The sequence below is a fragment of the Coregonus clupeaformis genome, chromosome 2 (assembly GCF_020615455.1).
Source record: "Coregonus clupeaformis isolate EN_2021a chromosome 2, ASM2061545v1, whole genome shotgun sequence".
In the NCBI taxonomy this organism is placed as follows: Eukaryota; Metazoa; Chordata; class Actinopteri; order Salmoniformes; family Salmonidae; genus Coregonus; species Coregonus clupeaformis.
In genome coordinates, this window is record NC_059193.1 from 95,878 (window position 1) to 148,898 (window position 53,021).

General features: G+C 43.9%; 1 protein-coding gene across 1 annotated transcript; it reads left to right on the forward strand.

Moving 5' to 3' along the window:
* Positions 1-895: 895 nt before the first annotated feature.
* LOC121577090 (endoplasmin-like) lies at positions 896-22,248 on the forward strand. Its single transcript, XM_041890861.2, has 16 exons — positions 896-1,041; positions 1,711-1,813; positions 2,261-2,402; positions 11,957-12,073; positions 12,368-12,699; positions 12,922-13,033; positions 13,314-13,433; positions 13,598-13,714; positions 13,909-14,124; positions 14,340-14,405; positions 14,600-14,869; positions 15,344-15,589; positions 18,454-18,590; positions 18,802-18,880; positions 21,374-21,610; positions 21,712-22,248. The coding sequence occupies exons 1-16, from the start codon at positions 993-995 to the stop codon at positions 21,733-21,735; spliced, it is 2,367 nt and encodes a 788-aa protein (XP_041746795.2). The 5' UTR covers positions 896-992; the 3' UTR covers positions 21,736-22,248.
* The last annotated feature ends 30,773 nt before the right edge of the window (positions 22,249-53,021 follow it).

Sequence of the window (53,021 nt, forward strand, 5' to 3'; positions counted from 1 at the left end):
CCATTAATGACCCATGGACTCAGACCATATAGAGATTGTCCTTTCTTATGGAAGGCAAATTGCTGCTCTATATGATTTTCAGTTTTCTAAAACATTGAACGGTATGACATGCAGAAAATTCAGAGGTTGAAAAGGAAGGGATATATACAGCTCATTTTCTTCAAAGTCGGCTACAAATACACGCATGCATGCATGCATCCATGCATGCACACACACACACACACTAACACAAACACACACACACAGCATTATCACCACTTCACCAAAATTACTCCAACTCCTAGTTGTTGAAGCTGTAGACCACTGACAGTGTACTGCAGATATAATTATCTATCTATCAATCATATCAAATATTTCAGGTTATCCCAGAAACCTAGATGCTGCTGAGCTGACTGTGGTAAGTAAACATGTCTGCTCATGCCTCCTGCATATGCATAGATTTATGTGCATATATGGGATTTTCCTGTCCCTAAAATATCCTATCCCTCTGCCTCTCTTTATTGCATGAATTAATGTTTCTTATGTTATGCATTATGAATGTCTGGTAGGCTATGAGCTTCTGTAAGTGAACAAAACATAATTATAGTGAACAAATAGAATATTGATCAATAATCATAATTAAAATACAATGTATAATCTGCAACCACTGTTTGAGCAACATGCGCGGTAATTGTTTGTTGAGCAATAATCTTTTCTGCCTCAACTAGTAACACTGAAATAATTATTTAGCCAATGGTTACAAGACACGATTTTCATGTATGAAGTTGTAATGGAAGACGTCTATTGGGAGAAAATATCCTGTAGATTGTGAAATGTCCTGCTGCTATTGGCTGAGGTTTGTGCGTGGTGTCCTGTGATTGGTCCGTTATGGGGGTTATTAAAAGGAGCGCTTTGGGTGGGAGTACGAGCTTGTCATTCTAACTTGCCAAGGCAGCGTTGATCCCCCGGCTTTTGTCTGAAGAGCTGGGTTTCATTCAATCATATTTCACAAAATGAAGCGGATTTGGGTTATTGGGCTGCTCTGTGCACTTTTAGGATTCGGTGAGTATCTGAGGATAGGTTGTGTTTTTTAACGGCATTTGTCCATATGAGCTAGCTTGCACTTGAACCTGAGTTCCTTCATTTCTAGCCAGGTAAACTAACATTAGATGGCTAGCCAGATAGCTAAAAGGCAAGCTTGCAATTCAAACTAACAGTTAGCTAGCTAGTTAGCTAGCTATGGACATCACTGGGCTTTTATTTGTAAGAATTCACGTTTTATTTATTGGAATTGATTTTAGGAGATTTGTTCACTGCTTCACACGTGTTTCTGAAAGTTTCCTTACAGGCTATAAGCAAACATCCGTCCTTATCCTAGCTTACTAGTTAACTAGTTAGCTAGTAACCCCAGATAGCCCTACACCCACTCTGATTATTGATTTGCTGCTAGCCTTGGCTTGCTCATCCTAGTGATCTCAGTTTGCTATAGCCAAAATACAGCAAATGCATCTAAATAATAAATAAAGCTGTTTAGCTATAGCCCATTAATGAATATTTTAAATATGATGTACCAGGTGGAATACACCCCCCCCCCCTCCATCTATTGCATGCAATTAATGATCTTTCAATCCAGCTAAGGTAGCTAGATCCATATTCAGCCTCTGAATAGGTGGCCCTTCAAATAAGTCCATTCACCTAAGTCATCTCCTAACTACTTTGTTCTTATTTCAGCATCTGTGAGAGCAGAAGATGGACTTGACATTGATGGGACTGTTGCAGATGATCTGGGAAAAAGCAGAGATGGCTCCAAGACAGATGACGAGGTGGTGCAGAGGTAGGTCAAAGAGGAAGAAACCTTGAGAGGAATTAGATTCATAGGGGAGGTCACAGCATCTCATAGCTGGGTTGTGTTCATTAGGCACCAAAAGAAGGTAAACCGACAAACAGGGATGCTTTACAACTTTTTCTGTCTTGTGCCCTAATGAACTGAACCCTGTTGTGTGTACAGTATTTGAACAGATCTGACAGAAAATGACACCGTACACTTTGACATGTCACTATGCCATGACCGTTTGGACTAGGCCTACCCCTGGTAGATGCTTGATGCACCCTCTCAAGGACACTCATGCCCATGGTCTACATTGCTGACTGTGAATCAGACCTTCTTTAGATCAAACATGTTCTTGTCAGCAATGTTAAAAGCATTGTATAGGGAACAGAAATGTGATGAGTGGTCATTGATTAAAGTGATTAGTCCCATTTCAATATCACTGATTTCCAGGGAGGAGGAGTCTATACAGCTGGACGGGCTGAATGCAGCTCAGATAAAAGAGATCAGAGAGAAGTCTGAGAAACACGTCTTCCAGGCAGAGGTCAACCGCATGATGAAGCTCATCATCAACTCACTCTACAAGAACAAGGAGGTGAGTGGTGGTGGCTGGGAACGAACACTCACGCACACAGGTTGGGAACAGCCCTTATCCTGAAGTGGAGTTGCAAGATTCTGAAAACGTCCCCAAAATTGGAGGAATCCCAGCTGGAGGGTTCCCTTCCTGAATATTCCCTCCTGATTCTGGGAATCCTCCCAACTGACATTTCTGCCTTGTTGATAGTGCTAAGAAGGCAGAGCAGTGCTTTATATGGACAGACTTCTCCTCATCTTAGCTACCATTGTATCTAGATGTTTTGACCATGACAGTTTACAATCCACGGTTACTCCAAGCAGTTTAGTCACTCAACTTGCTCAATTTACACATTATTCATTACAAGATTTAGTTGAGGTTTAGTGAATGATTTGTCTCAAATACAATGCTTTTAATTTTTGAAATATTTAGGACTAACTTATTCCTTGCCACCCATTCTGAAACTAACTGCAGCGCTTTAAGTGTTGCAGTCATTTCAGTTGCTATAGTAGCTGACGTGTGTAGTGTTGCGTCATCCGCATACATGGACACACTGGCTTTACTCAGTCAGTGGCATGTCGTTAGTAAAGATTGAAAAAAGTAAGGGTCCTAGACAGCTGATCTGGGGGATTCTACCTGGATTATGTTGGAGAGGCTTCCATGAAAGAACATCCTCTGTGTTCTGTGAGACGGGTAACTCTTTATGCAGGGGGTGTAAAGCCATAACATAAGTCTTTCCAGCAGCAGACTATGATCGATAATTACAATTTTTACATTTTAGTCATTTAGCAAACGCTCTTATCCAGTGCGACTTACAGTTAGTGAGTGCATACATTTTTCATACTGGCACCCCGTGGGAATCGAACCCACAACCCTGGCGTTGCAAGCGCCATGCTCTACCAACTGAGCTATAATGTCAAAAGCCGCACTGAAGTCTAACAAAACATCCCCCACAATCTTTTTATCATGAAGTTCTCTCAGCCAATCAGTCATTTGTGTAAGTGCTGTGCTTGTTGAATGTCCTTCCCTATAAGCGTGCTGAGAGTCTGTTATCAATTTGTTTACTGTAAAATAGCATTGTATCTGGCCAAACACAATTTTCTCCAAAAGTTTAAGGGTTGGTAACTGGCTGATTGGTTGGCTATTTGAGCCAGTAAAGGTGGCTTTACTATTCTTGGGTAGCGGAATGACTTCTGCTTCCATCCAGGCCTGAGGGCACACACTTTCTACTAGGCTAAAATGGAAGATATGGCAAATAGGAGTGGCAACATTGTCCGCTATTATCCTCAGGAATATTCCATCCAGGTTGTCAGACCCCGGTGGCTTGTCATTGTTGATAGACGACAACAATTTTTTTCACCTCTTCCAAACTTTACGGAATTCAAAAGTGCAATGCTTGTCTTTCATAATTTGGTCACATATACTTGGATGTGTAGTGTCAGCGTTTGTTGCTGGCATGTCATGCCTAAGTTAGCTAATCTTGCCAATTAAAAAATCATTAAAGTAGTTAACAATGTCAGTGGGATTTGTGATTAATGAGCCATCTGATTCAATGAATGATGGAGCTGAGTTTGCCTTTTTGCCCAAAATGTCATTAAAGGTGCTCCATAGCTTTTTACTATCATTCTTTATATAACCTATTTTTGTTTGATAGTATAGTTTCTTCTTTTTATTTAGTTTAGTCACATGATTTCTCAATTTGCAGTACGTTTGCCAATCGGTTGTGCTGCCAGACTTATTTGCCATACCTCTCAACCATACAATTTTTCAATTCCTCATCAATCCAAAGGGATTTAACAGTTTTTACAGTCATTTTCTTAATGGGTGCATGCTTATTAGTAACTGGAATAAGCGATTTCATAAATGTGTTAAGAGCAGCGTCTGGTTGCTCCTCATTACACCCCACAGACCAGCAAATATTATTTACATTGGGCTCCCGAGTGGCGCAGTGGTCTAAGGCACTGCATCTCAGTGCTTGAGGCGTCACTACAGACCCCCTGGTTCGATTCCAGGCTGTATCACCAGCCGTGATTGGGAGTCCCATAGGGCGGCGGCGTCCGGGTTTGGCCGGTGTAGGCCGTCATTGTAAATAAGAATTTGTTCTTAACTGACTTGCCTAGTTAAATAAAGGTAGAATAAATAAATAAACAATCAACATAAGAATCACTACAAAACGTATTGTATGACCTCTTATACACTAAGCCTTTGGCACTTTGGTTTTCCTAGATATGGCTACTATATTGTGATCACTACATCCTATGAATTTGGATACTGCTTTAAAGCTAATTTCTGCAGTATTAGTGAAGATGTGATCAATACATGTTGATGATTTTCAATCCTGTGCTGTTTGTAACTACCCTGATAGGTTGACTGATAACCTGATCCAGTTTGCAGGCACTGGTTACAGTTTGAAGATAGTTCTTGAGTGGGCAGCTTGATGAAAGCCAGTCAATATTTAAATCACCCAGAAAATATACCTCTCTGTTGATATCACATACATTATCAAGCATTTCACACATTATCCAGATACTGACTGTTAGCACTTGGTGGTCTATAGCAGCTTCCCACAAGAATGGGCTTTAGGTGAGGTGGCTGGACCTGTAGCCGTATTACTTAAACAGTATTTAACATGAGATCCTCTCTAAGCTTTACAGTAATGTGGTTCTGATAGTCAGAATGTAAAAGTAATTTGTTACAAGCAAGGTATTGACTTCATGAACCTTGTTTCTTAGGCTACATATGTTAATATAGGCTATTTTTAGCACTTTTCTGATTTGCTTGATTGTTTTTAATGCTTTACTGGGAAGCTTATCAGAAGTGTTATTTACATTGCATTATCATGTTATTTACAGTGCATTCGGAAAGTATTCAGACCACTTGACTTTTGCAAATGTATTAAAAATAAAATACCTCATTTACATAAGTATTCAGACCCTTTGCTATGAGACTCGAAATTGCGCTCAGGTGCATCCTTTTTCCATTGATCATCCTTTAGATGTTTCTACAACTTCATTGGAGTCCACCTGTGGTAAATTCAATTGCTTGGACATGATTTGGAAAGGCACACACCTGTCTATATAAGGTCCCACAGTTGACCGTGCATGTCAGAGCAAAAACCAAGCCAAGAGGTCGAAGGAATTGTGCGTAGAGCTCCGAGACAGGGTTGTCGAGGCACAGATCTGGGGAAGGGTACCAAAACATTTCTACCGCATTGAAGGTCCCCAAGAACACAGTGGCCTCCATCATTCCTAAATGGAAGAAGTTTGGAACCACTCTTAGAGCTGGCCGCCCGGCCAAACTGAGCATTTAGGGAGGTGACCAAGAACCCGATGGTCTCTCTGACAGAGTTCCTCTGTGGAGATGGTTGTCCTTCTGGAAGGTTCTCCCATCTCTGCAGCTCTCCACCAATCAGGCTTTTATGGTAGTGTCTAGACGGAAGGTTGCAATGCACATCAACATCTTGAATCATGCATTCCTGCTAGATGAAACCACTTATTTATTGAATAACCCCTGTTGTCTATTACACCGAGCACTGTGAATTACATTGAAATATATTTTTTTTATATTGCGTGACGCCGTGCTTTTTTTGAGGGGGGGGGGCGACCAAATCATGGGCTGGTGCCACCAACTGAAAAAGCTAGTTGCACCAGTGGGGGAAAAAGTTTGTCCGGAGCCCTGCCAGGAGAGGCACTGGGTGTGCACCCTTTTGTTCCAGCCCTGCTCTAACACACCAGATTCTACAAACTGCTCAACGGGATCTTGTTAAGCTGGATCAAAAGCCTGCACACCAGTAACCTAGATCTCCAGATGGAGAGTTGACCACGTGTCTTACAGTAACGGTGCTATATATTTGACTCTAAGGCAGGGGTGTCAAACGTCCGGCCCACGGGCCGGATCAGGCCCGCAAACGGGTTTAATCCGGCCCGCGAGATTTTGTAAAGTATAAAAATGTGCTGCAATTTTTCAATAAGAAACTGCTGTTCCATTTGCGTCCACTGGATGGCGCAATGGCAATTGTGTTAAGCAAGCAAACTGTTTATACCGGGGCAGAGCAAGTAGGTCAAGCAAGTGCAGCCAGTCCAGATGAGCTACTTTGTTTTGGCCGGGATATTTATTACGGCTTCTACTTTTAACATTATGTGCTTTGGCACCCTCATTGCCCCAATATGTCTGTCAAAAAAGAGAAGTGGACGCAGTGTTCCAAGAAAAATGGTCATCCTCCTATTTACTCACGGAATTGAATGGGAAAGCTGTATGTTTGGTGTGTTCACAGCATGTTGCAGTGCTGAAAGAATATAACCTTCGTCGCCACTATGTGAGTCTTCCTGCCGACAGATATGACAACTTTCAAGGACAGTGGAGAAGAGAAGGTGAATGAACTGTTGGCGGGTCTGAAGAAACCGCAGTCTGTGTTTACTCACAGCTGAGACATCAGTGACGCTGCAGTGAAAGCTAGCTACCTCATTGCTAATGAAATCGCAGTGGCTTCAAAACCATTTAGTGAGGGTGAATTTGTAAAAACATGCATGATGAAGGCAGCGGAGATTGTGTGCCCTGAAAAGCGCCAGGCTTTTGCAAATATCAGCCTGACAAGAAACAGTTGCAGACAGGATTTCCGATCTTTCAGTGCATTTGGACAGCCAGTTGAAGCAAAAAGTAAAGTCATTTATTGCGTTTTCGGTTGCAATTGATGAAAGCACGGACATTACAGATGTTGCACAACTGGCCATTTTCATCCGCGGAGTTGATGACACATTGACCGTCACCGAGGAGTTGGTGCCGATGACAGATACAACGACAGCAGCTGATATTTTCACCGCACTCATCGGCTCGCTGGACAGGGTCGGAGTGGACTGGTCCCGCGCTGTCAGCCTGGCTACAGATGGTGCGCCCTCAATGATCGGGGGGAAAAAGCAGGCGTTGTGAGAAAGTGCAATCTGCAAATGGAGGATGTGATTTTTGGACTTTTCACTGTATTTTGCACCAGGAGGCTTTGTGTTGCAAGTCATTAAAGATGGATAACGTCATGAAGGTGGTCATCCAAACTGTTAATTTCCTCCGATCCAGAAGCCTGAATCACCGTCAGTTTGACAGCCTTCTCAGAGAGAAAGACCACATCTATGGCCTGTCATACCACACTGAGGTAAGATGGTTAAGCCGAGGTGCTGTGCTGAGGCGTTTCTTTGATTTACGAGAAGAAATTGAACAGTTCATGGAAGAAAAGGGCAAACCAGTGTTAGAATTTCATTCTGCAGAATGGATGCAGGACCTTGCATTTATGGTGGATGTTACAGAGCACCTGAATAACTTGAACAAACAGCTGTAAGGGCGCAACAAAGTTGTCACGCAGTATTATGACAGCATAAGTTCTTTCAAGTTGAAGCTGTCATTGTGGGAGATGCAACTCGCCGGTGGTGATGCAGCTCACTTCCCCTGTCTGAAAAATGTGTGCGCGACCCAACATGTGGCAGACATGAAGCGGTTCAAAGATAAAATAACGGGACTGTTACGGGAGTTTGAGCAACGCTTTCAGATTTGGAGAAATACTTCAACGTTTTTTGCTCGCCATTCACCGTGAATCCCTCTGATCTGCCCGTCAGCATCCAACTTGAAATAGACTTGCAGTGTGACTCGGATTTGAAGGGCAAATTTGCCACAGCTGGCTTGGACACATTTTATCAGAATCTCTTGCCAGGTTACCCCAACTTGACAGCCCTCGCTGCAAAACTGTTGTGCATGTTTGGAACCACATCTTTGTGAGCAAGTTTTCTCTGTAATGAGAAATATATACCAACCATGATTTTACCGGTCCGGCCCACTTGGGAATAGATTTTCCTCCATGTGGCCCCTGAGCTAAAATGAGTATGACACCCCTGCTCTAAGGCATAGTTTCACTATGGTGTTGAGTATCATTATACTAAGATGGTATTGGTATCGAAGTTAAAATTCTGGTTTTGTGGCAACACTTCAAGCTAATGATTAGCCGATTGGGGTAGCCTAAACAAATGCCGATGGGCAACCCCATGTTTCAGCCATCTATATCCTAACCCAGGGGTTCCCAAACTTTTTTTGGCCCACGACCCCATTTTGATATGTGAAAATGATCACGACCCCAACCATGTGAAAGAAAATAGGTGATTTAACAGCCATTGTTTACTTTTTTTTTAAATTGGGGCTTTGGCAGTCAAACATTCTAACAGTAGTTCTGATTTTGTATTCTCAACTCACCATCATATACTTTTAATGCGTGGCTATGACAGTCAATTGCAAATTAGTCTGACATAAGACAGATTATCTCACAACTACTAATGAGATGGCTGTGCCCTGAAGCATGTTGCGTCGGAGCTTCTCAAAGTCAGTGGGCGTGGTCGACAGTGCGCAGCTCATCTCTCCTGTCACATCCAACCTGGATCGATATTTGTTTTTCATGCAGAGAAGATCACTGAATCGGCGTACCATGAGTTTTAACACTCGGAGGGAGACGCCACCGTATTCCCTTTTGAGTCAGGAACCAAAAGTCCTCCATAGTGATGCGTGAATGCATTGTCTGCAGCATTTGGTCACATGACAGCTCAATCAGCTACAAGTGCAATCGAACCTGCACATCAAATGAGCAAGGATCACATTCAAATGGATTTCGCAGATTCTGTCACTCGTCTGTAGATTTATTTTGGTATTTGCCCTGCATGCTTGTGTTGAGTTCGTGTAGTTTCCCAAATATGTCTGTTACGTCGGCAAGGAGACAATTTTATTTTCATTACAGTTTACTGTGTTTTTTACATCCATTATGAATGACAACAGTTCCTCTCTCAATTGGAAAGATGTTTCGAACATTCCCTATCGATAACCACCACGCCTCGGTGTGAAATAGAATATTGTCATGTTCTGATCCCATATCTCCAGAGTTTGTTGCAAGACAGGCGTGCGCGATATAGTTTACAATCTAAGTTAACTGCGTCAATTCTGAGTTCTGCGCTCAGCTCTTTTGCCACCAGTTGCTCTCGGTGTATCCACTATAGTAGTTCAGTGGGTGTATTATACAGTGCGTCCATATGGCAGAGGGAGACACATTAATAACTAGAGTGCAGAGGCCTACCCACTATCCCGTGATCGATGGAGACCCATCTGTGCAAAATCCCACCATTCGATCCTGTGGAATCTGTTTTTCGTCAATATAGCAACACAGCACACTGAACATCCCCTGTGCCGTTTCATGCTCGGGAATCGTGAGACAGAATATGTCCTTGTGAATAGCATCCCCCGAGATGTAGCAAACAAAAGTCAATGCATGGGCGTCTCGGCCCTCACAGCTAACATCCATTTGGAGAGCATAAGGTGGGGAGTTTGAGTCAGTTTCATCTTGATTTCTAGCGATAATGAATGACAGCTTTGCACACTCTTGGCATTCTCTCAACCAGCTTCACCTGGAATGCTTTTCCAACAGTCTTGGAGTTCCCACATATGCTGAGCATTTATTGGCTGCTTTTCCTTCACTCTGCGGTCCAACTCATCCCAAACCATCTCAATTGGGTAGAGGTCGGGTGATTGTGGAGTCCAGGTCATCTGATGCAGCACTCCATCACTCCTCCTTGGTCAAATAGCCCTTACACAGCCTGGTGGTGTGTTGGGTCATTGTCCTGTTGAAAAACAAATGATAGTCCCACTAAGTGCAAACAAGATGGGATGGCGTATCACTGCAGAATTCTGTGGTAGCCATGCTGGTTAAGTGTGCCTTGAATTCCAAATAAATCACAGACAGTGAGAACCACACATGCAGAGATCATCCATTCACCTACTCTGCGGCGGTTGGAACCAAAAATATCAAATTTGGACTCATCAGAGTCCTGGTCTAATGTCCATTGCTCGTGTTTATTGGCCCAAGCAAGTCTCTTCTTATTATTGGTGTCCTTTAGTAGTGGTTTTTTGCAGCAATTCGACCATGAAGGCCTGATTCACACAGTCTCCTCTGAACAGTTGATGTTGACATGTCTGTTACTAGAACTCTGTGACGCATTTATTTGGGCTGCAATTTGAGGTGCAGTTAACTTTAATGAACTTATCCTCTGCAGCGGAGGTAACTCTGGGTCTTCCTTTCCTGTGGCGGTCCTCATGAGAGCCAGTTTCATCATTGCACTTCATGGTTTTTGCGACTGCACTTGAAGAAACTTTCAAAGTTCTTAATGTTCCGTATTGACTGACCTTCATGTCTTAAAGTAATGATGGACTGTTGTTTCTCTTTGCTTATTTGAGCTGTTCTTGCCATAATATGGACTTGGTATTTTATCAAATAGAGCTACCTTCTGTATACCCCTCCTACCTTGTCACAACACAACTGATTTGGCTCAAATGCATTAAGAAGGAAAATTCCACAAATTAACTTTTAACAAGGCACACCTGTTAATTGAAAGTCATTCCAGGTGACTACCTCATGAAGCTGGTTGAGAGAATGCCAAGAGTGTGCAAAGCTGTCATCAAGGCAAAGGGTGGCCACTTTGAAGGATCTCAAATATATATTATAATTTAACACTTTTTGGGGGGGTTACTACATGATTCCATATGTGTTATTTCATAGTTTTGATGTCTTCATTATTATTCTGCAATGTAGAAAATAGTAAAAATAAAGAACCCCTTGAATGAGTAGGTGTGAACTTTTGACTGGTACTGTATGTGTGAGGCAATTAAGGATTCATTATCTGTAATGGTTATGATAAATTAGGCATTGTTCACTGTTTGCGTATAGTTCATTTTTTTTTCGTCCTAAAAATAGCTTTTATTTATTGTATGTGTATTATATATATATATATATATATATTTATTTATTTTGGAGTACGCAAATAAAATAATGTGAGTACTTGAACAGTCAAAGGTCAAATGACCATCCCTAATCAATTGCGTCCGGTAATATCAGTCTCTGCAATAGTGTGTGGTTTCATAGCGTAGTGGGCTTAGCCATTCACTGTGGGAATGATTCAAGTGTAGCCTTTTCCCATGATCTAAGGCTACTTTCTGGTTGAATTTTAACTAAGATTTGAATCATTTTAATTGAAGGTTAACCACATTACAATGATTGAGACAAAGACTATTATATTTCTGTTTTTAACAGGATTTCGGAAATTCTCCCGTGACCCTATTTTTAAATCAGGTGACCCCACATGGGGTCGCGACCCATAGTTTGGGAACCTCTGGCCTAACCACTATTCTACATCAGTAAGCCTACAGAAGAATGCTCATTGCTAATAGCACATCTGCCTGACAATATTAACCATGTAGGCTATATCCTTTGAAAGAGCCCTCCCTAAAAACACTACTTTTTGCCAACATGGGCTCATTTCTGGAGGGGGATATTAGCAGGTTTGTGGTGCGCGCAGACCTCAAATGGTATTCCATTGCATTCCAATTGGCATTAAAGGCGTGAAGTCTTAAATTCAACTTGATGGAACCTGCAGATACCCTGAATAAGTTAATATTATGACTCCAGATTGTAGATTCAGTAAAGGTTGAGTGGATTTATCCAAACCAAGGGAGCGAATAGGTGTAAGTCAACCATAACCATCCTTTACTCCTGTGTGTTGTAGATCTTCTTGAGGGAGTTGATCTCCAACGCCTCTGATGCTCTGGATAAGATCAGACTGATGTCTCTGACCAACGAGGACGCGCTGGCAGCCAACGAGGAGCTCACCATCAAGATCAAGGTGTGTTTCATGGTCAAGTCCTCACAGGTTCAATCTCAATTCCTCACATCCTTATCAACCGTACAAAGTTCCTCACTTCGGCCCTTCTTCTCCAGTGTGTTTTGAGACTGTTAGGCGAGGATGCAAGGAATCAATGAAAGCTGAATTGAGGAAGAGCCAATCTCTTAACAAAAAAAAAAAAATGTATTTGACTGATCCATTCCACTTCATAAGACATGGAAATCATAAGAGAAATACCATTAGGACTTCTGTTCAGCTTGAGCTTAGCTTTCTTCTTAATCTTCTCCTCCCCAGATGGACAAAGAGAAGAACATGCTCCACATCACCGACACGGGCGTCGGCATGACCAAAGAGGACCTGGTCAAGAACCTGGGTACCATCGCCAAGTCGGGCACCAGCGAGTTCCTCAACAAGATGACCGAGATTGAAACCGAGGGCCAGTCCACCTCTGAGCTTATTGGCCAGTTCGGTGTGGGCTTTTACTCTGCCTTCCTGGTTGCCGACAAGGTGATCGTGTCTTCAAAGCACAACGACGGCACACAGCACATCTGGGAGTCTGACTCCAATGAGTTTTCTGTCATTGAGGACCCCCGCGGGGATACGCTCGGCAGGGGCACCACCATCACGTAAGTGTCTCCAATGGAGTACTCCCAAAAGTGAAAACCCCGCCCATCTGGCAGGGCTCCAAGTATTTTTAAATGTTTTGAATACTAGGTGATGGTATTCATACAGTGGCCATGATTTTAATGAACTTGTTATGTAGCATTGAAAGATAAGATGACACGGGACGAAAGCCCACAATGAAACCAATGTACAAAGCCTTGCATTTAGAGTTTTTACTCTTCCAGGTTGGTGATGAAGGAGGAGGCTACAGACTACCTGGAGCTGGAAACCATCAAGAACCTGGTCCGGAAATACTCGCAGTTTATCAATTTCCCCATCTACGTCTGGGCCAGCAAGGTATAGGAGTGGAACTATACTGTACTTTATCTCCTGTTCTCTCCATCTGCACTGATTTTGGAAAATCATTGACAAGTGAAAACATTATGGTGGTAATAGCTCATCATTAGACTGGCTTTCATCTGGTCTGTTTTCAGATCAGTGCAGATTAAGTAGAGGACGGATTTGAGACAATTGAGAGGGCGTCATATTTCGTTGTCAATGGAACAACCCATGGTGTTTTTATAGCAGTGAGCTGTAGAAATAACATTTTGCCATGTTCCCTTCTCTCCCTACCCAGACAGAGACTGTTGAGGAGCCCATCGATGAGGACACGGAGGCGGCCAAAGATGCCACTGAGGATGAGGTAGAGGTAGAGGTAGAGGTAGAGGAGGAGGAGGACAAGCCAAAGACCAAGAAGGTAAAAAAAGTTTTTATTTTAGTTCAGTGTTTCCCAAACCTCTCCTTCAGTTCCATTTATTTGATATATTCCAATACTAGCACACCTAATACAACTAAGCCATCGATTTTCATTTTGTTAAGTGACTTTTTAAAAACCCAAACAACTTAATTCCTTTGGTCCAGGTTGAGAAGACTGTGTGGGACTGGGAGCTGATGAACGACATCAAGCCTATCTGGACGAGACCAGCCAAAGAAGTAGAGGAGGACGAATACAAGGCCTTCTACAAGACCTTCTCCAAGGTATGCAGTCTGCACCTCCTCTTGACATTTCTTCCTCCCACTGAGTTTTTCCTAGCTAATGTGCCTCTTTTTTTGGTCTTTGGGGTCTAGGCTGTGTTACTGTAAAACATTGACAACTGCTGATATAAAAAGGGCTTTTATAAATACATTTGATAGAAAAATCTATACAATTAGAACACCGATCTTCCCTCCAGGACACAGACGAGCCCCTCTCCCACATCCACTTCACAGCCGAGGGTGAGGTCACCTTCAAGTCCATCCTGTTTGTCCCCGCTGCCGCCCCCAGGGGCATGTTCGACGAGTACGGAACCAAGAAGAACGACTTCATCAAGCTGTTTGTCCGTAGAGTGTTCATCACTGATGACTTCAATGACATGATGCCCAAATACCTGAACTTCGTCAGGGGAGTGGTGAGTGAGCCTTGTTGCGTACTTTACATGACGGAGCTTCTAGGACTATGGGGGCTTGGATCAATATAGGAAATTGCAAACGTTTGTTTACTTTCTGAATTGACTGAATAGAAATTGATTTTTGACCCCGGACCCTGCTGTACAGTTGCATGATGGTTCATTTAATAATGTAAAGAGTTTCTCTGTGATTTATGATAATGTGATTGTTTTGTTAGGTGGACTCTGATGATCTGCCACTGAACGTGTCCAGAGAAACCCTGCAGCAACACAAGCTGCTCAAGGTGAGCCTCTCCAATCTCAGAATGAACAAGTTCAGACAGTTAACCTATCTATTTCGGTCAGATTTCTTCTCTTTGGTGCCTACTGAAGATGACGATTTGAACATAAAATGACTTATCATTAACCAATGTAGTGAACAAATATGATCTTCATAACTAAAAGTCCCTTCCTCCCTTACCTTTTCCACTCCATCCAGGTCATCCGTAAGAAGCTGGTGCGTAAGACCCTGGACATGATAAAGAAGATTGCAGAGGAGCAGTACAATGAGAAGTTCTGGAAGGAGTTTGGCACCAACATTAAACTGGGTGTGATCGAGGACCACTCCAACCGGACCCGTCTGGCCAAGCTGCTGCGTTTTCAGACCTCCAACAGCGACACAGTGCTGGCCAGCCTGGAGCAGTACGTAGAGCGGATGAAGGACAAGCAGGACAAGATCTACTTCATGGCCGGGACTAGCCGCAGGGAGGTGGGTAGATTTTGACTGTGAACACTCCCCTCCGTATAGTATAGAGCCAAATTAAAGGTTTTAGCTTCACTGTCCAAGTGCATAAGGAGGGGAGTGTACTGTAGGTATAGGTGACTCTGGTGTAATGGGAGGAGGATGTATAGCAGATAAAGGAGAAGCTGTACTTCAGGACCAGCTACATGGTGGACCATAAATTGGATTAATTAAAACGCTATCCTCTTCTCGCTCTTCCCTTGTGACTTTTCCTCCCTTTCTTACCTTGAACTCTGACGTTTTCAACCGAGGTCAAGGTAAGGCAGAAAGTCACATCTCCGAAAGAATCTGAATGCAACCACGGTCTCAGCTGGTCCCAATTCGCTCACTACTCCTTCCCCTTGGCCCTTCGACGTTTGCAGATCTGTAAGGAGTAAGTAATATAGTGAAGGTTAATGTTCCTAACCCTGGTCTTCCCTTGTGCAATGTCCTTTCCCCCAGGCTGAGTCTTCTCCCTTCGTAGAGAGTCTGTTGAAGAAGGGTTATGAGGTGATCTACCTGACAGAGCCAGTGGATGAGTACTGTGTACAGGCTTTGCCAGAGTTCGACGGTAAGCGCTTCCAGAACGTGGCCAAGGAGGGCATTAAGTTTGACGAGAGCGACAAGGCCAAGGAGACCAGGGAGGTCCTGGAGAAGGAGTACGAACCCCTCACCACCTGGATGAAGGACAGCGCCCTCAAGGACAAGGTAACATGCAGAACATGAATGTGAAAGACCAGACTTCAGACCACTTTTAAAAAAACAATGTTCATTTATCCAGACTAGGTTTAGTCATAATTAGGGCTGTGGCAATCATGACATTTTGTCAGCCCGTTATTGTCACGCAAAAGACTGCCGTGCTCACGGTAATTTACCCTTAATTAACAAACACGTTTAGCATCTCCACATATAGTTAAACCTAGCCTAATAAAATACATTTACGTCATTTAGCAGACGCTCTTATCCAGAGCGACTTACAAATTGGTGCATTCACCTTACAGCCAGTGGGATAACCACTTTACAATATGTTTTTTATTTTTTTGGGGTGGGGTAAGGGGGGGGGTAGAAGGATTACTTTATCCTATTCCATGTATTCCTTAAAGAGGTAGGGTTTCAAGTGTCTCCGGAAGGTGGTGAGTGACTCCGCCGCCTTAGCGTCGTGGGGGAGCTTGTTCCACCATTGGGGTGCCAGAGCAGCGAACAGTTTTGACTGGGCTGAGCGGGAACTGTGCTTCCGCAGAGGTAGGGGAGCCAGCAGGCCAGAGGTGGATGAACGCAATGCCCTCGTTTGGGTGTAGGGACTGATCAGAGCCTGAAGGTACAGAGGTGCCGTTCCCCTCACAGCTCCGTAGGCAAGCACCATGGTCTTGTAGCAGATGCGAGCTTCAACTGGAAGCCAGTGGAGTGTGCGGAGGAGTGGGGTGACGTGAGAGAACTTGGGAAGGTTGAACACCAGACGGGCTGCGGCATTCTGGATGAGTTGTAGGGGTTTAATGGCACAGGCAGGGAGCCCAGCCAACAGCGAGTTGCAGTAATCCAGACGGGAGATGACAAGTGCCTGGATTAGGACCTGTGCCGCTTCCTGTGTAAGGCAGGGTCGTACTCTCCGAATGTTGTAGAGCATGAACCTACAGGATCGGGTCACCGCCTTGATGTTAGCGGAGAACGACAGGGTGTTGTCCAGGGTCACGCCAAGGCTTTTTGCACTCTGGGAGGAGGACACAACGGAGTTGTCAACCGTGATGGCGAGATCATGGAACGGGCAGTCCTTTCCCCGGGAGGAAGAGCAGCTCCGTCTTGCAGGATATGTTTCCCATTCCAGAGCGAGTGTGCCACAGGTGGCCAGTGGCATCCTAATTGGGGAGGACAGACTCATAGGAATGGCTGGAATGCAATAAATAGAATGGTGTCAAACACATGCATGTTTTATACCATTCCATTCACTCATTCCAGCAATTGTTATGAACCGTTCTTCCCTCAACCTCCTGTGGAGTGCACATATGAAGTGGCTATGTTGAGCGTGAAAGTGATAATTTGAAACAGGTCCTATATGCTAGATTTAGAGTTATTTGGCAACATTAGTTGTGAATGATACAGACCTTAGAATGTCTTACAAATCTAAACATATATGGGCTGCATGATGCGACTATTGGCTATTGATGATTAGAGAAAGTCGCAAATAAAGCTTGCGCTCTGTTCCTTGCCTCGGGCTGTCTGTACTATTATATAAAATGAGTTTTGATTTAGAATGGCCCATTATCAAATGGGCAGGGGAAAAAGAAATGTCATCTGTATGCACTCGAATAGCGAATGGAGGCTGCGCGCTGTCCCGCCGGTCCGTTTTTCAATGATGCCTGTTAGGTTACTTCGGTTTTATAGCAGAGCTGTGCTTAATATCAGCAGCTGAGAAATAAAATAACTACTTTCACTCGTGCACTGTTTGTGGAGCATGTTCTCCCTGCGCGACAGGTGATATTCTGCCCAAACTGTATACCGTGGGCTCTCAACCCTGTTCCTGCATCTACCCGGTGCTTAATTTGGGAAACCAAATGATCTTTTGAACATCAACAGTAACATGTTTTCGCAACAAAACATATTTCACTAAACTGAGACCCCCTCTGCGCTCTGTATAAAGGAGAGCGAGGAGGAGATGGAAACGCACAGTAGTGAGATTCTGTATAGGTAAAAGGTAATGTCACTTAATTATGAAAAATAAAAATAATGCCCTATTGCTAGGTTATTCAAAATCAAATACAAATTCACTATAATTGTTGGCTGACTCTGCACAATGAACCAACAGCAGTCCCTAGGGCTATACGTTCTGACTCGTGGATAGACATTTTGGAGCGTAGCATAAGGTAACCAGTCCATCCAGTATGAATCATAATAGTAGTCCACACTCAAAGGCGACTACTCAAATTAGTATAGGCTAGACCAATTATGTACCAAAGACAGTTTTTCTGCCATCATCAAAATCATATTTTTTTTTTTTTTCATAAGCCTATGCATAAGCTCTAATATGCATATGGGTGATTTGAATTAATCGTCACCTTAGAAAGCGCTGTCCATTTGTTTAAGGCATGCGCGAAGAGATTGGTTGAGGGGTGCGTGGAGGTCGTCGGGGGGGCGGAGCTAGTTGGGTTTGTTGTGGATGTTGAGGGGATAAGAGTGTAAAAAATTTCAAAGCCTGTTTTGCACTCAGTTTCAACATGCTGTTGAACTTCTTTCTTCAAATTGATCATCACAGTGAGGTGAGTTTTTTAAAAGCACGATACTGATTTTTCGTTTGCATTGACGTCAGTGGTTAGAGGGACAATAGAGCCCTGAGTACCAGGCCATTAGGACCTGATGGTCGTTAGCAAGTTGGGTACTACCAAATCATGTCCAGAGTGCATAAAAGGAGATTACTGTGACTCAACGGTCACGTGGAATTTTACTGCAGTTATGACGGTAATAAGGTCACCGCAACAGCCCTAGTCATGATTAAAAACCATTCTCAACGGCAAATCCGGCCCTAAATGTTTTGGGATTAAATGATTAATAAAAATAAATGTTTTATTATTTGTGTGTAGATTGAGAAGGCTATCCTGTCCCAGAGGCTGACCAAGTCTCCCTGTGCCCTGGTAGCCAGCCAGTATGGCTGGTCCGGTAACATGGAGAGGATCATGAAGGCACAGGCATACCAGACAGGAAAAGACATCTCCACAAAGTGAGTGATCACTGTATGCACTTCAGGTGGTATTCTGAAGTTTTGAGCTTTTGTGTAACATCATTAATCTATAATCTATGTCAATGGGAGACTTGCATGAATATTTGCGCTAAACCGGGATCTCATTTCAGAATACCACCCTTCTATTTTTTGCTGTTACCCTTCTTGATCTCTTCCTTATATAATATTGTGTTCTGCTTTGTATTTCCAGTTATTATGCAAGCCAGAAGAAAACATTAGAAATCAACCCAAAGCACCCTCTCATCAAGGAAATGCTGAAACGCGTTTCTGTAAGTATTTATCACAAATACATAACCTTGTGAAGCTGTGTTCATAATACTCCATCAACTTGATTCTTGAGTGGTGCCAATGAGATCCAAGCCAGAGAATGTTCCTCATCCTTCATCAGTTGAGTGATGTCTGTGATACAATACATCTATTGATCCATTATACAGAGCTCCAAAAGTATTGGGACAGTGACCATTTCTTTTGTTTTGGCTCTGTACTCCAGCACGTTGGAGTTGAAATGATGTAATGACTGAGGTTAAAGTGCAGACTGTCAGCTTTAATTTGAGGGTATTTTCATCCATATCAGGTGAACCGTTTAGAAATTACAGCACTTTTTGTACATAGTCCCCCCCCCCCCCATTTTAGGGGACCAAAAGTATTGGGACAAATTCACTTGTGTGGATTAAAGTAGTAAAAAGTTTAGCATTTGGTCCCATATTCATAGCATGCAATGACTACATTAAGCTTGTGACTCTACAAATGTGCTTTTTGTTTTGGTTGTTTCAGATTTATTTTGTGCCCAATAGAAATAAATTGTAAATAATGTAATCATTCTGGAGTCACTTTTATTGTAAATAAGAATAGAATGTTTCTAAACACTTCTACATTAATGTGGATGCTGCCATGATTACGGATAATCCTGACTGATTCGTGAATGAGTGTGAACGTTAAACACACATCATACCCACAAGAAATGCTAACTTCTCACCATTACAACAACAGTGGAGGTTAGCATTTCTTGTTATTGTAATGGGGAGTGGTTCGCATGTCTTGGGGTATGATATTTCTGCGTCTAACTTTCTCACTCATCATTATTCACGATTCATTCAGCATTATCTGTAATCATAGTAGCATCAACATTAATGTAGAAGTGTTTAGAAACATATTATATTCTTATTTACAATAAAAGTGATTCCAAAATGACACAATACATTATTTACCATTAATTTCTATTGGCCACAAAATAATCTATGTACAGAAAGTGCTGTAATTTCTAAATGGTTCAACTGATATGGATGAAAATGGCCTCCGATTAATGCTGATAGTCTGCACTTTAACCTCATTGTATCATTCCAAAACAATGTGTCACTGTCCCAATACTTTTGGAGCTCACTGTATAGACACCGACAACTGAAATGGTAAATGTTGCTGTCAGTCTGGTGCTCTGTGGGTAGGTATTAATGTTTTAGTTTAATACTCTATCTGGATGTCACCGTCGACGAGTGTCTGCTAAATAGTGTTGAGTAGTGCACTACATTCTTCAGTAGCTTGGTGGTAGTTGAACAGAATTCAAATCTAGGTAGTGTTTTCAGTAGTTAATTACGTTCCGTGTAGCAAACTACACTACTTTTTTAGCAAAAAGAAACATATGGGTGAAGTAGGCAATTTCCATTTTCGGCATTAGAACTGGGCACGGTTTCCCAAAAGCATATTAAGGCTAGGTTCATCATTAGAACCATCGTAGGAGCATTGTTAAATCTCAGAGCTGTGGCTCAAAACCATCGTTATTAACGTTGCGCTTGAAAACGCTCGTAATCGAACATAGTCACATGGTTTATCTGTCTCTGTGACCTATAACTTCAGAACAAAATTGACTAGAAATACAAAGTTGCCAATGTCTTAATACAAACAAACGACCTATTAAAAAGATGCTTCAAATTAACTGAGAGAACTGAATTAAAATATAAATGGTAGTATATAGGCTTATTTCAGTCATATTGAAATGCATTTCATGTTCAATCAGTTCTATTTTGCTACTTGTAGACTACTCTCTGTGTAATATCTCCAATATATTTCATGTGTAGCCTAATGTGCGCAGTGAAATGCCAAATCAGTGATTTTAGTGCATTTTTATTGGGTAAGTATTATAATAAGCCACCAACATTATTTGCAGCTGTAGGTGGTAATCTCTCTAGGAGCTGATCCGTCATCAGTATTGTGAAATAATGTTAAGCTAAGATTTGAATGGAGAAAGCTGATCCGAGAGCAGCACTCACTTTCTTTCGATCCTATCAGTAGAGACACATACTCCAACGACGCTCTTAGTGACCTTTCTATCTGCGTGGTGTTTTGGGAAACGCATGTTACATCTTGGGCCGTTGTTGGATTCATCGTTAAAACACTCGTAACCTTAAGTTCCATCACTAGGAAAACCGGGCCCTGCCTAATTCTCACTTAGAACATCATTTTGGTGTTTTAATAGGTTTTTACCCATTCTGTTAAAATATGACCCCAAAGTGATTTGTTTTTGCAATTTGTAGTCTGACATTTCAGATATACCTATGATAATTGTTCACCAAGTAGTTTGGATGTATTGAACTGCTTTTTCAAATTAAATTTCAGTTAAATAGTTTACTTTTCTTAAGGTTTGCTTTAACTTAGTTTACCAAGCTACCAATTACATCACACTATCTTTTCAGAATAGCTTCCCCAACACTGCTGCTAAATGACAAGGAACTGTAAATAAAACAAATTTTGTATTCCTCTCCCCATAGACGGATGCCAAGGACCAGACGGCCTCAGACCTGGCCATGGTGTTGTTTGAGACGGCCACACTGCGTTCAGGCTACCAGCTCCAAGACACCAAGGCCTATGGAGACAGGATAGAACGCATGCTGCGGCTCAGTATGAACATAGACCTCAATGAACAGGTTGAGGAGCCGGAGGAGGAGCCTGAAGAGGCAGCAGAGGCTGAGGAAGAAGAGGAAATTCAAGATGAGGATGATGAAATGGTATGTTTCTACTAAGTCCAACAACTATGTTTAGGCCAGTATCTACACATTAAGTCATTCTTATGTCCTGTTACTAACCTTTCTTCCTCTTTTCCATATAGGTAACTGATAAAGATGAATTATAAAGCACAATGAGTGGGGGTGTGATGTACCTATCCTGGAGCTGAGCCACAACCAAGACCACCCATGGCCAACCAAGTCCTAGCCTTGAAATCCAGACAGAATTTAGTGTCATTCTGTATGTTTCACTCATTATCTATGAATTAGTCATTACTATAGTGAAACATAGTGTGATTCAGTCTGGATTTCCAGGCTAGCCAAGACCACCAACGGTCAGTGAAGACTAGCCTGGTCCCAGATCTGTTTGTGCGGTCTTAGCCTGGTCCCAGATCTGTTGGGTAAGACCGCACAAACAGATCTGGGACCAGGCTAAGTCGAGACAACCATGGCCACCTTTCACTCACTCGGGACGATCCTGATTAGTTTTCTTTTTTAAGGCTTGGGTTTGTTTTTTGTTTTTTTACATTCCTCATGATTGTAAATTTGTTAATATTTAACTGAGCTGTCTTTGGAAAAGATGAAATATGTGATCGATACTGTCACTTGATCCCATTAAATAAATATTTCCTGGGAAAAAAGGTTACTGTGTCTTTTTATATGGTGTGATGAATATAGTTGGTTAATGTATCTGCAACACTACTTTGTACAGGTGGAGTTCCTACTTTGGTCACTAGATGTAAAAATGAACTAAATACTCTATTGAATAAAGCAATACATTAACACATTTGACAGAATACTTTCCAAAATGTCTAAAGAATGTCATACTGTTGCAAGGTAGTCTCATTTCAATATTACAGAAGACCTGAAATGATAGATTACTGAAGTGATTTGTGGATAAACTATTGGCCATTGTGACAATGGACTGTTACACACTGGACCCTAGTGATTGTGTGAAAAGGAGCCATGTGTGTTTCTCTTTGTAGAAATGTATTTTTCTTTGCTCATGGCCTGACTTTCTACCTTTCTCACAATGATGAAATGGGTTAAATGGATGGCTTTATTGTAAATCGGAAATCTCTGACAAAGTTATTTTGTTTAAATGGTTGGAAACAGGGTAGTCTATTTGGGCATATTGCAACAAACATTGTCCAGCGTACTAACACAAGGTAATCAATCTCTCATTAAACCATCAATATGCGCTATAATCATCCACAGAGCTGATCTCGATTGCAACCATCATTGGCCACCAATTTACCTTCCCAAAGTGGATGTTGAGGTTCTTTTAGTCCTGATTGCCAAGACTTTTTTCAACATAATTTCACCCTCAGTGTTATCATTGGAACAAATGAATCCTACTTTTTTTTAACAGACCAGGGCCTGGTTTCCCGATAGTGATTGAATTTAGGCTTACAAGTGTTTTAATGATTCATCGTAAAAAAATAACGGCTGAAGACGTCACACCCGTTTCCCAAAACACCATACAGTGAACTCGTTACAAAAAGTGAAACTTAATTGTGTTACAGTAGCTGTCCCGTGCTGAAAATGATTCCAGAATATAGGTTTAAGAGCTCGCTGTAGCTCTTAAATGATTTATGGCTATTTATACAACGGGTGGGTCTAATCCTGAATGCTGATTGGTTAAAACCGCATTCCAGCCGGTGTCTATGATGTTAAAATGCCTGTTTACTCTGTTCCATCTGCCTGTGCAATCCACTGTGTCATCAGCCCAGCCAGGCAATTTATATACACTGTAAAAAGCATCTAGACATTATCTCTCATTTCGTTTAGTCTAGCATTTGGTTTTCAACAGCGGAGATTTATAATAACCTTGTCTGTCCGACATTTGCAACATTGTTTCAATATTGAAATTCGATCTCCAGCTGTCGTATGGTAATGAATGTGTCGGGACGAGACAGATAGGTTGGCAGCTTTTCTCAGCCAGTCGAAATCATGAATTAGCATCATTTTTATGGATATAATTTGAAGAAATGTCAATAGAAAAACACGAAATACAGCTGGTTAGCTGTCATTTCCGCTTCAGTTTGAAGTGATTGTGTTAGCTGTGTAGTTTGCTATCTCTGAACAGTGGCCTGGCGAGAGAGCAAATGTTATATGCCAGGAAAAATCGCACATCATTAGCTCATTGTTATAAATGTATTCCCCCCCCCAAATAAATCACTGCAAAACAGCTTATGTAAATGCTGATACTTTGCTGTGATTCTGGCTACATTGTTTGACGTTACTGTGTTAGCCAAAGTTGACTAGCGAGCAAGCAAGGGATAAGAACGTTGCCAGCCATCATGGCAACAGAACATTTAGAACAAAATAATGGGTCACGTTCAAATCAAATCAAATGTCACATACACGTGTTTAGCAGATGTTATTGCGGGTGTAGCGAAATGCTTGTGCTTCTAGCTCCGACAGTGCAGTAATATCTAATAAGTAATATCTAACAATTTCACAACATATACCTAATACACACATAGATTTAGAACAAAAACACTTAATGACTGGATTGCGTCTCTGGCAACCGAACCGATAGAATGAACGACCAGCCGGCTTAGGTAGCAACCCTAGATTTGTGTCGGGACTATATCTTGTGGAAGGATGAAATAGTATGAATAAATGAATTAAAATAACATTTTTCATGAAAATATATCAATCATTATTAGAATGTGTTGGTAACCCGTTGTATAAAATTGATAATGCCCTCGAAGCCGGTGTTCGTTGGATATATTGGCACAGTTTGCCGGGCCTCGACTTCATCTCGGGCCTATCAACACCTGTGCCAATATATCCTCCAAACACTGGCTTCTCGGGCATTATCACTTAACCAAAGTCATCTTTTTTAAAATTATTTATTTTACACAATACAGTTTTCCCATCAAGAGAGGAAATGTTCTGTAGCCTATGATGTATTAGTTTGTATTATGTTTGCCATGTGTTATGTATTCTAAGTGTTTTCTCGTGCTATTTTGTATGCAATGTTTGATTATGTAAATTCAGTATTTCTTTGTGAAAACTGTGAGCAAGAATTAATAGTCAAAATCACTTGTTCGCTATAGAAAATATCAACGTGACCTAAAAATAGGATATGATGACTATGGTTTTCGTAATTGCTCAACAAATCATTGTAACCTAATGGCAGGCAGGAATTGAGCTTCAAGTAAGCCTACAGATATGCTATAATTAAACAATTAAAATAATTAATACTTTCTGAAGGCACTGTAGGTCATTGCTTCACTTGTTTATAACATTGTTTAGGATATTTACAGTGCATTCAGAAAGTACTCAGACCCCTTGACCTTTTCCACATTTTGTTACATTACAGCCTTATTATAAAATTGATTAAATTGGTTTTTTCCCTCATCAATCCACACACAATACCCCATAATGACAAAGCAAAAACAGGTTTTTAGAAATTTCTACTAATTTATGAAAAATGTAAAACGGAAATATTACATTTTCATAAGTATTCAGACCCTTTACTCAGTACTTTGTTGACACAACTTTGGCAGTGATTACAGCCTCCAGTCTTCTTGGGTATGACGCTACAAGCTTGGCACACCTGTATTTGGGGACTTTCTCCCATTCTTCTCTGCAGATCCTTTCAAGCTCTGTCAGGTTGGATCGGGAGCGTCGCTGCACAGCTATTTTCAGGTCTCTCCAAAGATGTTTCATTTGGTTCAAGTCCGGGCTCTGCCTGGGCCACTCAAGGACCTTCAGAGACTTGTCCCGAAGCCACTCCTGTGCTGTCTTGGCTGTGTGCTTAGGGTCATTGTCCTGTTGGAAGGTGAACCTTTGCCCCAGTCTGAGGTCCTGAGAGCTCTGGAGCAGGTTTTCATCAAGGATCTCTCTGTACTTTGCTCCATTAATCTTTCCCTTGATCCTGACTAGTCTCCCATTCCCTGCCGCTGAAAAACATCCCCACAGCATGATGCTGCCACCACCATGCTTCACCGTAGGGATGGTGCCAGGTTTACTCCAGACTTGACCCTTGACATTCAGGCCAAAGAGTTCAATCTTTGTTTCATCAGACCAGAGAATCTTGTTTCTCATGGTCTGAGAGTCCTTTAGGTGCCTTTTGGCAAACTCCAAGCGGGCTGTCATGTGCATTTTACTGGAGAGTGGCTTCCGTCTGACCAGTCTAGCATAAAGGCCTGATTGGTGGAGTGCTGCAGAGATGGTTGTCCTTCTGGAAGGTTCTCCCATCTCCACAGAGGAACTCTGGAGCTCTGTCAGAGTGGCCATTGGGTTGTTGGTCACCTCCCTGACCAAGGCCCTTCTCCCCCGATGGCTCAGTTTGGCCAGGCGGCCAGCTCTAGTAAGTCTTGGTGGTTCCAAACTTCTTCCATTTAAGAATGATGGAGGCCACTGTGCTCTTGAGGACCTTCAATGCTGCGTAAATATTTTGGTACCCTTCCCCAGATCTGTGCCTCGACACAATCCTGTCTCGGAGGTCTACGGACAATTCCTTCGACCTCATGGCTTGGTTTTTGCTCTGACATGCACTGTCAACTGTGGAACCTTATATAGACCGGTGTGTGCCTTTCCAAATCATGTCCAATCAATTTAATTTACCACAGATGGACTCCAATCAAGTTGTAGAAACATGTCAAGGATGATCAATGGAAACAGGATGCAACTGAGCTCAATTTCGAGTCACAGAGCAAAGGGTCTGTATACTTATGTACTTATGTAAATAAGGTATTTCTGCTTTTTATTTTTAATACATTTGGAAAAATTTCTAACAACCTGTTTTCTCTTTGTCATTATGGGGTAATGTTTGTAGATTGCTGAGGGGAAAAAATAATTTAATCTATTTTAGAGGCTGTCAAGGCTGTAATGTAACAAAATGTGGAAAAAGTCAAAGGGTCTGAATACTTTCCGAATGCACTGTGTATTCAACTATTAAGTTTTCTGTGGTCACAGAGACACAGATAAACATCCTAATTCTATGTTTAGCGAACATTTTCTTTGTGTAAAGTGACGCGGGAGTACAAACGGGATTCTATCTACGCATTTAGCTGTTTTACGAGTGGTCTGAGGCAGGCGTTAGATTACAAGTAATTTCAAGTGCAATGTTAATAAAGACAGTTTTGGGAAACGGCTCAGGTAAATGTAAAGATGCTCTTACGAAGGTTCTAACAATGAACTTAGCCTTAATATGCTTTTGGGAAACTGGGTAGCGATGGAACTTAGGCTTATGAGTGTTTTAACGATGCATCTTTCCTACAACCGCGGAAGATGTAACATGCGTTTCCCAAAACACCACGCAGAGAGAACTGTCGCTAAGTGCGTCGCTGCAAATATTGAGGCGGCTTATTCTAATACTTACCAAAAAAATATCACAAAATCATCGATTTGGCACATCTTTGTGTGCTACACAAATACAATGAGTGTACAAAATATTAGGAACACCGTCCTAATATTGAGTTGCACCCCCTTTTGCCCTCAGAACAGCCTCAATTCGTTAGGGCATGGACTACAATGTGGCGAAAGCGTTCCACAGGGATGCTGGCCCATGTTGACTCCAATGCTTCCAACAGTTGTGTCAAATTGGCTGGATGTCCTTTGTGTTTTAGACCATTCTTGATACACATGGGAAACTGTTGAGTGTGAAAAACCCAGCAGCAGTGTAATTCTTGACAGACTCAAACCGGTGCGCTTTTGTCTTGCCCATTCACCCTTTGAATGGCACACATCCATGTCTCAATTGTCTCAAGGCGTAAAAATCCATCTTTAAACCTTAAGAGTCTGTGCGTCAATTTAAGTAACATAATAAAAAAAAATCCCTATCAAAATCCATCAGCTTAAGTTTTGCCTTCCGCATCTGCTGTGGAAGCTGGCCAAGCTACAGCGGTGTTTGTCAGAAAATGAGACATCCCAAAAATCGGTCTTCTCACGAAAACGTCTGTAGCGTCCTAACGGTTTGTCCTACAAATTATGACCACTCTATGGAAAGATGAGATTCTCACGAACACAATGTTTTTTTCCGTTTTGCTCTACAACCCCCACAAGTGGGCCCGGTTTCCCAAAAGCATGTTAAGGCTAAGTTCATCATTTGACCCCTCGTAGGAGCATCGTTAAATCTCCAAGCTGTTTCCCAAAATCATCGTTATTAACATTGCACTTAAAAAACCCTCGTAATCTATCTCCTGCCTCAGACCACTCGTAAAACAGCTAAGTGAGTTGTTAAACATAGAATCACAGTGTTTATACGTGTCTGTGACTGCCAATAACAATAGTTACCGGAGTTGTAACTCCAGTTCTATGAGTGGAGCGGAGCCCCATAGGGGAGCTCTGCTCCTATTGGTTTACCCCGCTGCCTAGGCAGCGAACAGTCTGAGACAAAATTATGCACCCACCTGCAGCCAATAGGAGTACAGGTGTCCCTATAAGAGTGGATGCTTCCCCTCAATCAGCCTCTCGAGATATTTATCTTCAGCGAGACTAGAGAGGGTCGGCAGGGCCTTAAGTCCTATGGGGCTCCGCTCCACTCATAGAACTGGAGTTACACTCCGGTAACTATCGTTCTATTTCGTGGAGCTCCGCCCCATAAGGGAGCTCTGCTCCTATTGGTTCAAGACGGAGCGCAACGCTCCAAAATGTACTCCCTGCCGAGCACAACACTTCCCACTTAAATTAAAAGGTCGGTCCTAGCAATGGCTGCGACCAAGTCCCACAGTACTGTGACACACTGTGTCACAATATACTGTGTCCTCGGTACAAATCCGCCCCACCTAGTCCAATGGCATTGCCAATGTCTAGTGGGCAGATAACCAGAATATGAGTCATACTAATCTGAACCAGCAGATAGATGACGTCACAATTCCGTCAATAGTTTATGACCGGTCTAATAGTAATGTAACAAATTTACAAAAACTATTTCCCTCATCATTCCACCCCAACCCAGTAACACTGGTGGGCTGAGTAATAACATTCCCTCTACTGTACTGAACATGTCAATCAGGAGTCATGTCATATATGTCTCCCTCTAAAAGGAGATGGAGACGGTGACGACCACGACGCCGCTGCACAAATATCCTCTACCCCTGTTCCTCTGAAAAGGGCAGTAGGAGGCGCTACTCCACGAGTGGAGTGGGCTCTTATACCCTGAGGCAATTGTCGCCCCGCCGCCTCATAAGCTGTCTCAATGCCTTCGCAAAGCCAATAAGACAGATGCTGTTTCGAAAGTGGTCTACCTAGTGCAGCCGCACCGTTACACACAAACAGCTGAGGCGATGACCTAATTGCTGCTGTGCGCTCAACGTAACGCACCAAAGCGCGCACTGGGCACAGGCGATGGAGCCTTTCCTCTCTCCTCTCCCCATGGGGAGGGGGAGAAAAGGTCCACAGCTCCACGGTCTGTGATCTATATGAGCTCTTAATAACCTTTGGCATAAATGCCGGGTTAGGACGTAACACCGCTCTGCTCAGATCGCCATTAATGGCCAGGCAGTTGGGTCTCGTCGAAAGAGCGCACAAATCACTGACACGCTTAGCAGTAGTCAAAGCAAGCAACAGTGCCGTCTTCAAAGACAGCATCTTGAGGAGAATTTGGTTCAATGGTTCGAACGGCGGCTTGCAGAGCGCTTCGAGTACCAGAGCCAAATCCCACTGAGGAACCGTGGCTCTAGGCGTTGGCTTAAGCCACCGTGTTCCCAAAAGGAAACGTTTCACCAGAGGGTGGCTGAAGACAGTGTCTCTGCCAAACCCCTCATGACAAGCCGAAATCGCAGCAGCAAACACCTTAATGGTGGCAGGCGATCGTTGCTTATCAAATAAGAACTGTAGGAACAAGAGAACACTCTCAACCTGACAGCACACGGGGTCCACATCTTCTGTGGCACACCACTGTGAAAACACGTTCCATTTGCTGGCATACACCCTGGAAGTGGAACTGGCACGTGAACCCTGTATGGTCCAGATTACTGAAACAGATAACCCATGGCGCTCTAGCCTGTCCCCCTCAGGAGCCAAGCCTTCAGTGGTTGGCCGATTATGGGCAACTGCCCTATCGTGCCTCCCGCCTGAGACAACGTGTCCCGTTGATGCAGAATTGGCCAAGGTGGCGCAATCAACATCTGAATCATCTCCGCGAACCATTGAGCCCCTGGGCGATCAGGAGCCACCAATATGATTGACAGCCCGCCTGATCTCACCCTGGCTAACAGTGGGAGAATGCAGGACAGCGGTGGGAAAGCATACAGGAGAACTCTCGGCCACGGTCGGTGCGCAAATGCGTCTCTCCCCAGTCCTGAGCTCGAAGGGAGAACCAAAGAGGGCAATGCGCGTTCACGCGTGACGCGAATAGATCCACTTCGGCTCTCCCGAACGGTTCCCAAATTTGGAGAACGATGTTCGGGTGCAGACGCCACTCGTCGTCCTGAGGACCCCCTCGAGACATGATGTCTGCCCCTACGTTCAAGTAGCCTGGAATGTGTGCTGCTCTCACTGAGTGAAGGTGCTCGTGAGCCCACAGCCACAATTCCGTCATCATTCCATTACCTGGCTGTGACTGCAGTCTGCTATGTGAAACCTTCACTACAGCACTCCTAGAAGTCTGTAATGTGAGGTCTTTATGAGGTAAAGCAAGGCGGCGGCTTGTTACCTTTATAACACCCGCCTCGTGTGTGCTCAGCTACGCACCCTTGGTGGGCTGAGCTACACTCAGAGTGGTGAGAGAGAGACATAGAGAGTGAAGAATCCTGAATGTTCTCAGATGTATTATGGAAAAGGGGCTCTCTTGTGACAAAGTCAATTGGAGCCAACTCTTTATTACACACAGATACATACAGTCTCCTCCGTACCCTCAACAGAAGGGTGGGGGGGGAAAGTGGGCGCAGTCGAACCAGGCGCTGTGCCAGCTTCCATTCTCTCCCCCTTGTCCCGTCATAGACGCCGTCGCTTCTGGCCGCCCTTCGGGTGATGCCAGGTTGGCGTTCTAATGACCTCCCTCGCCGGCGGAATGGTCGGAATCTCAGGTGCTGCCGGGGCGGAGCCCTCTCTCCTGCTGCTGGAAGTCGCCGTCTGACGCCGGGCACAATGCCTCGCAGTAGACCCAGGTCTACTAGGGGCGGTGGAGGTGGACGGTTTCTGCGGCGCATGGCTAGATGCAGGTGTCTGGCCAACTGCTTCCTCTCCTCGTCCAGCTTCATGAAATGCTCCATCGCATCCTTGACAGCGACCCCAAAAAGGCCGTAGTCAGAGATGGGGGTGTTCAAGAGCGACGCTCTATCGGCCTCCTTCATGGCCGTCATGGACAGCCATAGGTGTCGCTCCGTGACCACCGAAGTGGCCATGGACCTCCCCGCACAGACAGCCAACGCTTGTGTTAGGTGGAGAATAGCGCCAGAAATCCTGGATGCCTCTTCCACCTCCTCCCTCGTGAGCGCAGTCTTACCCGTGGTTAGACTGGACAGAGAGGCCGCGAGGAGGGCAATGTTATTAGCTGCTGCTACAGCCTGGGCTCCCAACACGAAGGACTTCTCAACCAGCTGCGCTGTGAATCGGTCCTTCTGTGTAGGCAAGGTGGCTTTCTTGGACGAGGGCCAGGGACTCGAACCCGGCACTAGATACACAGCCATGGCACTCTCGAGCCTGGGGATTCCCTTTGAGAAGCCCTGCTGTCTCCCTTCCACTCTGGTGAATGGGAGGTACGCCTTGGCTGGCGAACGCGCCGCCAAAGGTGCCTCCCATGAGCCCTCAATGTATTTCCCAAGTGAGGGCATGGCTGGTGCCAAAGGCTCCGCCGCCCTCCTCGGTCGAGAATAAGAGCCACCCTCCATCATATCCACTTCCGATCTGGAGGGAATGGGAGGCAGCCTAATCTCTAAACATTTGGCAGCCCTCTCGATGAGCCCTGGAAAGTCAGAGCGCAGAGAGGCTGCGGCGTAAGACAGGGCTGCAGAATTCTCAGAGCCCATGTCGTCATCGACCAGGGATGAACATGACCTCTCGCTTCCCAAAGGAAAGGGGGTCTTGAAAACTTGGGTCATTGAGACGGATTGTTCCAATGGAATATCCATCTCGTCCCCAATATCCCTGTCTTCTCCTGAATCGGCGCCCTCGGATGACGCCTCAGATGCTGAGGTTAACACCGATAGCACGTCCTCAAGAGGGATATTCTCCCTAAAAAATGCCCAACGCTGCTTCCTCTCCTTTAAAGAAAGGAGGGCGTAGCTGGCGCATAGTGGGGGATCAATGAGGCCGTCCCTGGCGTGCTGTGAACCTAAACACACAAAACATAAGTCGTGGGGGTCAGCAGTCGCCATGGCGGAACAGCGACATTGAGCTCTGAAAATAACTTTTGGGGGTGGAAAATATCCTGGTGTGCTCATTAGGACGACGTCGATGACCTGGAAAATCGACTGCATTTTCTTCGTCCTGAATCTTCTTCTTCTGAACGTCGTTCAGTCCAGTCCAGTCGCTGAAGATAATGGGAGGTTGATTGATATTATAGGGACACCTGTACTCCTATTGGCTGCAGGTGTGTGCATCATTTTGTCTCAGGCTGTTCATGCTTCAAATCAAAACCAAGATGACTGCCTTAAATGATAAATAGCCTACCTACAGTATAGGCCTATGTATTTCAAGATATTGAAATCAATTTCATGTTCATTCAATTTGGTTTTATTTAGCTATTTGGCTACTGTCTAATTTTTGCCTCAGTATATTTCATGATGTGTAGCCTAACATAAGCGCAATGATGTGCCAAATCTTGATTTAGTGTAGCGGACTAAACTAGATTTAGTACATTATTATAGGGCAAGCATTAGAATAAGCCGCCTCAATATTTACAGCCATAGGTGTCGTGACGTGACTTGAATTAATATGATGACTGTTATTTATCGAATCAACTAACTATGTTTAATTGTCACTTGATTAAATTAATCATGTAACAATTAACTAATTAGGAATTTGGGGCACCACAGAAGAAGTTGTTTCACGAGTTACCATCTCCCGAATAAAACTCTTAGAAGATACAGTTGAAGTCGGAAGTTTACATACACCTTAGCCAAATACAGTTAAACTCAGTTTTTCACAATTCCTGACATTTAATCCTAGTAAAAATTCCCTGTCTTAGGTCGGTTAGGATCACCACTTTATTTTAAGAATGTGAAATATCAGAATAATAGTAGAGAGAATTATTTATTTCAGCTTTGATTTATTTCATCACATTCCCAGTGGGTAAGAAGTTTACATACACTCAATTAGTATTTGGTAGCATTGCCTTTAAATTGTTTAACTTGGGTCAAACGTTTCTGGGTAGCCTTCCACAAGCTTCACACAATAAGTTGGGTGAATTTTGGCCCATTCCTCCTGACAGAGCTGGTGTAACTGAGTCAGGTTTGTAGGCCTCCTTGCTCGCACACACTTTTTCAGTTCTGCCCACACATTTTCTATAGGATTGAGGTCAGGGCTTTGTGATGGCCACACCAATACCTTGACTTTGTTGTCCTTAAGCCATTTTGCCACAACTTTCGAAGTATGCTTGGGGTCATTGTCCATTTGGAAGACCCATTTGCGACCAAGCTTTAACTTCCTGACTGATGTCTTGAGATGTTGCTTTACTATATCCACATAATTTTCCTTCCTCATGATGCCATCTATTTTGTGAAGTGCACCAGTCCCTCCTGCAGCAAAGCACCCCCACAGCATGATGCTGCCACCCCCGTGCTTCACGGTTGGGATGGTGTTCTGTCACACCCTGGCTCTGGGGACTCTATATGTTGAGCCAGGGTGTGTAGATTCTATGTGTTTATGTTCTGTGTGGGAGTTCTAGTTGTGGTATTTCTATGTTGGCCAGAGTGGCTCCCAATCAGAGGCAACGAGTGTCAGCTGTTGCTGGTTGTCTCTGATTGGGAGCCATATTTAAACAGTCTGTTTCCCTTAGTGTTTGTGGGATCTTGTTTCCGTTTGGTTTGTTTCTGTGTTAACCGTAGGACTGCACGTTTCGTTTATTGTTTTGTTGTTATATTATCACTTAAGATAATAAAGTTAAGTATGTTCGCAACCAACGCTGCGCATTGGTCTACTCACTTTGACGAGCGTGACATGTTCTTCGGCTTGCAAGCCGCCCCCTTTATCCTCCAAACGTAACGATGGTCATTATGGCCAAACAGTTCTATTTTTGTTTCATCAGACCAGAGGACAGTTCTCCAAAAAGTACAATCTTGTCCCCATGTGCAGTTGCAAACCGTAGTCTGGCTTTTTATGGTGGTTTTGGAGCAGTGGCTTCTTCCTTGCTGAGTGGCCTTTCAGGTTATGTCGATATAGGACTTGTTTTACTGTGGATATAGATACTTTTGTACCTGTATCCTCCAGCATATTCACAAGGTATTTTGCTGTTGTTCTGTTATTGATTTGCACTTTTCGCACCAAAGTACGTTAATCTCTAGGAGACAGAACGCGTCTCCTTCCTGAGCGGTATGACGGCTGCGTGGTCCCATGGTGTTTATACTTGCATACTATTGTTTGTACAGATGAACGTGGTACCTTCAGGCGTTTGGAAATTGCTCCCAAGGATGAACCAGACTTGTGGAGGTCTTGGCTGATTTCTTTTGATTTTCCCATGATGTCAAGCAAAGAGGCACTGAGTTTGAAGGTAGGCCTTGAAATACATCCACAGGTACACCTCCAATTGACTCAAATGATGTCAATTAGCCTATCAGAAGCTTCTAAAGCCATGACATCATTTTCTGGAATTCTGGAAGCTGTTTAAAGGCACAGTCAACTTAGTGTATGTAAACTTCTGACCCACTGGAATTGTGATACAGTGAATTATAAGTGAAATAATCTGTCTGTAAACAATTGTTGGAAATCTTACTTGTATCATGCACAAAGTAGATGTCCTAACCGACTTGCCAAAACTATAGTTTGTTAACAAGACATTTGTGGAGTGGTTGAAAAATGAGTTTTAATGACTCCAACCTAAGTGTATATAAACTTCCGACTTCAACTGTATATGTTATATATCGATAACAGTCACTTATTAAATCATTACCTCATCAGTTTATATGCTCGGGTAAAAATGGACGTTCCATCACACCGACCCAATGTCTGTGCTCACTTGGGCGTGGTTACTGACTGGCAAAAGTTTATATGAAAAACAATTCTCATTTAGAAGGCTAAAATCACATTGCTATCTTACAAACTTATTCTCATACTTAATCATATATTTTATACAACATTTAGATGCAAACCTGATAACTGAAATGTGTACACTTTCAGAGATACAGTTATTTAGTAATACCATCCTTAATGACATCACAATGGTCGCTGTCGGCGGTTCTGAAACATAACGCACTTCAGTGCGCCCTAGAATTGGCACATTTTCCTACGTTGCTATGTGCATAATAGCAAAGTTGACCAGAATTTTGGGATTGAGAACAATGCGGCGGAGGCAGCAGCAGCAGAGACGAGGAAACAGCCCTTGCCTTAATTGTCCAAGAAAATTGAGGAAAGAGGAAATCCCAACTTAATTAGGTCTACAATCCATAGCCTAACTGTTAAATGTGCCTGGCTTTATAAATCATCCATATACAGTGCATAAGGAAAGTATTCAGACCACTTGTCTTTTTCTACATTTTGTTATGTTAGCCTTATGCTAAAATTGATTATAATGTTTTTTTTTCCTTATCAATCTACACACAATACCCCATAATGACAAATTAAAAACAGTTTTTTGGAATGTTTGCAAATTTATACAAAATGTAAAACTGAAATATCTCATTTACATAAGTATTCAGACCCTTTACTCAGTACTTTCTTGAAGCACCTTTGGCAGCGATTACAGCCTAGAGTCTTCTTGGGTATGACGCTACAAGCTTGGCACACCTGTATTTGGAGAGCTTTCCCCATTCTTCTCTGCAGATCCTTTCAAGCTTTGTCAGGTTGGATGGGGAGCGTTTCACGACTCCAACACCATCATTAAGTTTGACGATGACACAACAGTGGTAGGCCTGATCACCAACAACGACGAGACAGCCTATATGGAGGAGGTCAGAGACCTGGCCGTGTGGTCCCAGGGCAACCACCTCTCCCTCAATGTGACCTAGACAAAGGAGATGATCGTGGACTACAAGCTCTGTCAGGTTGGATGGGGAGTGTCGCTGCACAGCTATTTTCAGCTCTCTTCAGAGATGTTCGATTGGGTTCAAGTCCGGGCTCTGGCTGGGCCACTCAAGGACATTCAGAGACTTGTCCCGAAGCAACTCCTGCATTGTCTTGATAAAATGTGATTTGATTTGGAAGGGGAACCTTCACCCCAGTCTGGGGTCCTGAGCGCTCTGGAGCAGGTTTTCATCAAGGATCTCTCTGTACTTTACTCTGTTCATCTTTCCCTCGATCCTGACTAGTCTCCCAGTCCCTGCCGCTGAAAGACATCCCCACAGCATGATGCTGCCACCACCATGGTTCACGGTAGGGATGGTGCCAGGTTTCCTCCAGACGTGACACTTGGCATTCAGGCTAAAGAGTTCAATCTTGGTTTCATCAGACCAGAGAATCTTGTTTCTCATGGTCTGAGAGTCCTTTAGGTGCCTTTTGGCAAACTCCAAGCAGGCTGTCATGTATATTTTACTGAGGAGTGGGTTCCATCTGGCCACTCTACCATAAAGGCCTGATTGGTGGAGTGCTGCAGAGAAGGTTCTCCCATCTCCACAGAGGAACTCTAGAGCTCTGTCAGAGTGACCATCGGGTTGTTGGTCACCTCCCTGACCAAGGCCCTTCTCCCCGATTGCTCAGTTTGGCTGGGCGGCCAGCTCTAGGAAGAGTCTTGGTGGTTCCAAACTTCTTCCATTTAAGAATGATGGAGGCCACAGTGTTCTTGGGGACCTTCAATGCTGCAGAAATGTTTTGGTACCCTTCCCCAGACCTGTGCCTCGACACAATCCTGTCTCGGAGCTCTACGGACAATTCCTTCTACCTCATGGCTTGGTTTTTGCTCTGACATGCACTGTCAAATGTGGGACCTTATATAGACAGATGTGTGCCTTTCCAAATCATGTCCAATCAATTGAATTTACCACAGGTGGACTCCAATCCAGTTGTAGAAATATCTTAAGGATGATCAATGGAAACAGGATGCACCTGAGCTCAATTTCGAGTCTCATAGCAAAGGGTCTGAATACTTATGTAAATAAGGTATTGCATTTTTATTTTTAGTACATTTGCAAGAATTTCTAAAAACCTGTTTTCGCTTTGTCATTATGGGGTATTTGTGTAGATTTATTTATTTAATTTTTTAAATCAATTTTAGAATAAGGCTGTGATGTAACAAAATGTAGAAAAAGTGAAGGGGTCTGAATAATTTCCGAATGCACTGTATATTGTGATTGTAAATGTATTTCAGCACTCACCCCCGCCAGAGCCAGAAACCATGACATGTATTTGTATCTCTTTTGACACCCTTATAAAATCCCAGACTTTGGTTGCGTTCCAGGCTGACAACTTTGCAGAGACGCTGCATTATCACCTTCGTAGGTGATTTGAAGATACAAATCTGATTCCTGCCCATGCGACTTGTGTCTGAACAGTCAAATCTGATTTATTTGCCCTGAAGTGGTTTTTAGACTATTATTTGGCTTATCGTGTTGCTTGCTCGCTACTCTGTTGACCGTTTGACAAGAACATGTGGTAGCTAACTAGCTTGTTAATTGTTTACAAATAAATGAGTGAATGTGCTAGAAAGCTAAACAGCTACCTAGCTAGCTAGTTATGAGCTAGTTGACTGCTGTGGCTAGCCAAAAAGGACTCGTTTTGAAAGTTGGATCATCTTATCCTTTGAGGCTTTAAACGTGTTCTTACACTATGATTTTGAACATTCAAAGCAACTGGGAAACGTCCATGGCAGGCATTGGTTGTCACCTTAGCTTGCTACATAACTTCTGAGTGATAGGAAGCAACACACCCATCGTTACTATGACAACTAGCCTAGCCATGTCAGCAAATGACTGCTGTCTGAACACACACAAATCCAATTTGGTCACTTGTAACTTGCTGTTTGGACAGTCAGTATTCCAAAACGGATTTGAAAAACAAAACTGATTTGAGCATTAAGGCCTGCAGTGTGAACAAGGCTTTAGAGATGGGACAACAACCCCTAGTCCAGCTATTACATCTGCCTGGATGTAAAGCTCACTGATTGGCCAGAGTCCACACACCTGGTGTCCCTTTTTCCTGATTAGACGGAGAGAATGAGAGCCAGCAGGACATTTGAACAGACTCACTTTCAGCCAATTACGACGCAATCTGGATGCACACTAGTAAAAAATGTACATTTGACTTTTTAAAATATATATACAGTGGGGAAAAAAAGTATTTAGTCAGCCACCAAATGTGCAAGTTCTCCCACTTAAAAAGATGAGAGAGGCCTGTAATTTTCATCATAGGTACACGTCAACTATGACAGACAAATTGAGGAATTTTTTTTCCAGAAAATCACATTGTAGGATTTTTTATGAATTTATTTGCAAATTATGGTGGAAAATAAGTATTTGGTCACCTACAAACAAGCAAGATTTCTGGCTCTCACAGACCTGTAACTTCTTCTTTAAGAGGCTCCTCTGTCCTCCACTCGTTACCTGTATTAATGGCACTGGTTTGAACTTGTTATCAGTATAAAAGACACCTGTCCACAACCTCAAACAGTCACACTCCAAACTCCACTATGGCCAAGACCAAAGAGCTGTCAAAGGACACCAGAAACAAAATTGTAGATCTGCACCAGGCTGAGAAGACTGAATCTGCAATAGGTAAGCAGCTTGGTTTGCAGAAATCAACTGTGGGAGCAATTATTAGGAAATGGAAGACATACAAGACCACTGATAATCTCCCTCGATCTGGGGCTCCACGCAAGATCTCACCCCGTGGGGTCAAAATGATCACAAGAACGGTGAGCAAAAATCCCAGAACCACACGGGGGGACCTAGTGAATGACCTGCAGAGAGCTGGGACCAAAGTAACAAAGCCTACCATCAGTAACACACTACGCCGCCAGGGATTCAAATCCTGCAGTGCCAGACGTGTCCCCCTGCTTAAGCCAGTACATGTCCAGGCCCGTCTGAAGTTTGCTAGAGTGCATTTGGATAATCCAGAAGAGGATTGGGAGAATGTCATATGGTCAGATGAAACCAAAATATAACTTTTTGGTAAAAACTCAACTCGTCGTGTTTGGAGGACAAAGAATGCTGAGTTGCATCCAAAGAACACCATACCTACTGTGAAGCATGGGGGTGGAAACATCATGCTTTGGGGCTGTTTTTCTGCAAAGGGACCAGGACGACTGATCCGTGTAAAGGAAAGAATGAATGGGGCCATGTATCGTGAGATTTTGAGTGAAAACCTCCTTCCATCAGCAAGGGCATTGAAGATGAAACGTGGCTGGGTCTTTCAGCATGACAATGATCCCAAACACACCTCCCGGGCAACGAAGGAGTGGCTTCGTAAGAAGCATTTCAAGGTCCTGGAGTGGCCTAGCCAGTCTCCAGATCTCAACCCCATAGAAAATCTTTGGAGGGAGTTGAAAGTCCGTGTTGCCCAGCGACAGCCCCAAAACATCACTGCTCTAGAGGAGATCTGCATGGAGGAATGGGCCAAAATACCAGCAACAGTGTGTGAAAACCTTGTGAAGACTTACAGAAAACGTTTGACCTGTGTCATTGCCAACAAAGGGTATATAACAACGTATTGAGAAACTTTTGTTATTGACCAAATACTTATTTTCCACCATAATTTGCAAATAAATTCATTAAAAATCCTACAATGTGATTTTCTGGATTTTCTTTTCTCATTTTGTCTGTCATAGTTGACGTGTACCTATGATGAAAATTACAGGCCTCTCTCATCTTTTTAAGTGGGAGAACTTGCACAAATGGTGGCTGACTAAATACTTTTTTTCCCCACTGTATATGGTTCAATTCTGACACATCTATTTACACTTGTTTGTCTTGTTTTATTTACAGATCCTTGCAGTACCACCACCGACTGGACCAATGCTCCCAAGACAGTTGGTATGTACTACAGTATATACATTTGACTGTCTTTACAAATTGTCTTGACAAACTTAGATTATAATAGCTGGTTAGGGTGCTCATACACACTGATTTGTGTGATCATCAGCAGTCAGGACCAACTCATGATTGGATGAGTTGGATGAGTGCTTTACTATTACCAGTCACTTTAAGAGCAGTTTTCTCCCGGTGCTGTGTGTAGTCTATACTGTACCATGCATATGTGCCTACTGTTTCTTTACTGAGGATGTAATAATGCTACATTGCACTTTGAAATAAAAATTTTTTGTCGTGTTTCTTCAATATCAACGGTTGTCTGATGCTGCTTCTTGAAAAAACTCAAGATAAATGAGTTTGTAGATACAATAGACTTAATTTGTAGTGCATAACACATTTTCTAAATTGTTGAATATCAGCTGTGTGGTGGATGCAGAGATGGATGTTTATTTTGTGTTTGCTTTTAATTAGTTGTGTGGTGACTCAAGTGCATAATACCTACATCTGTCACTTTTAAACACTTTCCTAATATTTCAGCTATTTCTTGGACAGATTCCCTACTCCAAGAACTCCAGGAGCTCTTGGACAGTTCCGATGTTCACGATGAGGCATCACCACCACCGCTCACAGCCTCATCAGACTGGGCTACCAGACAGCAGATCTCTTCAGAAAGGCTGAGGGAGGCGAGACCATATCTCATTGACAACTGGCTGGCAGTGGAGGATGTCACCTCATCACCGTGATGTCAACAGTGCAGTACCAACCCAGCTGTCGTGTGTTGTAGAGACTGCCTACCATATCCCTTCTTCAGTGCCGATTGTGACACAGCCAGACATTCCCTAGTCCTGCTCCACAATCGGGATCCCATGGTGAAAGGCGTCCTACAGCCACTGCCTCCCACTACAGACATCACAGTCATTGACTGTCACGCCCTGACTCAGGGGACGCTTATATGTTGAGTCAGGGTGTGTATATTCCTTGTTGTGTTTGTTCTATGTTGTAGGATCTAGCATGTCTAGATCTATGTTGGCCGGTGTGGTTCCCAATCAGAGGCAGCTGTCGATCGTTGTCTCTGATTGGGGACCATACTTAGGCAGCCTATTGGCACTAGTGGGTTGTGGGATCTTGTTCCGTGTGAGGTATGTTGTTTGTGTACCTTGGACTTCACGTTTCGTTTCTTGTTTTGTCGTGGTTTATTCGGTTCAAATAAACATGTATGCATATCACGCTGCGCCTTGGTCTGACCCGTTTATGAACGAACGCGACAGAAGATCCCACCAAACAAGGACCAAGCAGCGTGCCCAGAAGGAGCAAACGCCGGGGATTCAACAGGAGGTAACTTTAGTAGATGTCCTCCTCGGTTGGGGGAGAATTACTGAGGAGGAGGCCGTCTGTTATCGGGAGGCGATGAAGGTTGATGCCCAGGTAGGAGAGGAGAAACAGCGCCAACCGTGCCGATGACGGAGACCCGAGAGGCAACCCCAATAATTTTTTTTGGGGGGGGGCACACGGGGTGGATGACGAGGCAGCAGGAGGCCGTGGAAGGGCGAATCTGCAGGTTAGGAGAGGAGGCCACCATGTTACGGGGGCTATTGGTTCAGAGGGAGCAGGAGTTATTTGGTCAGAGGGAGGCGCTACAGGAGGCTAAAAGGGAGAAGGAAAGTGTAGAGGAACGGCGAAAGGAGCTGGTTAGGCATCAGAAGGAGCGGGGGTTAATAAAGGAACCCAGTCCCGCTCCTCGCACCAAGAAATTGGTGCGTGTCGCCAGTCCGGTCCGGCCCGTTCCTGCTCCCCGCACCAAGCCAGTGGTGCGCGTCGCCAGCCCGGCCTGTTCCTGCTCCTCGCACCAAGCCAGTGGTGCACGTCGCCAGCCCGGCCCGGCCCGTTCCTGCTCCCCGCACTAAGCCAGTGGTGCGCGTCGCCAGTCCGGCCCGGCCTGTTCCTACTCCTCGCATCAAGCCAGTGGTGCGCGTCACCAGCCCGGTCCGGCCTGTTCCTGTCCCTCGCACCAAGCCAGTGGTGCGCGTCGCGAGCCCGGCCCGGACTGTTCCTGCCCCTCGCACCAGGCCAGTGGTGCGCGTCGCCAGCCGGCCCGGCCTGTACCTGCTCCCCGCACCAGGCCAGTGGTGCGCGTCGCCAGTCCGGTAAAGCCCGAGCCTGTTCCACCGGTGCCTGTTCAGCTGCTCCACTCCGGAGCCAGAGCAGTCCGCTCCACCGGTGCCCAGTTCAGCTCCGGTCAGCTGCTCCACTCCGGAGCCAGAGCAATCCGCTTCACCGGGGTCCAGTCCAGCTCCGGTCAGCGGCTCCACTCCGGAGCCAGAGCAGTCCGCTCCACCGGTGCCTGATCCAGCTCCGGTCAGCTGCTCCACTCCGGAGCCAGAGCAGTCCGCTCCACCGGGGTCCATTCCAGATCCGGTCAGCGGCTCCACTCCGGAGCCAGAGCAGTCCGCTCCACCGGTGCCCAGTTTAGCTCCGGTCAGCTGCTCCACTCCGGATCCAGAGCAATCCGCTTCACCGGGGTCCAGTCCAGCTCCGGTCAGCGGCTCCACTCCGGAGCCAGAGAAGTCCGCTCCACCGGTGCCTGATCCAGCTCCGGTCAGCTGCTCCACTCCGGAGCCAGAGCAGTCCGCTCCACCGGGGTCTAGTCCAGATCCGGTCAGCGGCTCCACTCCGGAGCCAGAGCAGTCCGCTCCACCGGTGCCTAGTCCAGCTCCGGTCAGCGGCTCCAGTCCGGAGCCTGAGCAATCCGCTCCACCGGTGCCCGGTCCAGCTCCGGTCAGCGGCTCCAGTCCAGACCCAGACGTCAGCCCCTCTCCAGGTTCGGGGTCTCCCACACCAGGGTCCAGACAGGGCTTGGAGTATAGTGGGAGGAAGGAGAGGGGAAGCAACGCGCCGAGGTCTAGACCAGACCAGGGGCGCAACAGGGAGGCTTTCACTTTTAAACCGATCAACTTTACTGACCGATTGCTTTCTTTAGGTCGTTAAAATCACCATTGCGAAACCTGCAAGGAGACCGGGACAGCAGGCATGAAAGACCTGCAAAGGAGTGGCTACTGGTCTACCACCATCAACTTTTGCACCATCTTCTCAACAGACGTGTTCTCTTCATATGAAGAGATGAAGATGGCTGCGCCAGGCAGGTCACATCAAGCATTTTTGACAATGCTTGACCAGAGGACAGAGCGTTTTGACAGAGGAAGTTTATCCTCATTATTCTAAAGCAAGACTGACAGACTGATTGTAATGCAAGACTGGTGGAGGCTATTTTATCATTTACTGCTTTTTTGTTATTTATCAGACAGGGAAAACCACCTCTGTCTTCTAAACTTCCATGTTTAGTTGCAGGTTGTAGTTTAGAAAATGCTCAGTTTTTAAATAAATACTTTTTTGCTCCATGAAGTAACCAACAGTATGCCGCCATCTTGTCTATTTCAAATCTTCTCTCATTGAGCGAGACAGGAAGGTGTCCACCCCAAAGTGCTGCATGTCATGAGCGTGTCTCAGAAATCAAGCGTTGCTTTGAATGACACTCACCTGTCTCCATTAATTTGTAGATTTTAAAAAGAGAAGATGATGACGTACACATTTATTTTATTTAATAACAGAACATTTGTAAAATTCCAACTGCAACTAGCCATGGAAGTTTAGAACACAGCGCAAGGTTTCTAAGTCGGGAATTGAGAAAGGTACCGCCAAGTAATGGTTGGTCGAAAAATTCACTGCTTACCATTAACACTAGCTACTGTACGTATCACCTGCTATCTGACAGCTGGAACAGCTAGTAATGTCGGACTAGCTATTGATTTATTAGCAAGGTGAGAGACACAGCGAGAGTGAAAGATTCCAAAGTACAACAGAAGTCTAATTCTTAATACATATCCAAACGCCTGTTGATTTGAATTGCTTATTCAGTGGCCCTCTCCTTCTCCCTGTAGATGTGATGCTGGTTGAGGTCCTGAGCGTCCCAGTGGAGGAGCGCAGACAGGGAACAGAGCCCAGACACTTACTCAAGGACCTGAACACCGGCCTGCTAAAGGAACACATCAGCGAGATGGACGGGAGAGTGACAGAAAGGTTAAGGATATTTTCCGGACATTTTGAATAAAGTTATGTCCACTGCTGGAAGTCGCTCTCTCTTGCGCTCTCTCGCTCTCATTCTCTCTCACTCATTCTCTCTCTTTCTCTCATTCTCTCTCTCCCTGATTCTCTCCTCGCTCAACCGTACACTCCTTCTTCTGTGGACGAGTTCAGACAGGGAACTGAGAACTCCAAGGCCACTCTGGTGGACATCAGGAGCGGATGCATCATCAAGCCTGTCGAGAGATGGAGAGAACTGACACTCACCTCGGGGTGAGAAAGTGTGTGTGTGTATACTGATGGAGTCTGCTTGCTGTAAAGCCCTATCTAAACCATTTACAATTGTCTGTCCCCACTTTCCAGGGGCACGTACAGACCTCAGTCAGTTCCACTATGCCTTGGGGGACTTGAATGACATCCAGAACTCCCTGGCAGACATCAGCAAGGACTGGAGGCAAAGCATCGACATCACTGAATCCTGAAGGATGTAAAATATGCTAGGATGCAACACAGTCAGCTTGCCTCAGCTGTGGAGAACCTGCAGAATATATTTTCAGGTATGCTCAGCTCCAACATAAAATGACACTTGATTGGGAACTATTATTGTTGGCTTGCGTTGCATTTGATGTGGCACTGTACGGCAGGGCTCTTCAACCCTGTTCCTGGAGAGCTAACGACCTGTAGGTTTTCGCTCCAACCATAATCTATCTCACCTGATTTCAAATGATTAGCTGGTTGATAAGCTAAATCAGGTAAATTAACACTGGGATTGGAGTGAAAATCTACAGAAGGGTAGCTCTCCTGGAACGGGGTTGGAGAGCCCTGCTGTACTGTAACAATGTATTTGTGTATTAATATTCCTCCTCCCTTCCTGTGCAGTACCTCAGATGGTGGCAGACACTCCGTAATGATAGAGCAAGCCAAGCTGCTGTAGAGCCACCACAAGCTGATGGAACCTGGAGTCTCATGGAATGACCACATGTACGAGCAGTACCGCATGGACAGCAAGAACACACACAGCATAAACCTCATTCTAAATTACTTTGGCAAGGTGCAGGGCCTGTCGGACGACCTGGCCAAGCAGCTGTGGATAGAGCGTATCAAAGGCAACCAGATGGTGACACGCGAGTCGGACAAGATGTGGCTGAAGGAATCACAAAACTAAAACCTCAGTTTTACAGCAGCACACTGACAATCTGCCACAGGGCCCTGTGTTTTGCACAATCATGTGACATAGCAAGACTTTATCCTGTATTTTAAGCCTTATCTAGAAATGTGAATTACACCAAAAATGAAAGCAACTCTGAGGATGGTGCTGGACATTTTAATGAAAAATCTTTAAGCAAACTGTCCATGCATTCGTCTCCTCCGGACTCCACTACTGTAACTCATTACTCTCCGGCATCAACTCAAGCTCTCTCCATAAGCTCCAAATGGTTCAGAACTCTGCACCCACACTTAAGTCCTGACAGCACATAATAATAATTTGGTGGGTGCTTATGTTTGTCCTATTTCACACATCTACAAGTGTTTATTAATACACATGTGTGAATTGGAAATGTGTTTTTTGCATATACCACTCTCCCTGAGACACCCTCTCAGGAACTCCTTGTCTCCAGCCATCCGTGACTCTGTGAGTCCATCACCACCACACCACCACACCCTACTATCCTCAAACACCCACACTCTCTTGTACATCAACTTGCCTTGTGAAACAGGAGAAAGACCTACCACATGGGCCGATATGACTGGGACAAGGCTAATTATAATGCACCCACTGGTAATGTTATCTCCCAACAATTTTGCATCAAAGTTAAACGTTTTAAGGTTGTTGTTTATGTTGTGCAGTACACATTTATTTTCACAGTTTACCCCGAATGATTGTGAAACCGAATTCCCGAACGGTGATTGTGCCGTTACGCACCACAGATATGTTACACAAAACAATTGGTATTTGCATTTTTTGTAAATGTGTAGCAGTTGGTATTGACTTGTTTGGTCCCCTTGACATGGTGCTCCTGGTCAACTGGTAGGTCCTCAGGAGATTACCCCTTCCAATATATGGTTAACTCTATACATGGTGTAATCCCAGCCAACTGACACTCTGGCACAAGCGATACTGGTGATAAGTCCAGTAGTGGATATCACACAACTTGTTGGATCAGCTTGAATTGAGACAAATGTATTGATACTGTTTTTACCCCTATTTATGATTTTTTTTATTGATGACTGTCCTTAGTACAACTGTCTTACCTCATCATAAATCCAAATGAAAACGATTAACCCATTATTTATTTTTGTTGTCATTTATTTGTTTTGCTCATACCAACTGAGCCATACTGTATGTTTAAAACTGTCTGTCCTTGCATCCAAAGTCCAGATAGAATAAAATGTACTGTACATTTTGGTATATTTTTCTGGAAGATAAAATTCTGGAAGCAGTAGGCATAGTAGCCCACACATATTTATTTGACTCCTAATTGTATGGTCAATTGTCTTTATTCTCATGACTTAAAGGGCTGTGAAAACATTGAACACATTATATGTTGGGATGCAAGCCAGTAATATGAATCACTGTTGATCCATCCTGTTCTGATCTAATGAGGTGGATGTAGGATAATCTGGGCCTTTCCCTTTCATGGAGGACAGAAACCTGCAGCAGTGCACCTCACTGAAGACCACTACTGAATTGGGGGTAGCATATGTTGAAGAACATCAGGGGAGTTGGTGGTGCAGATGGGCCTAGTACAACAGAAGGCAGCCATTCTCACTCAGCCTACTAGAGCCAGGCACAAAGCTCCTCTTGGTTCTCATTGGCAAAGACTGTGTCCTGCACCTTGATGGTAGGAAGGTACACTGGTCAAACAGTCTACTAAAACCTTAATGTTAAGGTTGAGATTTCATGTAAGACCCTCCAAATACCACTTTTCCCAACATGTTACACCCCAAAGATTGTTAATGAACAATTTTTAAGCTGATATGACTTGTATTATTATGATAAGGTACCAAAACACATACAGTTGAAGTTGGAGGTTTACATACACCTTAGCCAAATACATTTAAACTCAGTTTTTCACAATTCCTGACATTTAATCCTAGTAAAGAATTCCCTGTTTTAGGTCAGTTAGGATCACCACTTTATTTTAAGAATGTGAAATGTCAGAATAATAGTAGAGAGAATTATTTATTTCAGCTTTTATTTCTTTGATCACATTCCCAGTGGGTCAGAAGTTTACATACACTGAATTACTATTTGGAATCACTGCCTTTAAATTGTTTAACTTGGGTCAAACCTTTCGTGTAGCCTTCCACAAGCTTCCCACAATAAGTTGGGTGAATTGCTCGCAAACGCATTTTCAGTTCTGCCTACAATTTTTCTATAGGAGTGAGGTCAGGGCTTTGTGATGGCCACTCAAATACCTTGACTTTGTTGTCCTTAACCCATTTTGACACAACTTTGGAAGTATGCTTGGGGTCATTGTCCATTTGGAAGAACCATTTGCGACCAAGCTTTAACTTCCTGACTGATGTCTTAAGATGTTGCTTCAATATATCCACATAATTTTCCTTCCTCATGATGCCATCTACTTTGTGAAGTGCACCAGTCCCTCCTGCAGCAAAGCACCCCCACAGCATGATGCTGCCACCCCCGTGCTTCACGATTGAGATGGTGTTCTTTGGCTTGCAAGCCTCCCCCAATGGTCATTATGGCCAAACAGTTCTATTTTTGTTTCATCAGACCAGAGGACATTTCTCCAAAAAGGCTTTTTTATGGCGTTTTTGGAGCAGTGGCTTCTTCCTTGCTGAGTGGCCTTTCAGGTTATGTCGATATAGGACTCGTTTTACTGTGGATATAGATACTTTTGTACCTGTTGCCTCCAGCATCTTCACAAGGTCCTTTGCTGTTGTTCTGGAATTGATTTGCACTTTTCGTACCAAAGTACGTTCATCTCTAGGAGACAGAACGCGTCTCCTTCCTGAGCGGTATGACGGCTGCGTGGTCCCATGGTGTTTATACTTGCGTATTATTGTTTGTACAGATGAACGTGGTACCTTCAGGCGTTTGGAAATTGCTCCCAAGGATGAACCAGACTTGTGGAGGTCTTGGCTGATTTCTTTTGATTTTCCCATGATGTCAAGCAAAGAGGCACTGAGTTTGAAGGTAGGCCTTGAAATACATCCACAGGTACACCTCCAATTACATTTATATTTTAGTTATTTAGCAGACGCTCTTATCCAGAGCGACTTACAGTTAGTGACATTATTTATTTTTATTTTTATTTTTTCATACTGGCCCCCCGTGGGAAACGAACCCACAACCCTGGCATTGCAAACGCCATACTCTACCAACTGAGCTACAGTGAGGAAAAAAGTATTTGATCCCCTGCTGATTTTGTACGTTTGCCCACTGACAAAGAAACGATCAGTCTATAATTTTAATGGTAGGTTTATTTAAACAGTGAGAGACAGAATAACAACAAAAAAATTATAAATTGATTTGCATTTTAATGAGGGAAATAAGTATTTGACCCCCTCTCAATCAGAAAGATTTCTGGCTCCCAGGTGTCTTTTATACAGGTAACAAGCTGAGATTAGGAGCACACTCTTAAAGGGAGTGCTCCTAATCTCAGCTTGTTACCTGTATAAAAGACACCTGTCCACAGAAGCAATCAATCAATCAGATTCCAAACTCTCCACCATGGCCAAGACCAAAGAGCTCTCCAAGGATGTCAGGGACAAGATTGTAGACCTACACAAGGCTGGAATGGGCTACAAGACCATCGGCAAGCAGCTTGGTGAGAAGGTGACAACAGTTGGTGCGATTATTCGCAAATGGAAGAAACACAAAAGAACTGTCAATCTTCCTCGGCCTGGGGCTCCATGCAAGATCTCACCTCGTGGAGTTGCAATGATCATGAGAACGGTGAGGAATCAGCCCAGAACTACACGGGAGGATCTTGTCAATGATCTCAAGGCAGCTGGGACCATAGTCACCAAGAAAACAATTGGTAACACACTACGCCGTGAAGGACTGAAATCCTGCAGCGCCCGCAAGGTCCCCCCTGCTCAAGAAAGCACATATACAGGCCCGTCTGAAGTTTGCCAATGAACATCTGAATGATTCAGAGGAGAACTGGGTGAAAGTGTTGTGGTCAGATGAGACCAAAATCGAGCTCTTTGGCATCAACTCAACTCGCCGTGTTTGGAGGAGGAGGAATGCTGCCTATGACCCCAAGAACACCATCAAACATGGAGGTGGAAACATTATGCTTTGGGGGTGTTTTTCTGCTAAGGGGACAGGACAACTTCACCGCATCAAAGGGACGATGGACGGGGCCATGTACCGTCAAATCTTGGGTGAGAACCTCCTTCCCTCAGCCAGGGCATTGAAAATGGGTCGTGGATGGGTATTCCAGCATGACAATGACCCAAAACACACGGCCAAGGCAACAAAGGAGTGGCTCAAGAAGAAGCACATTAAGGTCCTGAAGTGGCCTAGCCAGTCTCCAGACCTTAATCCCATAGAAAATCTGTGAAGGGAGCTGAAGGTTCGAGTTGCCAAACGTCAGGCTCAAAACCTTAATGACTTGGAGAAGATGTGCAAAGAGGAGTGGGACAAAATCCCTCCTGAGATGTGTGCAAACCTGTTGGCCAACTACAAGAAACGTCTGACCTCTGTGATTGCCAACAAGGGTTTTGCCACCAAGTACTAAGTCATGTTTTGCAGAGGGGTCAAATACTTATTTCCCTCATTAAAATGCAAATCAATTTATAACATTTTTGACATGCATTTTTCTGGATTTTGTTGTTGTTATTCTGTCTCTCACTGTTCAAATAAACCTACCATTAAAAGTATAGATTGATCATTTCTTTGTCAGTGGGCAAACGTACAAAATTAGCAGGGGATCAAATACTTTTTTCCCTCACTGTACATCCCTGCCGGCCATTCCCTCCCCTGCCCTGGTCGACGCTGGGCCAATTGTGCGCCGCCCCATGGGTCTTCCGGTCGCGGCCGGCTACGATCACTCAAATGATGTCAATTAGCCTATCAGAAGCTTCTAAAGCCATGACATCATTTTCTGGAATTTTCCAAGCTGTTTAAAGGCACAGTCAACTTAGTGTATGTAAACTTCTGACCGACTGGAATTGTGATACAGTGAATTCTAAGTGAAATTGTCACGACTTCCTCCGAGGCTGCCTCCCATCCTTGTTCGGGCAGGTTTTGGCGTTCGTCGTCACCGGCTTACTAGCTACTGCCGATCCCATTCTCATCACTCCACTTGTCATGTCTTGTCTTGTCAATCACACACACCTGGTGCTCATTCCCCTAATTAGTATAAGTGTTCCCTCTGTTCCCCTTGTCTTTATGAGTGATTGCCCTGGTTCTCACGGACACAGTAGTTTTTTTCTTAGCCTTTTTGACGTAGGATATGAAATATGAAAACACATGAAGCTGGGATGTCCCTCCTACCATTTCATTCGCTCTTTCGACTGTACAATAACTAACTCCTGGCTCAACCGTACATCACAGCCACCGACAAAGCACATACTTGCAATTGTTACATCGTAGCGCAACAGGAGAGAGTGGTTTAATCGCGGTATGACAGATATTTAGAGACATTAATAAAAAATTATTAATAGATTTTAAACAAAAAAAACTTTCTGTTTGTCATAGACGGAAAATATTAATATGAGATGAAAGGCGAGTTCCTAATGAGTCCAAGAAGCAAGCTAGCGCTCTGTGAGACATTCACAGCGATGGGGCAGACATTTTGATCAAGAGAGACCTTTAGAAAATATGCACATTTTCTCTAACACTAAACATAAAAATATTCCGGCTTCTTCACCTGCGTGATCGTCTGAGGCCAGTCACCCGGACAGCTGATGAAACTGTGGGTTTGCACAACCAATGAATTTCTGCACAAACTGTCAGAAACCATCTCAGGGAAGCTCATCTGCGTGCTAGTCGTCCTCACCAGGGTCTTGACCTGACTTCAGTTCGGCATCATAACAGACTTCAGTGGGATGTGCTCACCTTCGATGGCCACTGGCACGCTGGAGAAGTCTGCTCTTCACGGATGAATCCCGGTGTCAGCTGTACCTGGCAGATGGCAGACGGCATCGTGTGGGCAAGCGGTTTGCTGAAGTCAGCGTTGTGAACAGAGTGCCCCATGGTGGTGGTGGGGTTATGGTATGGGCAGGCATAAGCTACAGAGAACGAACACAATTTTATTTTATCGATGGCAATTTGAATGCACAGAGATACCATGACGAGATCCTGAGGCCCATTGTCGTGCCATTCATCCGCCGCCATCACCTTATGTTTCAGTATGATAATGCAAGGCCCCATGTCACAAGGATCTGTACACAATTCCTGGAAGCTGAAAATGTGCCAGTTTTTCCATGGCCTGCATATTCACCAGACATGTCACCCATTGAGCATGTTTGGGATGCTCTGGATCAACTCGTACAACAGCGTGTTCCAGTTCCCGCCAATATCCAGCAACTTCACACAGCCATTGAAGCGGTGTGGGACAACATTCCAGAGGCCTGACCAACTCTATGCGAAGCTGCATGAGGCAAATGGTGGTCACACCAGATACTGACTGGTTTTCTGATCCACGCACGTACCTTTGTGACCAACAGAGGCATATCTGTTTTCCCAGTCATGTGAAATCCATAGATTAGGGCCTAATTCATGTTTTTCAATTGACTGATTTCTTTATATGAACTGTAACTCAGTAAAATCTTTGAAATTGTTCTGTTTATATTTTTGTTCATTATATTTTACATTTCTTGAAATATGCCCAACTATGTATCCAACTTTGTCATCATGTAGCAACAATGTAGCTTGTACAGCAGATGGCAATATCTTTATATTTATATGAATTCATACCACATCCACATAGCTACTAATGCACCTTCTTCAGGTAAAGAATGGCATACAATAAGGATTGAGGCATATAAGGTATGTTTTAAAATGACAGTAGGACCTGTCATTGTAGATAATGGGCATCACTATTCTCAGGTACATTTACATTTTACATTTTAGTCATTTAGCAGACGCTCTTATCCAGAGCGACTTACAGTTAGTGAATACATATTTTTTTTATACTGGCCCCCCGTGGGAATCGAACCCACAACCCTGGCGTTGCAAACGCCATGCTCTATCAACTGAGCTACAGTGAGGGAAAAAAGTATTTGATCCCCTGCTGATTTTGTACGTTTGCCCACTGACAAAGAAACGATCAGTCTATAATTTTAATGGTAGGTTTATTTAAACAGTGAGAGACAGAATAACAACAAAAAAATTATAAATTGATTTGCATTTTAATGAGGGAAATAAGTATTTGACTCCCAACGCCTGAGATGGGGTCATGTTTCTGATGTGCTTATGTCAGGCCTGTTATTTTTCTGTGTTCAAGAGACTCAAGATTATGTTCATTTAATTGGGTATAGGTAGGGATGGAAATTAAGTTGCCTGATGTTAGTACTTTTCAGACTGTAAAGTGGTATATACAGACAGGATTGTGTCGAGGTACAGATCTGGGGAAAGGTACCAAAAAAAATCTGCAACATTGAAGGTCCCCAAGAACACAGTGGCCTCCATCATACTTACAGTGCATTTGGAAAGTGTTCAGACCCGTTGACTTTTTCCACATTCTGATACATTAAAACCTTATTCTAAAATTGATAAAATCGTTTTTTTCCATAAATCTACACACAATACCCTATAACGACAAAGCAAAAACTAGTTTAGACGTTTTTGCTAATTTATAAAAACTAAACAGAAATTATTTTTACATACGTTTTCAGACCCTTTACTCTGTACTTTGTTGAAGCACCTTTGGCAGCAATTACAGCCTCGAGTCTTGTTTGGTATGACGCTACAAGCTTGGCACACCTGTATTTGTGGAGTTTCTCCCATTATTCTCTGCAGATCCTCTCAAGCTCGGTCAGGTTGGATGGGGAGCTTCGCTGCATAGCTATTTTCAGGTCTCTCCAGAGATGTTAGATCGGGTTCAAGTCTGGGCTCTGGCTGGGACACTCAAGGGCATTCAGAGACTCATCCCGAAGCCACTCCTGCGTTGTCTTGGCTGTGTGCTTAGGGTCGTTGTCCTGTTGGAAGGTGAACCTTCGCCACAGAGCGCTCAGGACTTCAGACTGGGGCGAAGGTTCACCTTCCAACAGGACAAAAGGATGAAAGGATCTGCAGAGAAGAATGGGAGAAACTCCTCAAATACAGGTGTGCCAAGCTTGTAGCATCAGACCCAAGAAGACTCAAGGCTGTAATCACTACCAAAGGTGCTTCAACAAAG

Excerpts from the sequence above, each read along its gene's own strand:
- LOC121577090 (XM_041890861.2), top strand. The coding sequence starts at position 993 with ATGAAGCGGATTTGGGTTATTGGGCTGCTCTGTGCACTTTTAGGATTC. Across the intron at positions 1,042-1,710 it reads CTGTGCACTTTTAGGATTCG|CATCTGTGAGAGCAGAAGAT; the intron begins GTGAGTATCTGA and ends TTCTTATTTCAG. Across the intron at positions 2,403-11,956 it reads CACTCTACAAGAACAAGGAG|ATCTTCTTGAGGGAGTTGAT; the intron begins GTGAGTGGTGGT and ends TGTGTGTTGTAG.